Below are 72,089 nucleotides of genomic sequence, written 5' to 3'. Positions count from 1 at the left end.
CGTATACCTAAATACATACAACGTCATATATATATTTTATATATTCGTCGCAGTACACAATATGCCTATATAATATGCGCGCGAAGCAGCAGAAATGGTCGTGTAATACAAGTAGTGTAATAATATAGTCGCAGAGATGATGGAAATTGCCGCTGCCGGGCAACTACTGGCTTAGAGAGGAATAATAACAATAATTATTATTGTCGCGGCGGCGGTGACGGGTGGATGTAAACGTATATATGTATAATATAATAGCAGTAGTAGTGGTAGTAGTAGTAGTAGTAGTAGTAATAGTAGTAGTAATATAGTGTAGTAGTGTAGTACAAGACTCTCCGGCACAAGGCTCCGGGCGAACTTTAATAACAATACGCCGTCTATATACATGTATATATATATATTTATTTACACAAACGTGTAGTGGCGGAGTTGTCGGCGGCAGAGGGAGGCCCGGCCAGCACCATTTCCATAAATTATCATAAACTCGGTGTTTAGCGTTAATATTGTTCTTGATTTCGTTGCTGTGGCGGGAGGCTGTATATACACGCATATTATTATTATACACTACAATATTGTGTACCAGTGCAATCGTATATAACACTATATGACTATAGGGCTGGTTTATATTATTAGCTGGTTACCCATAACCTAATGCCAAAATTATCACTTTTTAAACCACAGCAAAATGTTTTATTTGTTTTATATTTATAACAGTAAATAACTACGATGATAATATATCTTTGCACGCCTATCCGATTTCCTAAACGTTGCACTCGCTGACGTACAGAACTTTTATTACAACACACTACGATACTACTCATACACCACATCCATCGCTATTGCACTTTTAACATTGGGACTTTTCTCGAATCGGCATTTTACCTTTTTGTATCAATGTAACCACGAAACACCACGTTGATTAGAGCATTAGGAAAGTTACAGCCCTGTCTGCCTAAGTCTATTCAGAAAAATATTAAAATTACGCCACTTATCACGCCACTATCTGCAATTGGTCATTGATTATTATCAAAAGTGCATCATAATAATTCATTAATTGCTTATTTTTTAATTAATTTAATAATGATGGCTGAAAGCACTTTAATATTAAGATAAGAAACGAATTATTTGTCGAGCACGAGTTGTACGTTGTAAGAACTGTACAGTTAAGCCAACCTTAACATTTTCGAATTTCACGTGAAAACGGTCAGTTGACATTTTAAATATGCAGCGAGTCTTGATGATACATGTTATATGTTTTGATACTGTATGATTCTCAGAAAAAGCATATAGGTATTTCATTGAATTCGTTATAACTCGTAAGCAATCACTTTTCGGCCAAAAATTATAGAGATATTTCTGAAAATTAAAATACAAGTATTGCTAGATACTACTATGTATACAGTATAACGTATAGTCAATTTTAGCAAAAATTAGTGATCGTTTAAAAGTTATAAATTTTAACAATATGGTTACCGTGGGTCGACTTGTCCCATTAAGAATTAAAAGATTTTATTTTACCTACTCAATTACTGTAAAAATTAGCCGAATATAATGTATACAAATATAAGCTTAACTTAAAGCAAAATTTTACAAATTGTTTTTGGTCGACCTATCTCATTGTTTGCTGACAACTGACAAGTATTTTAGCAGTGTGTGGTTTTATATCGAGTGAAGGTATACATTAATTAACGTTAAGGAATTGTCTAGATTATTCTAAATAAAAACATTATTACAGTCCTGTACCTATACCTAAAACGTTATTCTTCGCCGAGTAAAAACAGTTACAACGTTAACACGTTAATTAAATGAAATTAACACGCACGTATCTTGCATTGCTGTAACAAAGAAATGTTTAATTATAATATTGTAATAAAAAAATGATTCCCAAGCGAAAACATTGTAGTCATGTATATTTTTTGTTATTATTTAATTATATTGTACGTAGTTTACAAATGTTATTTTTACATTTACAATTTACATATTATATGAACATTATCATAATAATTATCCTGTACAGCTCTTGATAAGTAAAATTGTGAATTTAACTAAAAGCACCTGCGAGGTCTGTAACTTTTGTACATTTTATATTATATTCAAGATCAAAAATAATATACGAACTTTAAACTGAGACATAATAACAATTTTATTATTTTTAGGAATCGAATAATGGTTTATTCAATTATAATATACGTATACACGAAAATTTATATAGTAAATTTATCAAAACGGGATAAATTATTAAGTTAATAAATAAAAAATGAGATGGCTGGATTTTCATCGACATCTCAATATAGTAACAGCACACCATAATGATTATTAAACATCGCTGCACCTCCGTGATGGTAATCGTACACGGTAGTCTGCTATGTTTGAATATCGTTAAGATAACGTAATAGTGGTGACCAGGGGTCACCAAATGGCGGACCGAGGTCCGCATCCAGACCGCGAACACTTTTTTTACGGACCTTTATCCGCGGAGTTGATTTTAAAATGTTTATAATACAAATAAATTAAATAAATGTCACATAAAATTTATACTACGACAAAAAAATTAAATTAATCTGTATTGAACAAATATATAGGTAAATAATAATTTAAAAAAAAAAAATGAATTTATTAACGTGTGTAAATTATTAAAACTGTTAGGGACCGCGGCCAGTGTAGTAAGTTTTCAAAACGGACCTCCATAGAAATTAGTCAGTGGCCCCCAGTGTAGACTTACTACACTGTGTAATAACCGCAGGCCTCTTGTAGGGACCAGTCTATTTTTGGATGCAGCACGGAGGCCAGAGAATCAACCGGCAAGGAACGTTAATTTCTCAAACTTTTTTGGTCCCGGAGTAGCAAGTTCCCATTGCAGTCGCGACCAGTTTCATCTGCAACAATTCAATTATTCAATTAGGTATATTGTACACGCGTTTGAAATACCGCATCACGTACAAGCAAACAATAAAATAATATTTTTTCCCGTTTCCGACCTATGCAATTTAAAATTACACACAACAACGCCTTATTAAAACACCTTCAAATATTAATGTTTTATAATTTACGTTTCAATAATTGTACATTTCGATATAATCGCTTACGCGTATTTATAAATATGACCCCCCTCGTGGTCGCGTTTGATGACGTTAATACCATGTGTAATTTAAATTAAATATTAATATTATAATATAATGTATAATATTCCGTAGTCAGTGTTAAGCATTAGCTAGACAAACAAAATATCGTTAAAAACAATTTAAATAACGTTTATCTATTGAAATATCTAATATTAATTAAACACGCGGCAGTTCCCTGTAGTCCCGTCAGCGTTGCACCTGTTACGGTTTTTCGTTCGTCAACGGTGTATCGTGTAATATGCAATAATAATTTGACGATTTGGACGTTGTCTAATGTCGATATACCGGTAAAATTATTTCCACAAGAAGATTATAAAATATGCGTTCGATAAAACGTTATAATTTAGTGGACAATTCCACTAATAACAACTACGGTGGTTTGGATTCCAATATTCGTCGTGTGTCGACACAAATAATATTTTAACGTCCGTGGCAACTATAAATACGGAGAAAGTTATTTTCGTTGTTTATTTCCCGAGCTCATACGGATCGCGTCTAAAAGCGACGTACGAGAATAAAAATATTGTTAAGTTATTACCGCTGTAATTTACGACGATCGGAGTGTTAAATGACGTAATGGAGTATAAGACCAGTAAGTGTATAACTTTTCGGTTAGATTCGGTAGTCGGTTGTCATGGATTATGAACACGAAGGTTGTACGAGATGATATCATGTAGTGGTGTCGGTATGATAATCATTATTATATAGGTATAATATTACACATCTGGTCCGGACAGAACCACGGGTAACTGGTCCAAATGTCGTGTCAAAGAAATTGCAAACGTACGATATATGTATCTCGGTATTATTTTCGTATACGTAGGCTTATAAACAGTTGGTTTGAATACACATAAAACACAGTGCTGTATAGAACCGCGTGGGCTTGGATAAATGGCGTGAAAAAAGTACACTTCGATTTCCACGAAAAACAATAAAAAAGGCAAACAAATGTAAACGTAATATATTTAAAATACGTTTAATATATTTTATTGTAAAAAGTAAATATTTTATTTTATTTTTTTTTTATTTAACAATGTTAACTTAACTATTTCCCAATCGTATTTTATTACAAATTACCATAAAATCAATGGTATATTTATAGTTAGATGTTTGTATTCAAGACGTACCCACAATTAAACACTTTTGTATAATATTATGTAAATTTAAGAAAAATATAAATAAAAATCATTTCAGCAATACTTATCAAATTTCCAGTATTTTTTTTTTTTTTTATATATAAATCACGCTATTCCAGACATTATAACACTGTTCTTATAAGGCATATAGGGGTATAATGACTTTTTTGTGACTGAAGTTTTGACGTATCCTGTCATGCGAGAACATTGAAGTTAGAGGTGGTATTAGAACATTGTGTCTACGTTGACATACAACATATAACACAATATACGTACTGTATCAAACATTATTTTATTTAACAGATCTTACGTTAAACAATTTTTGGTTGGGACAAAAATTTAGCGTCACGACTGCAGAATTTTGAATCGAATGAAGTTCGACTTCTTCAAGCTGTATATTAATTTCGTATATTAAATAATAATACAACATTTTGTTATTATAAATTAAGTATATTTGAATAGTTTATCGACGTTGGTTTTGCATAACTAATTAGACTACTAAAAACTAGCCGATTGGTGTTTCATTGGTGATTTACACCGGATCCGATCTGGAAAACACTACACACGTTTCACAAAAGACATCCGCCTCCCTCTGGAGAACTAATCTACCTGTAATTTTTGGAAAATTTAAAGTCGGGGTTTGATAGATGATATAGGTATGTACCTGTTGTACAGCAACCTCGTCATATTAGGCACGGCTCGACCGAACTCAACATAATACGATACGTATACGCCGGCAATGAATTTACGCTATATTTTTGCGGCCGTTTAATAACCACACGTCGGCGTGATCGATCGATATTCGATCGCCTGCGGTGTTATACCCAATATGCCTATTATGTGTATACATCACAGCTACGGTTAAAATAGTATCGGTCAATGCGGTCGTCGTTTCGCACAGTTTTTTTACGCCATCGCCGTGAAACGTTTCTATTTCTATATTACAACAACGAAAATATCATATCATGTTATTATTATTATACGCAAATAGGTGAACGAGGACGTCCCGCGTGAAGACGTGAACGTGTGAGGTATCCCCGAAACACACACCACTGTACGCGCGCACAGCACACAGCTAGTACATACCTGTACCACGCCAACTATATACCGTAGGTACGACGTATCTCCTACCCAACAACGTGTGTATTATAATGTATGATAATATTATAGTGTGTTTTTCTCGCACCGGCGTACTTACTCACCTACTGTATAATATTGTGTGTACACTTCGCCGTGCGCACTCGGAAACCATAATATAATTAACCGGGCGCGCACGTGAATAAAATTATAACGTTCGGAAACGGACGGAGACACGCGCGATCGTATGTACGATGGTATATATACCTCTCATTCTCATATTATTATACTTCTCATATATATATATATATATATATTCTTCTTCTAACAATATAATGACGCGACGTTATTCCGCGTCCGCATGTATAATATGCGTGCGCGCCGCGGTGCGTGTGTTTAAATTTTGTATTATTATCGTGTATACCTATATATATATACGAGTCGATTTATTTATTATATATATTATTGTCCGTCTTCGTGTTCGCGTCCCGCGCCCGTGCAGGATGCGCCGGAAAAGGTATACCGCGGCCCGTGAGCCACAGTAATACGTATATATACTCGCGCGCGCGTGTGTGTGCGTATACCTATATGATATGCATAATGTAAATACGGAGACGTACACCTACGCCGAGATCAAACCGTATAATATAATGATAATGGTGTGTGTATATATATTATATTACGCGGTGCTGCAGGTTATCGTCGTGACGCCGAAACGTTTTCGTGTCCGCTCGGAAGCGCTCTCGTCGTCATCGCCCGTAATTGGCGATAACACAGTCATAATAATATTATTTTAAATAAAGGAACGCTCGCCACCGCCCATCAATCAACCGTTTCGAATAGTGTATAATATAATATAATATATATTTATTATGTATCGTTATTATTATATTATCGTCGTCGTCGAAGCCGTATAAAAAAAAAGCGACTCTTTTGAGCATTACAATACGTGTAATAATAATAATAATAATAATATATTTATCCGTCGTACTTATATATATATATGCATGTACGTCCGCGACGACGGGTTCACCGGCACTATATTTTATTATATTATTATACTACATATAGGTATACGGCAGTCGCAGAGAATATTAAACGCGAATCCGACGATTATTCGGTTTTTCTTTCTCTTTGTCGCCACCGTTAGTCTTTTAACCCTCCCCCCCCCTAAGCCGCTTCGTCCGCTTGGACCGCGGACGTTAAAGTCATCACTGCATGTGTGTGGACGATCGATTCAAATTGATAGGTTGTCACGACACGACACAATATATTACATATAGAGAAGTGCCTTCCGTCTCTTAAGCCATATATTATATATATATATATATATATGTACCTATACGTTTTAATGAATAGATCCGGTCGAGTAGATCGGTTGACTCGTTAAGTTTTCAATCTCGACACGACCGTAACTACGTACGTATATACAGGTGGTTCTTTGACAAGCGATATTACCTATATTATACGTTAGAGGACGCGTGTATGTGTGTGACGAGTGTGTTTGTGTGCGTGCGTAAGTATTGGGCTGTAATTACTAGTCGAAAAACTTCGAATGAACATCCAAACGTTTTTTATTTTGCTACCTATATACATAATAACACATATCATGCGTATACGATAACACGCGTTCATCGGACAACATTTGTATAGATAGAATTCGTTTTGTACAAACGACCGCGTAATGATTATGAATGGAGTGATTATTTTATGACATATACCGGGTGATTATTTTTTAAACGTAACACACTCGTTATTTCAATATATGACTGATCATCGCTTTTAAAAATACTTAATTTTGAGTCATTACGAAGCTGAATCTAATAGAAAATATAAATTTCATTATTTTTTTATAATTTTTAAATTTCTGAATAATATTATACATATTTAGATGCAGAATCTTAATTTCATATTCCAAACCAGGGTATTTATCAAAGTACATTATAAAAAAATCAAATTTTCAACGGATAGTTAATTCGTTATAACTTACAAGTATTTAATTATTAAACGAGCGATATGGTAGATCAACATCATGCCGCTCCACTTCAAGAGATCTAAACTTATAGCTATTATACGACGAGTATTCATTCAAACAAGTAAAAATAAATAAAAATTTAAAAATGTTGTTTTGTATATTAAAAAATGACTTCAAACTTAATAAAACAAATATTTTCAAAAGCGTTGTTGGATTCAAAATAATGGGATGTCTTACATCAAAAACATCACCCGGTATATATTATATTATATTATATTACATTACTTATATGAAAACACGAAACGCATATCCTACTCCGATAATCCACATTCGTTTTAGGAATATATATTATATATGCATTTTCTATCGACTCAATTGGTCTATTCAACGAACACACAATGAATTCATAAAGTGTATATATAAATATATATTAGGTAAACACTGTGACGCACTTAAAACGCGTACGCGTAAGCCGTTATATTTTATTTTTATGTACACATTTATACCGAAAATTTGTATTCCTCTTGTCGGTTATTAGGTATTGAAAGTTAACTTTTTTATTAATATGTAAACCTATCCTACAATGTGCCTGTGCTGTTGACAGTATTATAATTAGGTATATTATATGATATACTCGTGATAAATAGACATAATATTTGAACGCGCCATCGTATTATGTAGGACAGCAATAATTTTTATTCGATTCACTAATTGCACCTATACGATAGTCTGCACTGTCGAAGAATAATCGACTTGCGTGATCGAGTTCTATAATAGACAGATCACGAAGAAAAAAAAAGATGATCGAGTTTATTGGGTAGGTATACTGCAGGTACCGTGGGAATAAATTATCACTGCGTTATATATTATTGTGTATTGTATTCATTACATATAAGTGTTATAAATCGCGGGCGTGTCACTCTCTTCGGAATGTCATCATCAATATGAAATACGGTAATTAGTTGCTACTCCGTCTGTTTAAAAGTCGGTTCGAGACGCGTTTTTACCCGACTGCGTTAGTTTTACTCGATTAAGAGCTTGTTAACACGAAACACGTTATTCACGGTGTCACTTTAATATTGCACGATAATAGCGAATACCTCGTAAATTAGACATTTGATTGTAACGCGATGCATCAACATTTCACGTTGACTCGTAAACATTAAACTTTGGGGGAACTTTCAAAGTGTAGAATTATTTTATATATTTCGCCAACCAACGTGTTTAAACATGTACATATTCAAAACAATACTAATGGAGGCCAAGACCGACGAAGAACTTAACGATAACTCAAGCGTGTATCAATCATATTTTATTCATATATTAAATATATAGATCCTTTGTGATTCGAATCGACCCTGTCTGTGTTTAAGTGGTTATAATATACTCACATGCCACGTATAACAAATGATATGTTAAATTTAGGTTTTCTATACATTTAAAAGTTTACAGAATGCTAAATATTATAATATTACAATAACTTACGCCTCATACATGGATGAATATTGTATATTACATTTTTGTTAATTTATTAAATTAAAATTAATTGTATGATATGCTTTATATTAATATATCTTTACCTATAGGTAAACTATTTAAGAACCCAAAGGTAAAAATTAAAACTTCGTTCGATAGGTACTATTATTTCGTTTCATCGAAATTATATTGTATCTACGATAAGCCTAAATAACTAAGAGAATGATTATTTTTTATCCACAGCAAATGGAAATTGAAAATAAGATTTAAAACGTTTGTAAAATATAAAAATATATAGCCAATAATTGTATCAATAACCAATCATAATTTTTACTGTATTATTGTAACGTGTACGGTATTTTTATATATAATTGTATATATTTTTTTTCATCAGTTTTATTTTTGTTATTTCAATTGCTTATATTTTGACTGCGAAATAATAACATAATACCTATATATGTGTACGAGTAGGTATATTCGATATTTATAATTATGTGACACTTTCTCGTAAAGTGTATAAGCACGCTATAGGTGAAAGACCAAGTTTTTGATTGTTTGAGGCCGTTTCAACACGAGATTCAAGAATAAATACTTAAAAAAAACTTACTATGAAATTTCGTTTGTACTTTAAGCACGATTTTAATTATTAATTAATATATACATAGAATTTTTTCGTGTATATATTATAAATTATAATATACTAAATTCGTGTGTACAGGTACGTCAAATTTAATATAGTTTGAAAGATTGAAATATAATAGATTTCAATACCGCAGCAGTGCCTACTTGTTTTCGGTCCGTTGGTTAAGAGTATTTATTTTTTATTTTTGCACAAAATATAAAATTATGTTTTAATTGCTGCAGACACGATGCTCATGACAAATTTACACGATTCTAATTAAGAACAAACTCGGATAAAACGTGGTAAAAATAAGAACAACAACACGTCGTTATTTTATTAACTGCTTATTAAAATAATGCTTTAATATAATATATTCGTATTACATTGAACTTATATTATAAATTATAATATCGTTTCATATAATTCATCAGTGCTTGTTTTGCGAATATTTTTACATAATATATCCTGCATTCGGTCTATATAATATATAGTACCTGCAGACAATGTACTATGTACACATATCGTGTAATAAGTAAGTATTTTAATTTACATTAATTATGATTCGTTTAAATATGAGTACAGATTTAATCATAAATTCGTTACAGATTAAAACTACCATTTGGGTGATAGGGTGAAAAGTATAGTATATTCATAATAATATAGTAGGTACTAAATTATATACGTAATTACAGAAACACATTATAATGTATACCAACGCTACTTTTTTACAAGATTAACTCGTTAATTAGTAGTTTCTATAGTATTTTTTTAAATGCGAGTACTTAAATAGTTAAATCCATACATTGTACGTGTGCAGACATTACGTAACATCAAATATGTAGATATATACCTATATAGGTACAGCGCGTTTTACACGCACCGAGTATAATGGACAACCTGTTGTGAAACGCGCCCAAGACTACAACAATAACATGATTTTTTTTTTTGTTTTTATAGCACCGAAACGGATTCAATCAATTTGTACCTACTACTATATCATACATGTTTAATCATTAGTAAGTATACCGATTTCGAATTCGCAATTAATACAACTAGAGGAGGAGTGTTTGCAGTATACGAGTCGAAAACTCGATGATCAAAATATACGAATCTTATTATTATTTCCCCAGTCCGTTTGACACTCTTGTGCAGCATTTACTTATACATACCAAACATTTCTGAAATGCGGATTTCTATCTAGGCGCTGGTAGCAAATTGTTTTTATTCGTTGTGTTTTTTCTTTAATATGTAATAGTTCAAAAAGTATATTAGTATACAATATATATAAATGCAATACAATATGATATAAATGCATGCCTGTTGTCGGTTTGAGACGAAATACACCCGAAATAATAAAATACACAAAAACATTGATAACGCTCAAATTAAGGGTAAGTAAGTAAGTAACAATTTATAAATAGTGAGTTTCAAATAGTAATAAATGAGTTATAAAATATTGGCGTTGATCCGTAGTCAATCAGGAAAAATCGAGGCTAACACCCGTGCACCCATAACATATATAAGTACTACCAAACTAATAAATATCAACTACGTCGAAACATTTAAATATTAACAAAATCAAAAACAGTAAATTTAGAATTAGCAACAATAATCTATTATCGCGTACCTGCGTCCTGCAGTGCCAATAATATTATTAGGAAGATGATTTTTGTTATAATGTGAGGAAAATATATTTGTATACTATTTGCCAAATAATTAATTTTTTGAGTCGCTTTATCGCCACACGGTCGTTAAACTCAAGCTGAGTTCACGTATAATGAATAATAATACACCATTATTGTATAGGTATAGTCGTTATATTAAAGAAGACGTACATCGATAGTCCTACCCGTTTAATCGATTTAAAAGGAATGTACCTTTAAACAAATAGTTAGTGGAAAATGGTTTGAAAAATCATAGAGGGACTCGTGAATTTGCAGGATATAATTGTGGCCATTATGCCTAATACATATAATTTTAAAAAGCTATTTTTGAGCTATTTATGAAATTTTTGAATTTTTTCCACAATGGTTTTATGAAAAGATCAAAAACGTATCAATATTATTGTGTTGTGTCTAAGTTAATTTCATAAAATATTTCTATTACAAAAATTAATGTTTATACATTAAGTTTTGATATTTTTTAAATTCTTAAAATTCAGAATAATTACCTATATATAGTATATACAATATTCACGATATGCGATTTTCTATACGCATAATTTTATAATATAATTTATAAGACAAATGCTTAACAGTTTAAATATAATCTTTAATAAATAATAATATATTGGGTTTATCATTATTAATTTATTGTATTCACGTGTCATTAGTTCATTACTCATTCCCAAAAATACTCGATTGCGTGTAACGAAGGACGGCGGGAGCATTATTATATTATAATTATTTGTTACCAGTGTTACCACGTCACACAAGACCCTTTGTGCAACACTATAACATTATGGTTCGTAACACACGCACACACACAGAGGATTTACAGTGGTTAGCTGGTAGGAGGAAGGCTAGTACGCGAACGGAATAATGATTTCGGATAACCATACTTTAACCGTAGTATCACACATCATAATATATAACCAATAACGCGTGTTCGTTGTATACCTGTATATACTCGCGCAGTTATGGATAAAAAACGATAATAATAATAATAATAATAATGAAAAACGAAATAAATCGAAAATTTTATTATAATATAAAAATAATATATCGTTCGCGATTCCTCTTGTACATCCGACCATACTTCATACAAGACATAGGCCCATAACATAATATAATGTATACTATATGGGTATTACAATAATATAATAATACTCCTATACCCCCGTGTACGTACTATACCTACACACACACACACACACACACACACACACACACACACATATATATATAGTTGAGCTCGTCGAACATACGACGACGAGGCAGGTCGTGCCCGTCTTACGGACGTCTCCATCCGATCGCGTATTATTATGCGCTCGTATAATAACGTATATACAAACATAATATTATATTATATCGTAAAATATATAATAATATTCCGTACGGTCATCGCGTAGTCGTCGTTGTCGTCGTCGTCGTCGTCGTCGTCGTCGTCGTTGTCGTCGTTGTACGTCTAAATTCAGGCCATCGTACCCTTCCCGCCGAGAACAATGGGGCGACGGCGGTTTACATATATATACACACGCGCGCTCGCGCTCGGTTTACCCGTGCCCACCCACCGACTGTCAACTAATGAAGACATAATTTCTACTTCTTATATACGTATATTATTATTATTATTATTATTATTATTATTATATTATACGACGTTGTCCTTTGTGCCCCGACAGAGATCCCACGCGTGCGCCACATATATCCGACGTCCGATCGACGATAGGTATAGAATATCGCCATATGTATATATCTATACGAATGTGTGTGTGTGTCTGAGAGTAGTCGCGGTGTGGTGGTGCGGGAGGAGCGGAACACATGCTCGTCGCGAGCTGACGATCCGCCGCCGAGGACATGACTGATGGGACCCGGTTCCGAGTACTGGGAATCCGAGCGGACGGGAAAGAAAGGAAAAAAAAAATTACATCGATACGTACACTGTATAGCCGTCTGCGTTTGTTTTTTCATTTTGCAAATCTCGGCCGACGTATAGTTGAGATGGCAAAAAAACGGCAAGCTACACCGCAATATGCGCGCGGGGACCGCGACCGTTTCACTCGTATACCTATATATTATTATATATACTAAGTATTATTGTTATGTATTATACAGAGATAATTAAACTGTTTCGATTGATGTATGATGCTGCGCGATCGTTGATTGTTGTAGTCCAGTATATATATACTGCAGTATAACGATAACGATTTAGACACTATGTTTACGTATGTGTGTCTGTGTGTGTGTGTTTAGTAATAATATTATATCGTGCTCGTCTCTCGTCCTTTAACCAAATCGGTTCATCATATAATAATATAGTTTATTAAATATGCTAAAAAAAACAAAACAAACGCAAAAACAATGTCATTCGACGACGACGATTACGTCACAATAGGGCGAAAATCCGCTGCAGGATTTCAGTAAAAATGCATGATAATAAGGCTGTTTCGTCAACGGTGGATGTGGAAAAGAATCACGGTCATTAAATAGAATACAGGGTGATTATCTTATCATAAGCCACTCATTATTTCAAGAACTATTGACATTTTTTTAAATATTTCTTTTATCTAATTTACAGTCGAAACATGACACAATTTTTTTAATATTTTCCGTCGTAAAATTTTTTATTTTTTTTTTTTACTTATTTAAATGACGATATACATTTTTTTAATCACATATTCTGGAGCAGAATATTTTTCGGAATATTTTAATACATACAAATCGAAATTGTAACTAGTAGTTTATGATGGGTTTTGATGGATACGCTATAGCTGCTATAAGTATTTAAAGTTTAGGTGAGCAGAGTAGTAGGCCAACGTTTTAAAGAGCATTCCCGTATCACTCCGCACACTTCCCCAAACTCATAAACTACTCGTCTGTTTTTCGATTTTTATGTATAGAATTACTCCAAGCAATTTTCTGGAAGATGAAATTAAAAATATACATAGTCATTATTCAAAAAATGTAAAAAAATTATAAAATTAAAATATTTTTTTTTTTTTAAATGCTGTTTTATTACGATAGCAAATATTATGTAAAAAAAATATTTTCAAAAATGTTAATGATTTTTCGAAATAATGAGTGGTTCATAATAAAAGAATCACCTTGTATACCTATGCCCTATAGTTGGGTCACAGCAAACTGAAACGACGCAGTTCGCGGTGCATAATATAATCGCCCGGGTGTCCGCGTATGTTATGAATATGTAATTTCTGCTCGGTAAACATATATTATCAATCTCGAATCATGTAGGTATACGCGTTATGCATATACAGTGTACGACAATGATATTATATCGTGGTATAAATGCATAATAATAATACGGTCGTCGATAACGGCACAGGCTCGTATTATATATATATATATATATATATAATGCATTCATCTATGTATATATATTGTAAAATAATAACTGATATTATGTGTATAGGTATACAGAGGTCTTTGTGGTACACGACTGTCGTGTATTCCTATACATAAACGCTATGCGGTTCCCTCGTTTTTGTGACAATAACCGATTTGTCAGATTCGCCATCCTTTGATCGGCGTTTAAAATATCGATTATTTTCATCGTGACTGTAGGATGGCGACCGATTATTGGACGAATACAAAATATTATAACAGTGATAGTATACAACATAACCCGCACGATATAATATATGGATTGATGAGTGTCGTATAGACAATATACAGTGTAGGTACGGTTGAAAAGCGAAATAGGTCAGAACAAAAATTGTATCTAAATCCTTATTTATATATCATCTATTTTTAAAACCTAGAAACGATGTTTTGAAAGTATTGTTTTGGTAATTTTCCGTGTAAATTTTGATTTGTTATTTATTCTTTAGTCGTATTAATTTCATTGCAGGAACTGCAGGTGAAAATAGAAGGTTTAATTTTTTTAATTTTGAAGAATCGGATAATTATCTGCTTCTGTACGGAATTGAACGGAAAAAACCACGAATTTTCAATCCCTTTAATTATAGGCAATAATCTATCATTATGATCACGCAGTAGAAATACCTATACCAACCTATATTGTATTCAATCGCGTAGCCGGAAAACTACAGGACGGACGAAAACCACTATAAGTATAACGGTCTTCATCATATTATGTGATCATATTTGGCCGTAGTTCAGTTGTTGTTATATATCGCTACACCTTGCGTACCTGTGCAATTCGGGAGGTTAAGCGATGTGTATAGATATATATTATGTTATACATAGCTGCTGCAACAGTGTATATTATATAATCAATTATGTTGTGTATATATATATACATGGACTTCGAAACGTCCTCAAGATAATTCGTGGTAACGCGTTTTGCACAATATAATGTATTCGCATAGCGGCGCGGGACGTGGGACAACGCTGGTTGATTGGTGGCGATGGGAGGGGGGCTGCTGTCTGCGGGGGTGGTTGTAATAACGCGCAATTCGGCTAGAGATTAGACCGCTTACAACGTACATAACGGCGCGACGGGTTGTGTTGTATATTATGCTGTTGATACTACTACTACTACTACTACTACCGCCACTGCTGCTATTACACTGAATTATATTATGTATATACGCTGTAAGTGAATTTTCTCATTTACGCCGAGGTTTAACAACGCCCCAACGGTTTATTCTCGACAGGGCGGCGATTTTTCATTCTTATCGCGACGTAAGTCGCTTTTGGTTTTTTTTTCACCGAGAAAAATCTATAACAGAGTTTCGTTGTAAATTTTACAAATCTCTCTTTTTCCACACCTGCGGAGTTGCCTCATACATACACACACATATATATATATATATACACCTATATCACGTACCTTTATTGTATAAAAACGGTTTAATAATGTAAATTTATTCTGCAGTGACGTGGTGACCACGGTTTTTAGGGACGGCTGCTCGGTTTCTTTTTAGTTTTTTCATTCGGTTGGTAGGCCCTGATCTCGATTGCATGTAGTCGTATGTTCCTCAACATACTCGAAAAAATAATATTATATTAAATTAACGTCATGTTGTGTATCGTATGCCAATGCATTAACACCTATGCGTATATAGTCTTATAATTAATCTCAGAGTAATATAATAATTATTAATTAAGAACAACGCGGTAAAACGAATAGAAGTTGAACGCGTGTAGGTAATTAATTTATTAAAATATTTTTCCCAAAGTATTTATAAACATTTCGCCGTGCCGCTACAGTCATGCGTTTCGCGGCGTCGTCGGACTATATTATATGGTCATCCGTGGTTGAGTGTGCTCTGATGCGCAGTGACGTGAACAATATAACATACTACACACTTTATTATAATACTACAGCCGTACACAAAAACAATTTTCACAGTCTTGCGAATCCACCAAATCGGAAAACGACAAAATTATTGTTTGAACGACAGCTAGTACGCTGTTTTGGTATATACAATGCGTGACCATTTTTTATTTTTGAGCCGAAAAAATTAGTACAGTTCTACAGAGTACAAAGCTTTAAGTATTTAAAATAGTCTACAGAATCATTTGGCCGTTTCGTCGGCAACATATCACATAACATATACCTAACTAACTATAGTGTAGCTGGGTTGAACAGTGTATGTCATCATGCACGTCTTTTTTACATTCGGCCCGTCGTTTTAACGGAATTGAATGATAAACAATAACATATAAACGACCGCGGACATCCACCGCTATTATGACATAGTAATTAATAATAAATTGTTCGTAATCGTATAATAATTAATAGCACTACGTGTATATTCATACATATTATATCGTTTTGTCTGTACTCCACACTTTTCTCGGCCGGCAGAAGGGCCGCATGCGAATCATACGATACGACTTTACGATAATAGCCGTACACTGCATCTATTACAAGTATATATATATATATATATATATATATATATATATGAAATATATTATGTTTCATTTAACAAACGCTCCGTGGAATTCGTCGAGACGCGTGTACCTATATATAGGTATGTATACATAATACGAGTAAATAACTTTTTAATATCGAAATATATAAGATTGTTAGTCCGTGGAAATTGTTTTATGACCGCTTAAGAAACACGAGTACGCACTTCGCATGAATTACTGCCGAGGCGGCGGTCGGCTGCTGCGGGCTACTATATACATATAGTAGGTATGCCTATACCCTAAGTACCTACGTATTATTTTTTTATTTTCATGTACCTACCTATGTTTGCCACGGCGTACGATCGCGATTCGATGCGTAGAAGGTATGCCGTCCAACACACACACACACACACACGAGTTACATAAAAAGATATAAAATAGAGAAATAAAATGGGAATTTTTTTTTTTAGTACGGCTATTAAAATATTAGTCGTAGACGGTAAATTTATTGAGTGATGTATACAATATACAGTATATATATAATATATACATAATACGAGCAGCCGCCGTAGTATAATAACAGACTTGGCTAATTTGTTGCACGCCGATACGTATTATACGCGCGGGACGACAGTGTACGCTCGAGTATTTAATATGTATATATATATGTATATCATAGAGTGTGGTGAACTTATATACCCACGCTGGAGATTTACCCGCGGAGATTTTTTCGACTAATAAACCACGGTTTGGAGAGAAAAATATGTTTTAATGAAAAGAAAACTGTATAATATCTCCCTACCACCGCTATCGCTATTTGAGTCGCTGCAGTGTCAACACCGTCGGGTCACTTAAAGCGAACTTATAACTACTATAATCTATGATGTATATATATTATTGAATATTGAATATATATATACATCAGTTGCAGCACTTGTTTGATCGCGTGGACGAACTGAGTTGTATAAAGTCCGAATAAATACCTTATTATTACTTCTACGTTGCGCGTAAGTATTCGTCAGAATTTTGATAAGAAAATATCGGGACAGGTGAGGATTTATTTACAAATTATGTTTTATATTTTTAAAATCACTCTACATTTAATCAGTATTTAGTAAAACACCAATATACGAATAAAGATTATGTTCTTCTTACTTTAAGTTTAATGTATAGGTATATTTTATAATAGGAAATAGCACAAAAGCTGTAAGCCTGTATCAATACAAAATTAGTTCTGCTGACTACTGGTTGGTACACATTATAGGTACCTTTTGCACTTTATTTGTAAGACGGAGACGAAACGTGTGGGTAGATGCCCTCTTCACAATATGTATAATTCTATAGCAGTATCTGCAATTGATGATATATCTGACAGATTTTCAAATATAATAGAAATAGATTTTTCTTTGTAAATAAAAATGGAGGGTAGACCTACTTTGCTATCATTTACACCCACATACCTACAAGACAATCACTTAAATGTACCCATGCGCGAGGCTTTTTATAGTGTCTATTATTGGGTAACAAGGTCATTACAGTTAAAATATAATTTATATGTTTAAATATCTATAGTAAGAGGTGTACAGTTAAGAAAAAAAACATCGATAATTATCCTGTTCGTTTTATTAAGATTTTTAAAAAAAAAAACAGTGTTCTTGTCTAAAAACATTATCTATTGACCCTAACATAGTTTTTGTTTTTGTGTGTTAATTTCTTATAAAATTATATTCTATAATAGCTATTCAAATTTTAAGTAGGTTTTTATATATCAACTATGAAACTATTTCCAACAATGGCGCTTATACAAATTCATAATGATTATACTTATAATATTACATTGTGTATTTAAAATTACACAAATATTAATCATCCTTCACGTTTTTTGTTTAATTGTATTACAAATAATATATATATATTATATTACCGCTATAATAATTATACAAGTGAAAAGTATATTGTGCAACAAAATTAAATTATAATACTATAAATGGTATAAACAATCTTAATTTTGTTATATCTATTTATATATTTTTAGTAAAACGGTCAATAAATAATTAATTAATTTATACATAAATTGATATATTTTAACTAATATAAAAAGTGTCTTTATAATTTAATATGACGTATTATCACAACACAGTATGTACTATGTATTCATAGTTATATCATAATTTATTTTGTTATACCACTTTTTTTAAAACAGTACCTACCAACTTTTGTTTTTAAAATGTATTACCTTGCTAAAGATATATATCAATGCCATTATATTCCTGTAGACCGTACATAGTTAATACGTTTAAGTGAAGTTAATTTTAACTTTTTTTTACTCGTAATAACTGGTCAACCAACTTTGGATTTTTAACTTAGTTTTATAATATAATATATATAGTACCATGATATAAAGACTTGTATTGGTCGTATATAGTTTTGGCGGGTTATTGTTCGTGACGGATTCCATTCTCACGAACATTTATACACACCAATGAATTATTGGCACCGTTATTGTATATCCATTTTTTCCTTGATAATCATTCGACCACCCCGGCGCGCGTGTACCTATATAGTTTGTCGTCTGTCACAAAACGAAAACTGCGTCGACGCGTGTAAAGTGTGCTGGTGTGTCTGTGTGTGAGCGTATATGCATATATATAGTTTATCATATTTATTTAATACTATTTACAGCCGCCACCGCGTGTATACAGAAAACAATGTGCCGAATAATTGCGATCCATTTTCTACGCACACACACACACACACAACGTGGTACATATATATATATATATACATAAAATATATGCCCTTCATCGGTGGACGAAGATGATGAGGAGCCGGCGGTGGCGGCGGCGGCGGCGTATTCGTGTTAACGACTCGACACATTTTCGCCACGCTCTGCAAATGACACAGCAACCGTTTCGGTTTGTAAACCGTATGATGTATATTTTTTTTATATATACACATATATATATATGTATTTATATAATGTACCCCCACGAGCGGCGTTTTTACGCCCACCGACGAGCATTTTTTCGTTTTTTTTTTTTTCCCACTTCTTTTCCGTTCCGCTCGCTGCAGTTATAAACGACACTCGTTTAATATATCCACCGCGGATATAAATGTGAACGTATTTTACACACACTCGCAGACATGCGCGTGTATATAGTATTATATTGTAGCATTATATACTGTGTACACACATATAAAACAGCAGCGGTGGTCGCGATGTGCGATGAGTGAGCGCTGCAGTATATAGTACAATGCTCCGTGCTATATAATATCGTGTGTGTGTGTGTGTGTAATGTGTGTATACGTATGTATATATATATATATATATTGGGGGATTCGTTCTGCGCGCCGCAAGTCCTAAACGCATTCTCTCCGCGCGCCGTGTTTGCATAAAACGGTACACGTGTCCGGGCTGGGGACGGGGTGGAAAAAAAACAACAAAAAAAATTACAAAACAAAACAAAGTCGCTTTTCGTCGTCATCCGCTGCGTTTTACAGCCAAACATTAAAACCATCAAAAGCAATTAATTACACGAACCGTTTGCGGGTCACCGCCAAAATAAATCTGCTCTCGGCACTCTTTATTTTATTATTATTATTGCTATTATTTTTATATTATATCTTTTTTTTTTTTTTTTTTTTAATGACTTTTTAACCCGCCGCCTACACGAGTCATCGAAATATATGATATTTCCCAAGCCGTTTTTGAATCGCGACATTGCGCGGGGAATGTTCCTGAACGGCGTGTATAATATATATATATATTTTTTTATATATATATCATCACAATATATAGACGACGCGAACAATAAATTATATCCCATTATATTAGCGATGTGTAGTGTTATCGCGGATTTTGATATCGTACAAGATTTTTGATCGATTCAACGAACATTGTTTTTCTATCCTCAACCGAATAGCACATTATAATATACATTATTACAACGATTTATGTTAGAATACAAATTTACAGTGACAATACAAATTATGACGTCTGTGCGTGTGTGTATAATTATTAACTGGAACTATTGAAATATTTACAAGTAAATAGATCCATTGCTAAAATTTTGTTCATTTCAAAATTACGTACCGGTAGGTTTTAATTGTATTTTTAAATTTACATTTATCTATCTACGATATTTACGAAATGTGTACTATATTAAATTATTTATTATATATTTTTGAATTACAAAAAAACAAAATAGATTTTGTTGAAAACTGATGTCGTGTAACTATATATTTTTCTGTATATCGTATACTTTTTTCTTATACTTTTGAACTTCTTTAGTACAAACTACATATATACGATCCAATTTACTACAAAAGATCGCCCTCAATTCAGAAAATCGAAGTTATTTTTTAGAATAAAAAATGTCTTTTGACATAAAAAAAAGGAATATACTTCATTGCAAAATCAATCGTTCCGTTCGGAATCTAAAACTACAAATGTATTGCACACAAATTACAAAATCACCGAATATATCAGTATTTTTATATTATATATATAAATACATTTTTATAGAATCTTGAACAGAAGTCGTATAATGTATGAAATGTCGAATGCTATGTTTCTAAAAATAATAGTAAAGAATTACTATAATGTCTGTAAAAGTGTACAAGACGCATAATATCACAATATCAAATTGTAATAATTTTATAGCTTAAGAAAATACATTTATTCAGAAATTGTAATAGTTTGGCTTGGCATAACAAAAATGTAAAACTTAAAGAACGTTATTAATTATTTTACTTATGAATACAAATTTGCCATAGATAGATATAAAGAAGATTTTATTTTTATTTAGACAATCCGCGGCTTAATCCCATTGGTTGTAACAGTTTATACATACTGTTTATAATCTGTAAGTAATGTTTATGATTACGTTTAAAAGTATTTACATATAGATTAAATTTCAGCAAAATGAAATATAATACTATACATTGTATTTATCTGAGAAGTTTATTTGTTGGAGACGATCTTAATATACTTATATATAATAATTATATGTACATAATATGAGAGATGTTTAAAAATAAAATTCGTTTAGTCGCTAAACGAGTAAGATTTTATTTGCGATGCTATTGCCTATAAATAATAATAATAACAACAATAATATAATATAACAGTATATTAAGTATATTACGTTTTATAACGATGACTTGTTAAAAAAAAAAAATACCCACCTGTATAATAATTTACGAATAAGTATACTAATATAGACGTCATACACACGTCATAATTTCGAAATAACGATGATCCGTCTAAACCGGTTTAATCGGTGTGTTTACAGACTGCGACACGCGACGGAAGTTCACGGATATACGATTTTCGAGTGTACTAATTCGTACGATTATTAATATTGTTATTATACCGTTTTACGCGTACCTATATACGCGCATTACGCCTACTGACACATATAATTATTATGACCGGTAATTATATTATGTATAGATAGGTACTTACCTATATACGGTTATTATATTATACTACGGTAACACGCCACTCCTCTATAGTTCTCTTCCTCCTCCTCCTTCTCCGCTTACAACGGATATTGTAAGCCAAATGCGATTACGAACACTCGTGCGGTATTATCATGTATGGAATTACCACCGTATATTTTACGAGTGTGTGCGTGTGGGTTGTGTATATACATATATAATATATAACATTATAACTATACATAGGAACTCCGAATGTCACGCAATAATATACATATAATATAGGTACACTGCAAGTCCGCGATAATCGCGTATATGCGATGAGCTCATGTGTGTATATAATAACAAGCGAATGTATACCTAAATATTATTATTATGTGTGTGTGTGTGTGTGTGTGTGTGTGTGTGATATAAATGCACCGAATAGAAAACTCGAGTATGCGGCTCGGCATATTCAATATGCGTATATATTGTATATTGTCATCATAAATATGACGGTGTACGTACACAATTTGAGAATGCTCTGATGGTGCAGGTATACGCATAATATTGTCGGTAGTGGAATCTCCCATAAGTTATTCGTCTTGGAAAATAAGAATATTGTTAAGACGACTTTCGAAATATATTTATAATTATTGTAAGTGGTATGTGACATATATTATACTTACCCGTCGTCGTCGTCGTCAAAAAACCACAACAGTTGTGTTCCGTGTGATTATAGAGTAATATCGTTCAAACGTTTTCGTACAGGAGACATCATTTTACATTGTAGGATACGAAGATTTGCGGACCTAATAATGGTCAAACGAAAAGGTTAGATTATTAGATATCTCAACATTTTTATTTCCACTCACTAATATTGTAACGTTTGTGCGGAAAATTCGATAACCCGTTGTAACACGTAGCATACGTGTGGCAGTGGTCCGCCACGACACACTGCACATAGGTTTTTTCGTACCAATATTATATATAATATGGCTACAGTTATTTCTTTATACAGATATTGCGAACCGCGGAACTAACAGTGGTACACATATTATCGCGCATACGGATACGTACGGCTTTAAAGACATATAGTTCAGATGGTACAAACGTGATTCAAATACAAAAAACCTGGTTATACCATCAGTATTCGTATTGGTTTTGAAGTTTTTTCCTCGCTTATATTGTGGTTATATATAGATAGTTCGCGCTCCTCCCTCATAGCAGAACATAACCGTATTATTATTAGTATCCGAACGACACGATTTGCAAGTGTGAACTCCTGCAGGTCTAACTGTACAACGTATAGATGAAATAGAAGTTGGTGAACTCATATAATATTATAATAAATTGTTAACATAATATCATTTGTCTTTATTCCTCATCACAAACGTATAGCCCTGAAAGGTGTAATGCTTCAACTAGCAATTTGACGATTAAGTCGACATATTAGTTTGCATGTTATTCTGCGACGCTAAAATAAATAATAATTATGCCAAATGTGTTTCTCATTCCTTTTCGTGCGACATTAATTATTATCACTTCAATAATTATATTGTCTGAATGACTATTGTAAGTGGCCATGCGATAAATCGATAATATCGCCAATTTTTTTTTTCTTTTTAAATTTTCTATAGTTTATAATTTATTTATCTTACGTATGATAAATACAATTCTGCAATAATTTATATACCCAGCATGCGACGTGAAATAGAACTAACCTAATTTTAAAATAAAATATATAAAAAGGTACAAATCAAAATATTTAAATGGATATCATGCATGCATATTATAAAAGTAACATATATATTGATCATATCTAGTTTTAAGAACGATATAGTTATTCGTTTTGGGGTGGTGTTTAAGTGTTTATGATGTCGTCCCAGTTTCCGTCAAACTATCTCTTGGGACATTAATTGATAATGTACGTGACATTGACTGTATATTATAGATCACTGCAATTCAAATTCAAGTTAGGAGTCCACAATTGTTCATTTATCAATTTTTAATAAGATTAAGTTTATAATAACTTTTAATTCTGTTTAGTCAGCACCAATCATTTCTCATGACCTTTAAAATTATTTCTTATAAATTTATTAAAAATGTATATTTTGTATCATATTGTAATAAAATAATATACTTCTTGTACTTATTACCGAAAAAATATAAATTATCCATGAAGGTTATCCAAGGTTTTTACACCGGTTTTCATAAACAAATAAATAAAATAAAATACAGCGATTAGTGGTGGATGGTTCTTGTTTTTATTTTCTCACGATTTTGTATTTTTTTCGTTCATTCTTGATTTCGATTTGTCCTAGTGAGTATTAAAAACTGTTCACAGTGGGGTATATATATCACTTTACAGGCTATATATTGTGTCGATTAACTTCGTCTGATCGAGGGTTTTGCATACATTAATACACCTATCTTTTACTTATTTAATAACAATTATATGTATATATATATATATATATATATACATACATATATTCTCTGATTGAGACTGACATTTTATTATTTACCTATACTCTACAGTAGCTTTATATATATATATACATTATACATTATTGAATTAATAATAAATAATAATTTACGAACCTCACTCTCGTCTCGTGGATCCACCGCCCAAAGTGTTCGGTATTCGCATCCCCTCATCTCTTATATATATATATATATATATACCTGCAGCAGTTTGGGCGAGTCGGTCGCCGTACAATATTCACGTGACGAACCCTTTACTGTATACGTTCTCGTACCGCCACCGCGCTGTAGCCTCTGTACTGGCGGGTCAAAAGAAGAGGAACTCTGTACATAACCAGCAGCAGAGGCGACAACGACGAGTGACATGTGTTGTCATTTGGCTGTTAGATATAGTGGGCCAGACTAATAACATTATTTATGATAAATATATATATGTAGAGAGAGAGAGAGAGAGAGAGAATATAATTGGCATATAATATTATTATACAGCATCAGCGTGGACCGCAGACAGCACAAGATGATATGTATATTATACTGTAGCGACCGGGCCTTATTATTCTGTCGCAATAAAGGTGTATTATTGTCATATTTATATATATATATATTGCTTTATTGCTCCCAGCTATATACAATACATATATTGTGAATATTATATTGTTATATTGATGGCGGCGACGACGCGTGTGGGCGGAAGCGCTGCGGTTGAGGGACGGCCGCCGTTCAGTATAGTAACACGTATAATATATACCGGCTACGGTCAAATAGAAAATTGGATATGGTTAAATAATTCGTATATCGATGCGGTTAACAGTATGGGTATACGGGTGTTTGATAGCAGCCTATCGGACTGTATAGCCAGTCGTGTTTTTAACAGGTATACCTTATAATAGCTAAATCCTAAAAAAACCTACATAGGCTAAAAGCGATATTGACGTAATAATATATCGGACGCTGGATTGCGGTTCGTTCAGGACACAATGACCGGTGACGCACAGTAAAAGTACGCGTTATCGCAGCGCACCCGCGGCTGAAGCCCTACCCCAAAAATTACACTTTTTTTTGTTATCGGTATATGTTAGTTCCAGACTTACACTTGTCCGTATCTCCGCGATAAGGACTGTGGAAATCATCATCGTAGGGCGGTCGCCTTCGATCGACAACCACGATAAGAATAATGTAATTATTATACTGACGACTGTCTGCAATGTCGTGAAAGTCAAACGGTTAGTAATCGTGTGTTTCCGAGTGAGTGGAATAATAGTAAATTTGTAAGCCCCTCATCCCTCCCGTCCAATAAAAATCCCGTGCGCGCACCTAACAGCATGAAATTAGGTACTTAAATATGGGTCATAAGTATATATATATATATTATATGTATAACAATAATAATATTAGATGCGTAGCTATATATACAACGTACATTGCCGTCGCCTATGTATATACTACACATGTTTGTATATTATTATACGCTCGTACATGTATCGGCAGCAGAGACAATCCGTTGGTGGTCCGTTGCGGCGGCGGCGGCAGCAGCAGAAATGCCGCGCACATATTATTATACATTGTGTGTGTGTGTGTGTGTGCGCGCAAGCGTTGTACACGCGTCTATACGACACCACGTCGATTTGTTAAAAAACTCGCTTTATCTGGTCGCAACCATCTTCGGAGGTGTTGAAAGTCGATGAGAAAAACAACTGTGGAAAAAAAAAACCAAATATATATAAATATTCTCATCTCCTTCCGACGCGTACACACATACATATCATATATATATATATATATATAACGAGTGGTGATGATGCAGTATATATATATACCGCCACCGCAGCGTGTAAAGTATATAATATATAAGTGTGTACGTAATATACATTCGAGTGCCTTGCGGTGATTTACGACCACCGTCACAATTTGGGCCTTGGAATGCGTTTTGCAACAATGTGCATACACACACGCTGCGGCGGCGGCGGCGATGCGCGCCGCACTCGCATTCTTGTCGTACGCGTTTAATTGGCCATTAAATATCCCTAGCGCAAATATTTCACGCCGCCCGGTTGTCTTTCGTTCGCCCACCCGCCGCCGCCAACCCGTATTTATATTGTCCGTTTGTCCGTTATTACGCGTATTTAACAGGCGCGATCCCTCAGGCGAGGAATCTGTGCTTCAGTGGTGTGTGTACAACGTATAATATAAAGGTCCATAATATTACGCTCATACTTCGTTCGAGCCCGCTTTTGCGACGATGGTCTTACCTGGGACTTCTCGGCTTATATAATACGTGTACCAGTATAATAGCGTAATATGATAATTAATATTTTATTAGTTATTATAATACAGTGTGCATTGAATCTACTCGTTCTCATTGCTACCTGCACGTGTCACTTCGTGATATTATACACCTGTGGTGTTCCCCCGCATCCCAATATGGATGTGGCAAAGGAAACCAATAAAAAATTAAAAAAAAAAAATGTTAGTTGTTTTTTTATACATTACTAATAATTCTTTTAAAAAATTGCCTGGCCCATAATAGAGCTGGGGGAAACATAATTATAAAATAAATAGATGACACATATATACGATAGCGATACGACGGCTGTCGGGGACCTTACCTAACGTGGCTTAGACAAAATATTGTGAATATTATAAATTATAATATTGTGTTGGAATAATTTGCGTATATATATATCTGCTGCAGATGAGAAGACCGCCAGCGATGACCTTTCGATTGTGTCTGGTCGTCCACGGAGGTTTTTTTTAAAATACATATTATTATCATTATTATATTCGCGGAGACGCGGGTTTTATTTACACCGAATTTTTCTACACTGCGATTTTTACATATATAACCTCCTCCCCCGCCCAATGGTGATGATTTTTATAGCCTTTATATACCAGTATTAAGTATACATAGGTATATAACATATATTCACCACTTGAAATAATTTACAATAAATACTATATATATATATATATACTCACGGTGTAGTGTAATTTCTGATTTTTTTTTTGTTTAACACAAAACGCGCACGCCGTCTACCGCAGTGGTTTTATTTTTTTTATTTATACATAAAACCCTATAACTTCACCAATATCGCTGCAATGTGACGACGAAGATAAATCGTTGGTTTTTTTTTTTTCGTTTAGTTTTCGACGACAATAATATAATTAGCATTGTCCATATCATTATACACACAAAATAAAAAAAACGACTGCGATAAATAAAATCGAAATCTGATTGCGGTTTTTTACACGTTCTTTACGCGCTATATAGGTACGCACACCCATGTGTATATATATTATAAAATATACTGTATACACAATACGCGTTAGGTATTCACATATATTATTATTAGGTGTGCAATATAAACGCGTTTATATTGATAAATTGTCCTGTCGTTGTAATTACGTACGTACGTATACGTGTAAATATTATTGAGGCGTAGTTTTTTAACCTGTACGATGTGTTTTACAGGACTGCATTATTTAATAAAGCAATATGTATTCCGATTTTTACTATCAATTATTCAGACAATAAAATATCTGCAAAATAATATTATGTATTATGCATACGCCGTTCGAAAAACCAACCCTCAGACCACAACGTTTTATCCGGACAGGACGTAATAATAGTCGAGTGATGTTGCACACGTACCACCGCAGTGACTTTCTATAGCTAAACATTCATAATCATCACATGCACACATCCTAAGTACATGTACATTACGATACAGTATTTATATAACAATACATGCGGTGCAACTCTATAGTGAGTGAACAATTGACTTACACGCACAAGTTGATGAAAAAACAAAAACAGTAGACAATCAGTCGGAGTTTAAGCCGTTTTGCGTTATCTTCCAATCTATCTGTCCACAAAACGGCGTAAAGACGACATATTTTTTTTTTTTTTACTTTACGAGTAAATAACAATGAAAAAAAAATCATGTCGGGGTGTCGTAGGTATACTCTCTGACTTCGTAGGACTTGGTTTTGTTTAAAAGAGATGACGATGATGTCGCATGTAATATGCTCGTATATTTATACATATATATTAATAGTTGACTGTTATGCAGTGAACAATATATCATATATTTAGAAAGAGAACGGATCTGTAAAAGGATAAAAAAAAAAAAAAAATAGAATACTTTTTTTTTTAAGAAAAAACAATGTATTAGGAAAAGTACCGACTACAATATCACAAAAAAAACATAATAGAATAATTTAAATTTAAAAGCTATAACAATGGTTTTTTTTTATATTCCAATTAATTACAAAATAAAATAATATCGCGTACCGCTATAAATATAATTATATATATCGTACAAATACAATGTACAAACCGCTAAATATACACTAAAATGGAAAACAATATATAATATGATGCTGCACGAGAAGAGATAATATTATTATATGGTAGTAGTTTTTGTCATACATTCCGTCTAGTTTGTGTGTATATATTTATGTATAATATATATGTTTAAAAATCGTAGTTTATGAGAAAATAAAAACAAGATGAAAGGAAATAAATTAAAATAATAAAACGTAATGTCGTTATATAGAAAGGAACGTCAACAACAATCGGTTCACCTCGCACGATAAAAAATAAAAATAAAAATAAATAATAGGTAGGTAATGACAATATTACAATTTATATATCGTGTATCTCGTGTCCCCGCGGCAAATGTAAAAGATTGTCCAGTCGTCTTAAACCGGACAGACTCGGGGGTACGCCTGTCCTCTACACATAATAATATGATATAATATACAAATATATTATTACACCCACGGTGTATAGGTACGTATATATAAGACACACTCGTACCACCACAACGCGCGCATATCGTATCGTATATTAATATATATATATATAATATATGATTTCTCGGTGAAAAGAAAACGACAAAGTCTCTATCCCGTCACGAGCCCCATCTGCCCCAACACACCCCGCACATCGCTCGAAATTTCCGAATTTTTTTTTTTTAAGAAATCGACGCACACATATGAATATTAAATAACATTTTATGTATTGCAATATACGTACACACGATCTGCATAATCCGAAGCGCAATAATGATGTTCACTCGTCCGTGTACGATGATATCAATCGCGTCGCTTTTTCCAAATATATAATATTATTATTTCTTCGTCGTAAATACGTATATTTATATATGTATAAGTGTATATAATTATTTCGTTTATTATTATTATTATTAATTTTTTTTTTTGGTTTTTCAACAGCAATATCATTATTTTTTTTTTTTTATTTATTTATTATTATTTATTGTCCGCACAATGTCTTATACATGCCGTTTTCTATATCCATATATCATATATCATATGCGTTTTACTTAATATTTTCATTAATATATTATATTCGTCGTATAGTAATAATAATATAATGTTTTATGTACAAAGTTTACTCTTAAATATTATATATATATATATATATACTGTTAATATGTACAAAATAATGTTTATTTGTTTTTATTTTTTTGTTTTGTCTTTGGATTTACGTGTGTGACGGTCGAGCGAGCCTCTTCTCGTCAAGCCCGTTCGGCGTGCTGGACGGCAACGACGGATTCTGCGTCGGACGACGACGAGGCGGGCGACGGTTCGGCGACCGCCGCGGCCGTCGAGTGCAGTTGCTGTTGCTGTTGCTGTTGCTGCTGTTGCTGCTGCTGGTGGTGATGGTGCAAATGGTGCTGGTGGGCCGCGGACGGTTGGAACACTATTCCGCCGCCGCCGCCGAAGGCACGGGCGTGATAGGCCGCGGCCGCGGGATCCTCGTAGAACGACCGGTACAGCTGCTCGTGGCGCGCGTAACCGGCCGGCAGCGACGGTACGGGCACGGCGGGCGGCCGTCGGTGGCCGGACGCCGCGCCGCCGACGGACGGCGGCGACAGTTGCTGGTGGTGCGGCGACCGCGGCGGCGGCGGCGGGGTGGACGGGGTGGTCGTCTCGACCGCGGACGCGACCGTCGTCGTGGTCGTCGTGTCCTTGCTGGCCATGTCGGCCAGCGACCAGATGCGCGGCTTCGGGGCGCTGCTCTGCGACGGCAGCAATACGCCGCCCACTCCGCCGGTGGCCGGCGGCGACACGGACGCGAACCGGTGGTGCAGCGGCGCCGCCGACGGATGGTGGTGGTGATGGTGGTGGCCGAGGTGCGACGGCGGCGGATGGTGCGGCGCTCCGGGGTAGTGGCCGTGGTGGTACGGCGGTGGGTGGTGCAGGAAGTGCGGCGGCGGTGGCCGTTCGAACAGCTCCGGCGAGTCCGGTCCGCTGTCGGCCCGCGATTCACTCCACTCGCTGCCCGTGTGATTGGCGCCGGGACGGTCACCGTCTTCGCTCGATCCCGTGCCCGAATCTTTACAATCTGCTGACACAAAAACGAAACGATATAGTAAAAAAATAATTTATTTTAAACATTATAATGTAATATGATTCACTTTTTTACTATTATTATTATTATTATTATTATTTGCAGTAAACTCTCGAGGGTAACAGAAAAAAATCGATATCCCTCTGGTAAAGTGGTAGATTTTTAAACTAATAATATGCATGTATTAAATCGCGATATAACATAATTTGTGCTTTCTCGTATCCAAATTCAAACATTTATTGATTTTAGATTACCGCAACCGTTATTTCGGTCAGAGTTAATAGTGTCCATAAAAGCCATAATGATATATATATATATATATATATATTAGAAAACTAGTATATTATGTATGTACCTATAGTCGTATCGGAAAATATGTTATTTCTGTGTTATCCCCTTTAAGCACTTGTTGCGCGCGAGCAGTTCCAAAGCTCGTCTAAGCTATATGGTTATTTTTGTCGAACAGAACGCGGTAACATTTATTATTATTACACATGTGCATAGAAACACACGCGTGTTATAATTCGCACGTTGACCTTTAAGAACACTTTAATGTATGAGAACGCATACCGTCGATTTGCACAGTATAATATGCACATAATATTACGTGTAGGTACACGCCGCCGCCGATTGGCAATATTATAAAATATATATTATATGCAACCGACGAGCGTTAATATGCTCATAATTACCCGACTCTCGCGCGTACACTTTAAACGCTAAATTATTATGTATATAAGTATCGAGTACACGGTGTTTTTGCACATAAAAACGTCGTCGCCGGCGCCAAACCGATATAATAACGATTCCGCAGTATAGATAATGTACATACATACATAATAATAATATCATAAGCACAGACGCCGACCGTGTTATCGGGCCGAGTAAAACTGCAGCGGACTCCGCGGAATCGTTAGTAAGTTGTTTGCTCCTAAAACTCCGCGATTTGTGTTTTTAAAGCGCGCGCGAAATGCGAAAATCGTTTCATAAAATATTACCACCGCACCCGTCGTGTACGTACACATCATATTTTATTATGTTCGGTTTGTACGCGTTCTAATGACGATGTACTATATAATATAATAAAATAATGTTATTATTAGTTTTTTGTTACACCGACGGAACACGCTGCAGCAGCACTGTATACCCGTGCGGTTTCCGTTTATTCGAAATGTACGTAAACATAATGTATAAATGATAACGAAAACGAACCACTGAACCGCGTAAAAAAAAAACCGTCGACGGACCGCGTTGTAAAACCGTGAAAACACAATCGTTTTGTCTGAACCTTAATATTTACTTACGACGATGACGTATATCATATAAACAAAATAATCCGCGACGTGAACCACACACAACGGAATCGCCGCGGCCCGGGGGAGAAGACGTTATTTGATGCCAAATAATGAAACGCGTGTGAAAATCATACACAATAATATCGTTGAAAAACGAATGCATACATATTGTGTCCGCCGGGACGTAGGTATTGATAAATTACATTTTGAGCACAACACACGCAATACTTTCAAAGAACGCTTCTGAAAAAAAATTTTCTCCTCGCGCTAGAAAATTAGTCGAAAACTTGTAAATATATTCTTGCAAAAGATCTACAAGACACTGTATTTTAGACACAACGACAGCTGTATTTATGATGATTACACAATTATTGTATTGGATTCTAGAACCGCAAAATTTAAAAAGAAAAAAAGCAATGATAAAATAATATATTCGTTCACCGTATACTTAATAGTTTTTTCTTCGCTTATACGCATTATACTTTATAAATATTATTACGGGTATACGCTTCCTACATATATGTGTAATACCCATATATAATATAAATATAACTCCCGTTCTATGTCACGGATCAGAGTGACGACAACATCACAGAAAATGTTTGTGTTATATGTATGAGTGTTATATGCATATTATAACATAATACTTGTCAACGGTTCGATTACGGATTTTTGGCGGTTATAATGTGTATAATAATATTACACACATAATATTGTACCACCGTATCCGGTTTCGACGCTGTAGTTTTATAATTAGTACGCGACTGATCAGTGGTGTGCCGCAGGAAATTTCCGTCAGCGAAACGATAATAATAATAATGTATAATATTTATTTGTTTTTTTTTCCGCACAAATACACACGTGTCGTGTAAAAATTTACTGAGCGCGGGGGAGGGTGTCTGGCGATGAGAAAAATGTATAATGCAATGTGTGTGTGTGTGTGTGTGTGTGTGTAAAGCCTTCCGACGTGATATAATGGTATTATAATATATTAATATTATATTATATAGGACACGCCAACGGAAAACCGAACGAGATATTATATGGACCGTGTTATTGGCTTTAGATATTATTGTTATTGTCATTACGACGGGCACGTGACTAGTGTTCGGCTCCGGAAATTTACGACCACCGCAATAGGGGAAATAAAAAAAGGGGGCAACTATAATATGTACAATATATACATACAGCGACCGTTGACGACGAGGGAGGCGCTTCAAAACGGTCATCGGAACTGACGGGGCGCGTGATTCGGATCGCGCGCGACGTACTGTCGCGGTGTTCAAGCAATAATTTGAATAGAAAGTATAATGCAGCGATCGAGTACGAGCCCGACGTGTACGTTTTGCTCTTAGTTTTGGTTAAAAAGTAAATCGTTAGTATAAATAAGTATTATTTACTGGGTAAGGGGAACAGATTGTTATAGCGTATAATAATTCGGATATTAATCGACCCGGCGAATTAGATTCGAAAAGCGCAGTAAATATATAATATATAGTAGGTATTATGTACTTATACGCTCACGTGCATCTGCACGAATATAGTCGCAGTATAATATTATACAATAAAGATTATTTTTTTACGGTCACATGACAATATATTATTATGGTGTATTATACGTTTAAATTTAAAGGGTTCGACTTGAACTATAGAAAAACAGTAAATATGAATTTACCTTATACAATCTCGTCAGTGTGCGACCTTTTAATTCGTTCTTATAATTAACGTAAATGTGTAAAACGATATGGATGCTTATTACACAAACGTATTGTAAAGACATTTTTTTATATGCACACAACGTTTGTTGGGTCTATATACGGTATATATTATACGCGATATAAATTATTTACATAATGCATTTTTATTTAAATAGATTTAACTATATATATTTATAAACGGAAAAAGGATGAGACGATATTAATAATGCACAAATGGAAATTTAGATAGAACTCACGATAAATTATGGCGATAAAGTCAATGAAATCAATCCAGCAACTTAATCAAATCAAGTTTTAAATTTAAATAATTTAAATCTTATAATTTCTTTCTATATGTTATTCGCATATATAATACTATCAGTTATATCCCAACGTAATTAATTTATAAATGCTCTTACTTATAATTATTAATAAGTCATAATTATATATAATATCTTAACAGACGTGTACACATTTTTGTACAATGGCCAATTAAGTCTAATCAGGCCTATCCAAAATACCCTTATGTATAAGCATGCTAACTATATAGGTATTTAATATTTATTTACCGAGATCTTTCGGGTCGGGGCTCTTTCGATCATCCTCGTTGTTGTTATCTTCGTCTTCGACCCTATTTCTGGGCTCCCAAGTCATCTTATTCTCTTTCTTCAACCGCCTTCGGGCATTGGCGAACCACGTGCTAACCTGCGTGAGCGTCATTTTGGTGATGATGGCCAACATGATCTTCTCGCCTTTGGTCGGGTATGGGTTCTTCTTGTGCTCGTTAAGCCAAGCTTTTAGCGTGCTGGTTGTCTCTCGGGTAGCGTTTTTCCGCCTAGCTCCATTTAGATCCATGCCGTACCTGAAGCGAAACGAAAAATACGATATAAATAACAAATCGACATAATAATAGTGTTAACTTTCATTATATTTTATATTATAATAAGAGGGCAGGACAAAACAGCAATATATATTATATTATAATAATTATGTCTGAGTACAATATATATTGGTACACGCATGTTTTTACGTGACACTGCAGGTTGATTGTATTATATAATTTAAAGTTTTTTTTTTATTATTATTATCAGCGAGATAAGCTAGCCGCTAGGTATATGCCGAGCGGGTGTGGTATAGACACTATACATTGTACGAGGGAAATCGCACAAATTGTTTAAACAATTTCGTCGTCGGTTCGTCGGATTTAATGCGGAAGCCATCACGAGAGAAAAAAACTGCCGGGGCGATTTCACGCGGTTAAACTTTTCGCGGAAAGAGAGCGAGGGAAAAAATCAGGGATAACTCCCCGGGCTGGGCTTGGGTCTGCCAATCGTATAGAATGGCGGTGGGGTGTAAATGTTTTTTAACTTATGCAGATTTTTTTTTTTTACCCGTTGCCGACGGCGATCCTTTTTATTAATTCCAATTAAGCGCCGCCCTTCGTTTAATGGAATTTGAATAACTCTCATCGTTTCCCTCTTCGCGACTAGCAGCAGCGTTGTACACACCCGCCCACGAAGCCACCGACCTGAACACCACGACTTTTCTCCACCACTCATTCTATACACTCTATACTCACACACACATACACAAACACATACATATATATATATATATATATATATACAGCGTCTCCGTTAATCACGATTCCGATTCTTCAGGCGAAATATCCAATTAACGTCTCGACGAACTAATGGATTTTTATTTAGAGCCATCTCTACTTGTCACGGCGTTAAAACCCGATTTACATTTTTTTCCTTTTTATTTTTTATTTTAAATCCACTCAGTTTTTATTATTGTCAACCTGCAGCAGGGGTTTAGGGTCATAGAAACGGTGGAATAAATTTGATTTGGAATATATTTTGAAACTCGTTTAAGTTTTTCAGAACGGAAATAAACTGATTTTTTTACGCCAACAACGCTGACATAGAATTTATAATATAAATAGTAAATACTATATATATAAAGGTACTTATATATATATATATATATATATATATATATATTATAAGTTTATGATTTGTCTTTATGTAATTTTTCTAATGTACCCGTGACTTAACATTATGTCAACTTTTATTTTTATAGAACTTTACAACAGGGACCCAAAATTTCGTTTTTGCCAGACGACAAAAATATATTATTATTATACACTGAAATACACAGATACAAAATTGTATACATTATAATAAACAAACCTAAAAATTAGTGTTGAAAATAATATTTGAATCAAAAAACAAGAGCGTGTACAGTATCATAATGTAAGTATAGGTATACTTGGCGGGCCACTAATGCTAATAGCGGCGTGAAAGCGCTCCTTTAATACGAATACTCCTATATCATATTATACATTATATAGGTACTAAAGGCATGCAGCATATAAACGTATACGGATATATAGGTTGTGACATTATGAACACATGAACAATCGACCAAGCGGCATAATGACGGTGTGCATAGGTACTATATACACATCTAAATTCTTTAAGCACACATAAACGGACCAGGTGTTAGCAGATGGTAAACGTCGACAACGGTTGCGTGTGCGTATATACGGCGCAGCTCGGATATCCGATTCGTTTGCGTATAATTTTCCTACAGTTTTAGGCCGGTAAAATCGGTTTATAAAATGGTGTACAATATTTGTCTTATATTAAATTAGACATATTTTAACAGAGCGCAAGAACGGCCGTATACTTATGTATAGGTACGTAGGTCGTGTCGATTAAGATGATAAACGATAGGTATACGATCATCGCGGACGACGATAATATCCACCGCAAAATTTACTATTGTAACGAAATATAATCGATGTACCTACACGTTATATAATAATAACAATATAATATTCTTTTGTATACCTACGCTTATTTTAATTTATTTTAGTTTGATATTTTTCGTACCCGCAACGACCACATCTGCAATATGATATTATATTATCATATAATATATGTAAGTACAATATTATGTGAAATCGCAATATATACGATGATCGCCTTATATACAATTTTTTTTATATCTGCACCGCAGTAATTAATAATGCCATTCTGACGCGCGCAATATAGTTTTACTACGGTATTAAAACCCTGACCTACAATATTCTATATTTATAAATGTTTAAGTATATATACGTATACCTTATGGTCATTATCTATAGATATTAGACGCAAAACTTGAAGTATCTATGTACGACAGAAAAAAAAAAATAAATACTCGTTGATTATTGAAAATAATAACAAAAACATTGAGAGTTATTATAACCTACATTTAGAACAGGGAAAGAGGTTTAATAATATAAAAATACTTAATTTACAGTAATTTATACATATTATAGCTTTAATGTACATGTTATGGAAAAATTGGTAGATTGATTCAGTGTTTTCTTCGTATGGATTTAATATAATTTCAATAATAACTGCCAAAAATCATTTAAATTTTTCCCAGTTTACGTGTATACAATTCCGAATTTGCGTTTAATCCAAGTGTTTGGAATACAAAATATAATATTATAATATACTATATAGGTATGTGTCTATACATCTTTAATGTCAGTTATGTCGTATGTACATTATATATTGAGAATCTGAGAATATTGCATGTAACTAAGTTGCTGCAGTTATGTGCAGTAAGCGATCATAAAAATAATGTAGGTATTATATATATTGTATTTAGTAAAAATGTGTTTTATGGAAAACTTGTGTGATTTAGTATATTTACTCTTACGTAGTTATTGAACTTATGCGTTCTTTAATATTCAAACCGGAGTGAAAAAAATAAACGAATACTCGCAATAATTACAAATATAAATGCCTAGAGTAAAAGTAAAGTTAAGTAATTTTATTAATAAAAATAAAATAATATAAAGACGTGTGATACTTTCATGTCACGTTTATAATTGTAATACCTATACCTATATCTAACAGAAGTATCATATTATTTTGTGTCCTATAGAAATTAATATTATAGCTTTTATAGTCGAAAACTGAAAAATCGTACTCGCGATCCGTTCAACGACCTTGGTCAATACGTTTTAATTTCAGAAAGGTCGACGTTATAGATATGTAACTGGGTTTTAACAAATTTTATAATTAAATATAAGCATTATAATAAAATACCGAAATAGTACCGATAGGTAGGTATATCTACAATCATGGGAGATTTCGATATCGGGTTCACTAACCTGCGTACATGGAATATAATAATATAATATACAATGTGTGATTGTATACCCTATATCAGTACCGATGAGGGCAATTTATTGTTTATACATTTTTACAGCGGTTCGACGATTTTATTACACTATGTGTGTCCATGTACGAATTTTCCACTCAGATTAGGCGTATACCTTGTGTATATATAGTACGATAACGGTAATTTTACATACGATATTATTAGGTATAATGTTTGGAGCTATATCTGCTCGATTTGCAGATTAATCCGAACCGACTCACAATTAAAAGTCTAATATTAACAATAATTGTGTACTGTTCGTGAAAAGTTTAATGGCCAACGGACATACTAAATATTAAATACGGCGCTAATGCGCGCAGCAATAGCCAATAATATAATAATAACACGAACCGTAAATATAACAACAGGTACCTATGTCTAAATAATTGCGGTAAACAGATAACCAACATTCGGTGAAACGTCTTTAGGACACAAATAAAACTCGTAAACGTATACACGGCCAGAACACGACAATAAAACGAATCGATCGTTTATAACATTATATAATAATATAATAACAATAATAATCCCCGAAGTCGAACAATTCTTACAAAACGAGAATTCGAAACAAATATTGTCGTATATAAAACTAAATGTATAATAGTTATTGAAAACATATTCAAGAGTATAACAATAATACTATTAAATCTTATAATTTTTTATAGCTTCTATTATGTAAGTACATATTTGCAGAGAATTTGCAAGTCGAATCGTTGTACAAAGGTAATCGTAAAAACGTAAAAAAAATTTAGGTATAAGTAAGTAAAAAAAATAATACTTGAAAACTAATAATTTTATTAGTTTTTATTTTATTAATTTTATTATTTTATTTTATTTTATTGGGTTGCCATATTGTTGTTGCTTAATGTAATTATAATAGTTTTACGGTACAAATGTATAATGTTCGTAATAAATATAAAACGCCAGGTTTAAATGTGATTTTGTGGGGAGATATACGACTTGCACAATAATATATAACCCGCATAATATTTTGTTCTTCGACTGGTCAAGATAAACTTAATAATAATACATTATATAATAATTAGTATAATATGTATATTGTATTTATCATTCGTACATGGAAATATCGGAAAACATAATTATGACGGTCAACCACAATAATATAAAGAATTTTATTGGACGACTACAAATATTATTAATTATTATGATATTTATTTACGATAAAATACGATAAAATTTACAATAAATATCAAGTCGTATGGCGATTGTATACGAACGTTCTTATAAGTATGCTAAGCCCGACGATATTAAATATCGTAATTCGTTTTAATAAGACAATATTCGTAGTGGTTGGAAGTAACGGGGTATTTAAACACAGGAAAGTTCAGTACTACCGCATTACTATTTATTGTGTGATACCATCTAGCTGTAGGTACTAAGTACTTTGTTCGGTTATATGGTTAGCAAGAGTGAGATAAAAAATTTCCATTTATCAAATTTCGCAGCTACATTATACATATAAGTATTTATTTTTAACTAAATAAAAAAATTACGTATGTTTTTAATTAATAGAAACGTTTTAAATTAGCCTAAAAGTAGCGATTTTGGATCGAACATTTTATTAATTATTATATATGCAGCATATATTATAGTATTATATTTAGTACCATACAACTTCCAACCACTGCGTGTATAATAATATACACATATATTTGGAACAATGATGGGCGCGTAAAATATATAATACTACAGATGAGGTTATGTGCGGTGCAGTTACGGTGAAGTAATATTATTATGGTTACCGGCCAACCGCAGTCGAATATATTGCGAGCGGTAAAGAGGGTCGACCGAGTACAATATATATAGAGTAGAAAAAAATACTAGGTGGGCAATAATAATAATAATCGTCATAATGAAAACGAAAAATACGAAAAACACACGACCGGGACGCGCTGCGACTATTATATGTATACACTGCTCCTCGTCGTCGCCGCCGCCGTATCCGTTTTGTTTTTTTTTCCTCCAAACCAGACCCGTTAAATCGGTGTCGGCGTGTGTTTAACCCTTTTTTGATGTGCCACCGCGGTATTACGTATTTATAACCCCCTCACCCGTCCGTCCCACCCGTTTGAGTGTATATCCCCGCACCGCTCGGCTGTATATATACGGTATACACACCTAAATATTAATAATAATATAATACCTATATAATATTGTGTGTGTGTGTGTGTGTACGTTTGTTACACGACGAGAATCCTTTTTCGAAATCCGTAGTCCGCCTCGTCGGTTCACCAGCGGAAAATGCGAACGGACAGCGGAGGTGCTGGCCGGACGGGTCCGATGTGCGTGAAAGGTGTAAAAATGATAAACTTGTAAAACCGCGTGTAACACCGGTGTCGGCTTTTCCACACAAAGGAGAGGAGTGCGTGTGCTGTGTAATATTATTATATATCGTATATACGCGGCGGCGAAGGGCGAGAATCACACGGCAAACTTATATAGGTATACATATATATACGATATAATATAATATACGCGTTGTACCTATATACAGTAATTTAAGTATTATATTATGTATAGATCCACGTTTTTTATACATTTTTTTTTCGTCCAGTTTGAAGACCGGTCTCGATTGTCGTTTTCGTTTCACGGATGATTTGTAATCGGGCGTGTAACCAAATATATAACTCGATGCTGTCGGAGGCGGTGGCGCGGGGCTATACAGTTCGTTCAGTGTGCGTTTGATTGAAAACGAAGAAAGGAAAAAAATATGTTATTATAATAATAATGACGACGATAACGATTATATTAATATTATTAATTTTAATAACGTTTATAATATTATACATATTTATTTTCTTCGTCGTCATCAGCGGCTGCGTCGAGATGTTGCCCGATTATAATATAACACTGCAGTAGTAGCGCATGCAGTGCACATCACTATAAATTTATAACATTGCGAGTGTAAATAACATAAAACAATATTAATTATAAATATGTGTATACCTATAGATATCTGTGACGTGTGCATGCATGATGTCGTAGGAATTCCATTTTGTGTCCGCACAAATTTTCGGTAGTAGGTATAAAATAAATTCTATAGGATTTTACGACTAGGACCGAACGATGGGAACGACCGCGGATTTGACGACGATTTTAACGACCGGTTTCGTTTTAAGGCGTCAATGACAAACACGCGCGTACGTTTTCACATATACACTTATATTGTATACATACATATTTACACGTGTAACCGTTATGTGTGTGAAAATCTATCGAAACCTACGCACGGAAGGTGTTTTTAACATATGTCATATATATATATAATATATGAATTTATATGAATATATGTGTTACATAAATCTATCGGAAGGAAGTAACCGATTAGCGGTGACGAACCTAAGACTAGGGGTTACTGACCTCGCCGCGTCCGATCGCACGGCGGTCACTGCTGCAGCGTGTAATAATATTATAGGTACATTAATAATATATTATGTGCACCTCATATCCCATCAAGTTACATGTTATTATTATTAATACGTATATTACACTGTACGGAGGAGACGACGACTGCAGCGCGACTTCCTGTCCGCGCGCACATCCGCGTATACATACTAACAATTATTATTATAATAGGTCCCGGTAGTGCAATATTGCAGTGCACTTTGGCAACTACTGTATAAATTACGACTGTTTCCGTTATACGTGAGTTGTATCGTTTTTGTTTTTTCATACTGCATTGCACACGCATATAAAAAAGATTTCCAAGTCGCACTGCAATCGTCCACACCGGGTAGGTGTACACCGTACCTACATATATATGTGTTTGTGTATAATATACAATAATATGATAGAACCTGTCGCACGAATCGGATTTCGATGCGTCGTATAATCATAACCGAACGGCGGAATTCCTCGCGCCCATCCGGCACATCCGGTGGCGGCGTACACCAAAGACGATTTCACCCGTTATAATTTACGCGCGTACGTTGCACATGTGCGGTACGATATAATGTTATCTGTCGGATTTGTCGAAATTCGTATGCACCGCGCGCGTCGCGTGTAAACACGGAGCGGAGGCCTGCCGCTCCCCCCCACCCGCGACAGTTATTGAAAATCGATCGGCAGATTTACGATCGCGGCAGAGACGAAAACAATAACATCACGCCCGACGTCTTTCAATGGATATCATCAAAATATTATCTGCGCGATTTTCGGCGTTTCGATCATATCGGCGGCGGCGGTGTCTCTGATTTCCGGCAGCACTACTGCACACTTACACGCATCGTCGTCGTCGTCGTCGAAGCGTAGTGGGTATTAGTAGACACGTCACTATATATACAGTATTATTATATATGTTTATAACACGTCGCGACCTAAAATTCACGATTTTGTGCGACAACCGGGGTGCGCGTTATGTTATATACACATTATAAAATGTATTATGAATATTCATGATCGCGGCGGACTGAATACAGCGAGACTTGGCCCGCACACACGTGTGTATTATACCTATGTCTGTGTGCGTTAACGACGAGACAAGGTTATATATATTTATATGTATATAGATCTGGATGATGTGTAACGACGGGCTTATATATTATGGTAAATTATGGTAAAACGCAGTTAAGCTCGCGCGTGTGTTGTGACGGACAGAAAATCATTTTCATCGTACCGCTGTACAGTTTATTTTCCGTATAGGTAATATGTAGAAAGATCGGTCGTGTCGCGCGGTGTATAATATATTAATATGATATATTGGTACATGCGTATAACGTTATAATTATATATTCCAACACCAAATATTATTTTATATAATAAAAAAATATATTACCGCGCTCTATACATGCGGCCCGTCTATAAATTACGAATTCGTCTCCGAGCTATACTCTCGCCATATAAATATATTGTATATTACATATATATATACACATTATAGGACGACGATCGCTGTATGGTAAACGTCGCAAGTTGTCCCACAACAGGATGAGGACGACGTTAATGGAAATCGGATTGACAAAACGCGTATTATACATACATACACACACTAACACATAATATACGTAAAGGTACATTATAATAATATGTATTACTATTATTATATATTTAAATATATTATTTGATACGTACACGGTATATATATGTATATGCATACGTGCGTTCGGTTGTCGGACACGATAAAATTGAAAACTGGTTTCGGGGAAGGGAAACAGAACCGAAGCGTTCGACTGTGTGTATTTGTTTAAACGGTTCGGTTTGTCGGGCCGACGTATACACGTAATAATATTATGTACGGTGGCGGTGGTTAAAAAACAGTATACAAGCATTACGCGCAACTGCGGTACGATAATAAGCAGAACTACGGCCAGAACGTATATACGCGTCTTAAAGACCACATCACAGGTCGTTTCGTTCTCGGGTGTACAGCCGTGAGACGCGTTTATGAATTGTACACGCAGCAATCGAATAAAAAACTCGTGTCGCTGCGAAAAAGGCGTCAAACCACAATCGTATACGAGTAATTCCTATTAAACACACATATATAAAATATCATTATTCGTTATTTTTACAATACGAGTGTACTGAGACTTGTGATATTACGCGTGTGTGTGAGTAGAACACGCGATCGTATTTCCTATATATATATACTGAATAAATAATAAATAAGATCTCTGTCGTGTGCAGGTCAGCTGTAACAGATGAATTATATTCGATATGAAAACGAAAACGTAGTTGACGCGACGGCCACTGCAACAGCCAGAAAGTAGACACTATATATAATATATTATATCATTCGTATGGCGAAATAATAAGGGTCGTTAAGCATCGCGGGCTCTTCTATACTGCAATAATAATTGTAAAAACTCAAGATAAGAGCTGTGATGAGTATTCTTGCCACTGCTTGGGACTAAGTATTATAGGGTTAAACGGCTATATATTGGTAGGGCTACCCCCTTTGGCGATACCCATTACAATATATACACGTTATATATGTATATCTTACATAAGAGCGCGAATGTAACAGTATAGTCATCATATTATATGGAATCAAAACGACAAGTACAAACAAATATATATAATACGCTGAACAGTCAACCATATAATACCTATGTATACAATATGGTCGCGCAGGCTAATGAAATGATACCCAGTCCAAAGTATACATTCGATTAGCACACATCATAACATACGAATGGTGGGAAAGGGGAGGGCATACGCGTGTGCAGCGGTGTTATAACAATGTGTAAAGGTGTGTGTGAAAAAAAAAAAAATAAAATGTTAGGTCTGCGGTGGTGTATAACAGCGGTTGGACATGCGTTTTCGCGTGTCGCGCAAGCCCTACAACAAAAAAACAATCCTTCGCCGCCATTTTATACGGCCTCTGTCGTTTGTGTGTATGTGTGTGTGTGTCGGTCTTATCATCGTCGTCGTCGGCGGCGCATTACTATTATTACTACAACCGTGTTAGGGGTGCGTGCACTGCACAGACGAGTAACCATGATGAGTGACGTGCAGCAGTATTTATGGGTATAGGTAAAGGTGCAATATTTCAGTGCGTATACACCACTGCAGCGAGCCGTCAAATACATTTCATCAACGTTAGTTCATCAAGCTCGACCAAACATACTCGTAGGTATAATATCATAGTAAATCGTACTACCTATCTATACGATTATTGCGCATAGCCATAATACTCTATTACGTTATAAACTGCGGTATGATGCGGTGATGGTATGAGAATCGCAGCAATATAATAATAGTAATATGCGGATTGCAACTGCAGCAGCTGCATTGATATAAATTGATCAAATTTCGGAATCGACTGCAATATATACTTCGAGGGAGGTCGGCCGCGGTTGCTGCGGCGACGGCACAGTTATCGGGGTATGATTTATTATACACGCATATCGGCTACTTAACCAGTACACGTCGCCGAGCGGCTTCCTACGTGATTCCATTAACAAATTGTGTGTCGGAACGACCGCGGCGGCGACGGTGAAAAACAGAAGCGAGTATATTATATATATAATACCTACACACATACTACACTGTATAGCTGTATATATATATATATATAATATATGTATATGTACAGATAAAACATGAGGAGTGTTAAAACGAAAAAATAAAAATTCCTGCGTCCTTATCTACCGGGTGTAATGGCGAAAAGCACGGCGGTATTTGTTATCTTTTCCCAGAGAGTCAGTGCCAACAAACCACACCCAAAACGCGCTCGTGTAAGTGTGCGTGGTGTGTATGTGTGAATGTGTGTGTGAGCATTGAGGTATAAGTACTGTATTTTTTTTTTTACCTATTTTTTTTGTTTTAATTCTTTTTCATTTCGTACCACCCGTTCGTGCCCAAAACCCATCCATAACCATCTGCCGGACGACCAATACGGCGGCGACCACGACGATTATATAGGTAGGTACGTGTCAGTTGACCAAAGGGAATAAGGGTGTATATAAAACACGTAATATATTATAAAAGTATATATACGGGAATGTGCAAAAAAAAGTAACGACAACAAAATTACGGTTCAGTGTTACCAACCTCTAAAGACAATAAGAATACCCATACACTTATTATTTGAATAATTGGTAAGCTCAATAGTAAGAGTACAAAATAATATATTCAAGTTTTTTTCAACTCATTTATCAATTTTGAATCCACAAATAACACCAAATTTTGAAACAGCAAACACCTGATAATTTTTAAACTTGACATTTGTCATCATTTTTTTTAAAACAAACCTGCACGTTTCTCATAACACCGAAACACACACACAATGTAATAATAATATACCAGCTATTTATTTAAACACGCCAGCGGTTATAATTTTAATGAGTAAAATTCTCGTCGTATTTATTAAACCGTCTTGATAAAAATATAATATTTTTACATTATATAAAAACAACGAGGTACGAAATAACTCGATTTGCCAATAAAAATGAGCTCGAGGATAATTTTAAAAACTTAATATCATCATACGAATCTATTAATGTAAGTATAGTATATAATTTTACTGCGTGTCGCGCATTAAGTATACCCGAAGCGAAATTAAAAAGACAAGTCTATTTTAATAAGACAAGAATATATAATAACAAAATTTGTTTGATGTCGAAAATATGATGATAAAATTCGTTAACGACCGAAGAATAAATATTATCACTGGCGCGTTTTATATCTAATAATTTTGAATTAAATATATATATATATATATATCATATAGGCATTTTGGAATTTTTCCAATTGATGATCTGACATTTTTGGTTAAACGATTAATTTTTTTCACACTTTCCTCGGCGTATGATGTTATTTGTAGACAAAATTAATCTTATACGAATACGCGATATCCATTTGGCATTACACAAAAACATACACAACACCCCATACCTAATCAAACTAGACGATAGATTTATTCATAAGACTTTTCTAAAAAGAGTAGGCGATTTACCTATATAAAATGCATTTGAAATAATATTGCGATATTGCTTGTGTTTATAATATAGTGTTTCGCAAAAGTCTAATAATACTAGCTACACACACATAAATACATGTATGGCTATAGGTTTTTATAATATATAGGTATAAACAAATAACAAATAAGATTCCGTTTGAACACGCAAAGTTTACTGATTTACAAAGGCCACCAATATGGCCGACATAGAAATCGTTGTCGTTGCAGGATATACGCGACGTGTATGGAAAAAAAAAGAATTAACCTACTGAAAAGTGGACAAAGCTTTTAACGTAACATTTTTTCCTTTTTTTTTTATAGCGTTCCGGTTCGGAATAATGTATAAGTGAAACAATATTATACAGGGGTCGTGAGCGAAAAAAAAATCGGCTTTCCGAAGGGATAGTCGTACTGGCTTTCATCATTATCATCAACATCGATAACACGAATCGCCCATTATATGGAACTTTTTTTTCACCCCATCCGCGCGCGAATAATAATACGCGAGCCTGGCTATTTTTTGCAAGATGAAAACTCGTAATGGTGTTTAAAATATTATTATTATTTTTCAATGGAAAAATCGTCAGCTCTCTATATAATATATATAAACGTGATATGGTTTTTTTATAAACATTATCCGGTCAACCAACGGTACACTATACATAGTATATTATAATATAAACTATACACCACCGGAGATAGACTTTTATTTTTTTTTTATTGTTGTTGTTGTTGTTGTTGTTGTTGTTTATTAATATATAAATGTATTTTTTTTAATTATAAAGCACTGACCGGTAATCATAATACTATATAACGTCCGTCCTAAATACAAAATCGCACATCTATATATATTATATTATCATACAATATTACCTATACATTATACACCTGACAGAAAACATTACTATAACATCACGTGGGGGGTATTAAACGGAAAAATAATAGTAATAATTATTCATCGCCAATATAATATTATTTATATATATATATATCGGATAACATATCCTAATTCCTATATAGCGTTGCAACGGTACCCTTATGCGTGTGGGCCTACACACATATACATATATTATTCCCGTTCAGTCAACCGATTGTCATAATACGATGTGGGACGTATACATGTTATTTTATATATTATATAGTATTAGTAGTATAATATTATTATATATATTGTACTTGTAAAGCTTCTAATCGGCTGGAATCATGTTTCGCAATTTTAAACAGCCGCAATAAGCCATATTATCTATGTGTATATTACATACACATACATATTATAATAAATGAGATATTGTATCAATTAAATGCGTATACTATATATACTTACAAATACATAATTACATTATTATTATATAATGTTTAGAGCGGCAAACAATAGTTTTAGAAAATATGTTTGATTGTAAAATACAATGAAAAATTAAAAAACCGAGCGCACCTAAACGAATTCGTATAGATCCAATATATAATTCAGATTCAAAATTAAATATACGAATAAAAATCGTGTTGACATATTGTATATTTAAACAATAACGTTATAAAATATACATATATAGATATATCTATGTTTTAATTGTTCGTGGACGACCGCGAGGTGATTATAAAGGTTAACCGTAATCAAAAGTCTGTTTAACACAAACGAAAGACGTTCTTCAAAAAAAAAACATTACTTACAATGTCTCAAAATTAACATTCTATGTTCAAGAATTAGAATTTGTAATGTTGTCAACCTACAAGTTATAGGTATTGCGTAAGCGGATCATTGGTAAAATACAATCAACATAAAGCTATATAAGATATAAAGAAAATGTTATTATCCGTATAACTCATTACATAACTGCAGTATAAATATGAATGAACAATTGTTAAAATTGTATAATTGAACGAAAAATAACTAACCTAACCTACACGAAAATATGTAACAAGATTTCAAATGCAATATAGCTATAGCTATACGGAGGTAGACCTATGTATAATATTAGAAATAAGTATATATTTGTAACACAAGAATATATAATATATGTAATTTATATAATTATACATTTATATATTAATTTTGCGTGGGTGTTTAATACTTTATACAAACAATTTAAGTTACAATTATACGCGCTTGTATAAAAATAATGGTTTTGTTATATATCTATACATTTATGTAATAACATAATATTATATAAAGTATAATACATGGGTATATAATATACGTACAGAAATTATTATTAATATCAGCTTAAAAATGTTATTTGAAACGTGCACGGCGAATCATAAGTATATATGTATAAGTATATATGTGTGTGTGTGTGTGTACTGCAAGTCTGCAATGTATAATCTTACGAATGGTTATAGAATGAATGTTGTAAACAAATTTTTTTATGTATGAAACATGTTATTCTAGCAAAATTACAAAACCTAAAGTTTAAGCATGCTATATTATGCTTGTGTTGTACATGATATTATATACAATACCGTGTATCTGTAGGTATAGGTACGTCTTGTAACATAGAATATATATATGAGATCAAACGATCATGCATAGTATATATAACTATTATATAGTGGATAATATACCTACGCATAAAATATTTATATATTACGAGTATAATTCATAATGCGTTAGCATATTAAAAAAATTGAGTTTAATAATTATTTATATATTATACGCACTATCATAATAGTTATAGGATATGATGTTAAGTTTAATAATTAAATTCAACGAGGTATAAATGGAACGGACGCTATAAAAGCGTCGCATGTGCGCGAAATCGTCGATTGGAAAATCGCAATTGAATTCATTATGGAACTATATTTAGGTACCTATGTAGAATATCAAAAAGTAGGTGTACCTGCCTGCCTACACATAACATTGTGTAATGATATCGTATATTTTGCTAAATGATTGAAACGTATTCGTAAATAAGTACCATTACTATGATGGGTGGAGGAATAGCGGCGGCGTCCATTTTTGTAATCACCCATGATGTAGAAGGACGAATAGGTTTACCGAATAAAATACAATATAGGCGAACAGACGAAAGGAAAAAAATTGAACATATTAACCGCGGTGACGTACTGTACCTCCTACCCCCATCCACCCCATCGGAAATCTATATACTTGTACCTATATATTTATATATTACATATTATTATATAATATACGCCATTCCTATTGGACGGACGACAGTTTGACGCATTGTTGTTTTAGGTGAACAACATATATATACAATATATACATACGTGCGTACATACATATATACTCACAATATCGAACACACACGCATCACGCGTAAAATAATATAATACATTGTTGTGCCTCTGCCCTCGTATAACCCTAGTATATATGTGTGTATTTTTGGGGGTACTCACCCGTTGAAAGGGTACCCGAACGCCGCGTCGTAGGGGTGATAAACTGAGTGGTACGGCCATGTAGCTCCAGCTGCCAAGTTCTCTTTGAGATCAAGTCCCGCTGCGGCCTGCGCACATACAAAAAAAATATATATATATAATATATAATAATAAAATAGATTATCATATACATACAATAAGCGTAGTTATTAGGGTGAACTCGTTTATTAACGTTATTATAACACGAATATAATATGAGTATACCGTGTACACCACGGTCGTTATACGCAATATAATGTGTACGCTATGTACTATATGGGTACAGACGACTTAAGTGTATGCCAAATATAGATTGTGTAGGTATATATGTATATGCACGACAATAGAAAGCCGCGCCGTCACTTCACATATGACGCGATATGCATGTATCACATATGACACCGACGTGACGTGTCGGAATATGGGTTTTTGTCCGTTCCGTAGTATATCCTTTGGCGAGGAAAAAAATGCCATGTACATTATGCTAATTATATCGTTTTTATATAAATACCTTTACATGTATATATATATATATATGAGCATCTTGTGAAAATGTAATGCGGTTGCATAGAATATATTTTTTTTTTGTATATAGCGGAGAGTGATTTCGTGAAATCGTTTTCGTATATTATAATTTATAATAATATTATATTATATTGATATTCTCTCGATAAATATAAAATATATTTATGAATTATGTTAAGTGATATACATTAAAATATTATATAAATATATGCGAATTTACAAACATTATATATACGCATCGGGACTATAGCGATTTATGAAACGCCCACAAACGCGTATTTGATATAATATGTATAATAATATAGTATATTATATTATACTATATTATAATACAGGTATCATAGGATACTCCGGATGATATACACGGTGGACAAGAGTGAGCAAGGGGTTGAATATTGCGTTAAAAACGGCGACCGACATGTGGCGTGAAAGTACTACGCATATGATATTATAGTATACATTATTTTTATACGCTCGGGCTATAGCGACGTTCACGAGTTATGTGCCTCACACACGAGAATCGTGTTTAAAATGTTGATAACACACGAGGTAAATTTTTCGGAGTACACAATAGTACATAATAATATGCTGTCGTTATAATATTATATTGTATGATACACCGGCAACAGGGTAACAGATAAAATGATATGTAACCGAAATAGTTTTCTTAAATGATATATTGCCCGTGCACACGTACAGGTATCATATTATTACACACACAAAACTGCAGTAAATTACACGCATACGTATAAATAGATAATACTAAATATAATTCCCCGCAATTATTATAAAATGTTGTTTAAAATGCATATTAATGTAAAAGGTAATTTATTATCGTTTCGTACGCATATCGCGGTAAATTTAAATCAAATTGTTTGTGTTCACAATTTTAGCTGATTAGTAGGTAATATATAATGATATATGAAAATGCGCGCAGGTTAATTCTCAATATAAAATAATTATAATTACAATATAGCCTATACATCGGAATCGGTGTTCTTAAATACTCAGCGCAGAAAAAAACCCCTAATCGTACAGTGACATAAACGCCTATATATACACCTAAACGTAAATTTAAAACGAAATATTATTTCTGTGAACGTTCGTGATCGGATATACCAAGTGCGGTGTTGTAATCATAGTCGTTTACGAACATATCGTTATATAATATATTATAATTAAACAATCGATCTTTCAATAATTATTATGAAAAATTAATAACATAAAAATCACTGATGACGACGGACATCGTGAATAAATCCGGATCTATACATCACACGGTTGAGCATTATACAATATACTAATAGCTAGACTTATGTATTAAAATTTAAAAGGCGAGCGGATAAAGGCGTTACGATAACTGACGTTTTAAAAAAAAAAAATCAGAAGGTGACATCGCCTTTATCCGTCCGACCGACGCAATAAGTAAAAATAGACGAATAGCAGACTTACGGCAGAGTAGAACGGCGGTTGGTCAGAGCCGAGGGCCGGGAAGTAGGCGGCCATGCCCTCGGGGTACGGAGCGGTGTACATGGAAAGGGCCGGTACGCCGGAAGCGGCCAGTCGCTGGTAACTGAGCAGGTCGTACTGGCACGAGCACACCGTCTGCCCGGTGATGGGGTCGGTGAATATGGGCCGGCCGGTGTCGCAGCACCGCGGAGGTGCGGCGGCCGCGGCCGCGGCGGTGGACGTGCTGACCGTGGCTACGGCCGTGGTGGGACTGCCGCCGACGGACGACGGTGCCGTGGACGACGGCGGTTGTGCGGCCGACGGTCCGGTCGATCCGCTGACGGTGGACCGCGGGTGGTGCGGCGGCGGTGGCGGCGGCGACGAGTTGTGGCCGGCTACGGTCGAAGATGGCGGTTGCGGCGATACGGACGTGTGTCGCCGGGCCGCGGTGAGCGATAGCTGTAAGGGCGGCGGGCTCGAAGACGACGACGAAGACGTGTGCGGCGGCTGCGGTAACAGAGACTGCGGCGGCGGCGCTAACGATGTGGTCTGCAAACGAAAAATCTATAATAAGTACATTATGATAATATTATAAACGTTATACATCCAAACAATAATATATAATACTATAAAACAGTGTTTCGCTATAGTACAATACAACTGCAATGAACTCGCGACACACATAATATTTTATGTTGCACACTTGTTACACGCACGTCGTCCGATTCGAGATACTTATTATATATGTGTGTGTGTGTGTGTGTGTGTGTAGGTCGGCGAAATAGAGTTTAACGCCAGTTGGAGGTACCTATAAATGTATGTTCGGGGAATTCAACAAAGTACCCGCCCGATGCAATTATTATGCATTCCGCACAAAATATAATGTTATACGATGACATCTGATATAGCAGCAAGACGCGCGCAAATAACGCAGTACAATTATACACGTGTAATATATATATATAGGAAAAAACGGTGTACTGCGTACGACGCATGTGGTAGGTATACGCCTAAACGTCGTCGACGACAGACCAGAGAGTCAACGAGCCGTGTGATTCGCATACCGTTAAAAACCGTGTCGTATGCGTATGACATTATTGTTGTTGTTGTTATTATATTGTTAGGTTTTTCGACAGTTGTCGTCTGCTGCAGCGGTCGGCGACGAGCGGTGTCACACGGATGATTGGATTTGGACGAGCGTCACACACAAACACTCATGATAATAATAATACGGCTGATGCTGCGGAGTGTGCAAGAGTACGTGATTTTTGACGCGGAACAATAAACGATATGATATGATATTATTATATTTTGAGCGAGATCAGAACGATATATATATTACGCGACGGATCGGACGGACGAAAAGGCACTCGATATATACGTATAGACTTATTATATGAGTGACAAGCCCCCACCGTAAGGTATACAGCAGTCGTTGTATATGATATATAGTATAGCTAGTTGTCGACGTATACCGCGCACTGTCCACGGGTATAACGGTACACCAAGTCCTATAATATATATTATGTGACGATGGTAGTATTTTATATGGGCGCGCGTCCAAAAGGGATGTGGTATAGCGCATATCATACATATATATTAAATGTATTATACCTGATTTCGTTCGATCTAACGATCTCCTCACGATTCGCGTCCCTACCCCCATACCTATGGTGTATATGTATATTTTGCGGTAATAGCGAGCAACGGATTTACACCTGTATATCTATTATATATATATACACATGGTAATAGCCACATCTATATATACGTACCATTATATTGTCGATACCGTACGGAAATAGGATACGGCTATCGATAAAGTGCAGGATATAGATTTGTAGAAAATTATTTTTTTTACCGTATTCGCGCATCGTAAAACCGCGATATATATAGGTGCGCGTGGTTAGGGTTTTGGGAACGGTATACTTGTATTATAATACGTGTATTGCGCCTACCCATCGTATACAACACAGGTATAGTATGTACTGTACCCCCCTATGGGAGAGTGACCCGTTATAACGAAAATTCCCGTTACAAAAACTTTGAAGACTTCGTATGAGAATGTATGCAGGCGCATATCACCACTGAGATTATTTTTGTAACACGAACCGCTCGTTCACACCGCACGATAAACGCGCGTTTTTAAAGGGATACGCGACTGGGATATTGACGCGGAAGAGCGAGTATTTGTTTTAAAATCAACGCGCATTATTATATACAACCCGTAAATGATGAAATCACTGGTAAAACGGAAATTCGCGTCGTGAAAACTATAGTCTCCATCAGACGGCTAGACATTCGGGTATAATCTGACATAAAAATACTAGAATATATATATGGAATACACGTTTTATTATTGGTTACGGTGTGTCATCAAATATTAGTGCAGAGTCGCTAAGACGCACACCTCCATAAATTCTATACTATTATTTTATATATAATATTATACGAAAGTAGAACGAATGGCGGCAACCATTTACGCTCCTCCTACCCAATTGCATATAGTACAGAATGAGCCCGCATGTATTAAACATATTATCGAAACATATTGAATTACGACTATGTACACAATACATTCTGTTTATTCAAGTCTTCCATTTTATATTTGAATCCGGACATTATAGTATATTATTATGTTTATTAAAATATTACGTAATCAACCAATGTAACGATAATGATGCATCATTATACGCATGTGTACCCGAATTTATTTATTGTTAACGGTTATGATTTTGATTTGTTTGTAGACAAAACCCTATATATACACCCTTCTAAAATGTCTCAAATTTCCTATTGCGATAATACCATTAAAATAAATGTATTTATGATTTAATAAAATTGCGCTATAATATACATTCTTTATATTTTTCCTGTTTATAATATTTATAATTTTGGTAATATTATTATGCTGATGATTCTAATTTAAAGAAAAAAAATTAAACATAGTGTTATTATTCTAAAGTTTTACAATCTTCTATACGTTCATAAGTTACATTACAGTGCGGTTATCGAATAAAAATTTGTTCTATTCCATTACAAAAAATAAAATAAGTATAGCCAGTATAGACAGATGTCTGTGTGTATATATGGTGTGTACCAACAATACACTGCAATATAATTTCAATTAAAACTACGGGTCGCTTAATTTTTGTAACATGACAATTTGAAGTTACTTTATTATAATATAATAAATTACGTAAGGAGAATATATATTTATACATGTGTACAGGAACACCGAATTTCTTTTTATGTATATTATATGATGTGCAATAGATATATCTGCTATAGTAATAACAATAAACATTCGAATGAATGTAAGAATATTAAGAATATTAAAAATAAATATCAACACGAATATTTCATACATACCCATAGTTATATATGATATTATATTATATATATTTAAATTAGCTGGTATATTTTGCTATTTAAATCGTTTGCGAATAATATAATAGTAGTATTTACCGTCATACCATATAGATATATAGTAGGTACGCGTGTTGCACAGTGCGTGCATGTATATAAGATGACATATTTCGTTTAAATTTATCTGGTCGTTTCAACGTTTTACCCGGTGGGTAAATAAATAAATATTTCACTCTGTTGAGTATATAGAACTTCGCACGGCTATAAGTCGGATATTAGATTTCGCGCGATGCAAACATCGTTCGCGCTGGTTGTCGCCCACGCGATAATCCGTTTGCGTGTCGAAAACAAATAAATATACACGTATACACGCTATATACACATACACACATATATATTATAATCTACACTTTTCTCGAAAGAGGGGTCGCAGTAATGCAAAGGCGATAACTCAAGAAAAATCATATAAAAATAATATAATAAATGTATATATATGGTTATATAATACAACACAAAAGTGGGGTGCGAAAGAGGGTATTATAAGGGAATCAATTTTTTCGCAAGTACCCACTTATATGTACATATAATATATTCATCTGTTTTGATTGAATTTCCGAAAACAATATTATATATGTGTGCCTAAAACCTATGTATATACTACAGAGACTTTGTGTTTTTTTATAATAATAACATCGTCGTTTGTTTTTGGCCTATAGACGGCTGCGGCAATACGTACATAATATATTATTACCATAATTTTTACACAGCGACATACAACGTACGAGAGTATATTATTAAATAAACGTAATATTATATATATATATTCTTTATATGTATGAATGTATATATTGACAAAATAGTGCAGCAAAATATAGGTATAAAGCGGACACAGCAGCGCAACACTGCAAGTTCTTAGGCACACGAACATCGTGTATAATATAATGTTTATAATTTTATTGGTTTGTATTCAAATTTCGTTTTGACCCGTAAACATTGGGCTAAAAACCGTAATATCACACGAAAAGAAATTTCAGAACTATATAATCTGTACATAGTGTACGTCATAATATGAATATTGTGTATATAGGTATATAATATTATGTATGACGTCGTATTTAGCTCATGTTTTTGAGCATGACGTTTATAAATTATATTCTAATTATTTAAACAAGGCGGCGATTTTGTGCACGCGCGGAAGAAAACGAAGGAGAAAAAATAACAACAATAACAATAACAATGCCTATGACCTGTTTTTCTGTTCTAATTTGAACTACCACGCTGGTTATTAATAATTAATAAGGTGCTCTACACCTAAATAAGAAACCTATTATACAAACGTGGGTATATGATTATTCATGTACTTACATTATGCATTTGATAAAAATGAGCCCCCCAAATACGAATACCTGCAATAGTCGGCGTGTATACCTACTACATATATAGTATATACGTATAGGTTATATATACAATCTATTAATATATATATATATATATTTACTGAAGCAAATCATCATATAAATGTAAATACGCGATATTATTGCACCAAATATATAAATATATATGATGTAAGTTTTGAACACGAAAAACGCTGAAAAATATTTATTCAAACTATTAGGTTTAATATTATGCCTATATATATATATATACATATAATATGCGGGCGGTTATATCGAGAAGGTATACGACGGCAACAAGAACTGAAATCTCAAGCGTGGGCGCCAAAGTACATTGTAAGTTATACGCCACTATATATATATATACATAACATGATGTCATTGCATACGGCATCAGATATTATCGTATATATAGTAATAAAATATGATGTTTTTTTTTTTTCGATTTCGATTGTTTTAGATTTTTTTGTTCGTCGAGACGGCAAAAATGACACACACACAATAGAATGAAATACAAATTACAAACTATTGAATCAATAAACGTGATATTGTTTTGGGGCCTCGATTGTCTATAGGTCAGTAGGACCGCCGTCGCCGCATTACCATTTAGTATTCAACGTGTAATTTGTTTTTCAGCCACCGTACGACACACTCACACATGCACCACACACACACACACACACAATTACCGGGTTTTATGTTATATTATTATACGGTTGCGGCCGAACAATAATTATAATTCATTATTATGAACATGAAAGTATACACGCGATAAATATATAATAATATATATATATATGTGTTATATCCCGTCTACATATATATTATTATACATTAAGAATTACTCTATAGTATATATACAATGGGCTCAACACACATTTTGTAAGTATTGTATACCTAATAATATATATATTTATATAATATGTGTGTGTGAGTGCAATGATACACAATGTATCACATTATAAGAAGACGGCGCGTGCTTAATATTATTATACCTTTATATGGGTACAATATACGCCGCCGACCGTATATAATATTATTATAATACAGTATAGGTATATACCGATGTCGCCGTTCGTGAGGAAAATTATAATGTACCGTATAGTACAGCAAAAATATATGGAATACTTTTCGGATTATAAAATTGTAAAAAATTACAACGAATTTTCGATCGTGCGTCCATAAAATATTATGCGCTGTCGCATTATACAATATCCCGTGCGGTGTAATATAAAATCATATGATCGAGGCTGGCGTGCGTACAGAACGAAATCAATAAAATTCAAAACGATGAACTACACACGTATTATTTATTAACGTATTAACTATTATAGTAATATATATTTATCATATTTTTATTTTTACTTACGGGACCTCTGCTGTAGACGAGAAACATTGTGCATTCGAGCGTAACGTATAACAATATTATACGTAAATAATTTGAAACGTTAGCAGTTCTATATGATATATTATTATAATAATAACGATTACTTTAAGACTTAAAATTCGAAACTGTATAGAGTGTTACTTGTACATTATATTGTTAAACTGCACTCGGCGGACATGCACGCGAACATCGGACACGAGCAACGGACGCGCGTCTAATGATGCGTGTGATGGGTGTATTGAATAATATTAATAATAAAATTATTACTATTGTTGTCGGGGTGGGCGACCGGCGCGCTGTGTAGATTGGCCGCGGCGGCTTTTCCCGAGATAACCAAAATCGCGAGTATTATTAAATAACACACACACACACACACGTAGGTATACATACCGCGTATATGTATTTCAGGTATACTGGCCGATTGGCACCACCACAAATTAACTCTGGTCGACGGAAATTTCGGAAAAATTAAACATTACGCCGATGTTATATATGTAGGTACACTAAAGATTACGTTGGTATTTTATCGGTTTTTGTGTTTATAAACACACTTATATATGTGTATAATGTGTATGTAAATCTATATATACGCTTAGAGGATATACCGTGATATCTGAACGCACACTCCAAAATAAAACAAGGTATAGGTATACCTACGGTTATTAACAGTTATTATTGTAGACAGTTTCTTCGCGTTTATATTTATAGCCTTAAAGATTTATATATTATTGTACACGACTTTACTGAAAAAAAAATGTACAGAGAAACGAGGGCCGTTTTCGCGGTAGTCACAAATCATAATTTACGAGTAATACCTAGGTAACTATTATTTATTATAAATCTATAATATTTAAGTCTTAATTGCAAACGGAAAAAAAATGAACGCAAACTTGATCCGCAAACAGACGTATTGAAAAAATAGATTCTAACCATTTTGATAAATTTCAAATTCTCATATGATACATTATTAAGTATAAAAATGTATAGGTACAACCGAAATGTTTATAGAAAATAATTGTATGTTATCTGTTATAATAGTGTTTTTCTCGTCTTTTTAGAATGCTCTTAAAAGTGTTGATTTACGCTTGTTTCAATAAATACTATATGTATTTAAAAATTAGATAACGCCTCAAGATATCTACGTAAACACGTAATATTTTAGTTATTCGTAAATAATCAGAACAAATTTGAGATAATGATTTTCTTTCGCGGAAAGATACTATGACTGAAATGTACTTAATAAAAAATTCTAATTATGAATCCCACTTCAAACGAGTATAGTATTATCAAAAGTTTTATGAAATATATCTAAATCATGTGTAACAAGTGTTTCGTAGTATGTATAATTAGTACCCAATAATACGACTATTATAATATTTACCTACCTCTACCCAATTATTATTGCATAGGAATTATAATGAACAATAGAGTTGTAATATTTGTATAAATATGATCGATTATTGTAAAATGCATGTACCTATACCTTTAGAATAATTACCAACGAAATTATAAACAGTGGTTATTAAAAGTATGTTTAAGTTAAGTTATGCAAATTAATTCTACTAGGTACATATTAATTTATGTAATTTTCACACATAACAAAGTAGCACAAATAAAAAAAAATTGTAACTTCTATATCGCAAATGTACTATATATTATACCTACATAGAAATAGATGTGCCAATAGTTCAAATAATTATCATTACGAATATTGAGTAAAATCGTCATTATGGTTTGCAAATTTTTGTTGTATATTTTGATCATTCCCTCAAAACCCGTTGAAAAAATATATTTTTTCGACAAAATACTTTAATACTACAGAAAACATATAAGAAGCATATGGTAAATGTTGACTAAATCCTACAAGGATATACTCATTAACAAGAATACTTTATACATATATTATACGACATACAGTTGGAAGAATTAATAATAGGTACCTATTAACAGATTTATTTTTAAACAATTCCAGGATGAATTTCAAAAACCTATTATTTTTCAACAAATTTTAATCGAATTTGAATATCTATACATAAATGCCAAAGTACATCGTAATATATTAAAATATAACTATGCGAACGGCTCATTCGAGCTCTTGCGGTTATCTCGACGGTGTACCATATAGGTTTATTCAAAGAAAACAATTAACTATCGCGAAACGAAAAAAACATATAATAATAGGTACCTCGAATCGGAGGCGCCCTTGATTCTTTTCTACAAAATATCACATATCGTCGCGTAAGCTACAGTAAGTTATAATGGTCATATCTCAATAATCTCGTTCTTACCTGGTGTCCGATATTTTTGGCGAGTTGTTGTGAAAACTGAGAAGTCATGGTACGCGGGAGACCCGCGGTTTCGAGACGTTTTCGCGGGACGCGCGCGCTACGAGACCACTACGACAACAGCGGCCGGCGTCGCCGCGGTGCAGTCGTCGGCGGCGTCGGTGCGGGTTGCGGCGGTGGTTGCGGTACTCGCGCAGCGATTCATTGGCCGCACGCCTATGCGGTCGGAGTAGACGACGATTCGAAAAACGAAACCGAAAAACCAAATGCGGTGTGAAAAAAAAATAAAACAAACCGAAAAATCCCGTAGTCTGACGGCACAAGATTTAAAAAAAAAAAAAAAAAACTCGAACACAGCTAACGGCCGTACCTTATTCCGTAATTAATGTCGTGTTATTATTTCTGTACGAGAACGATATAATGATATTGCGATGATATCGTTTTACCGGCGTACACGGACGGCAATGTGTATAAAATATAATATATCGTAATGGCAATAATATATAATATTATTATAAATAGGTACGCTGTTATGTATTAGGTATTACGAGGTAGCAGCGCGTTCGTGTTCGACACGGGTCGGTTATGCGGGACAGACTGCTGTGCGGCGGCGGCGGCAGCAGCGACGACGACGACGACGACGTATACGCGGTAGCGACTTGTCCGCGGCGCGGCGTACTATAATGAGAGACGTGCGCTGCGAGTAAGGCCGACTACACGCGCACGGACGCACGCACGCACAGGAGCGGACCGCGTACGGGCGCACACGTACACACACGTACACACACGAGCGCGCGGTGTAGATGCGCGCGCGCCTAGTGGCCGCGAGTCTTCCGCCGGTGGGGGCGGTGCGGTACGGGGCGGCGGCGGTGTCGGCGCGGACGAACGAACGGGTCGCGGCGGCGGCAGCGGTGGAGTCCGCCGCGGGTGCGGTGGCGGGGTTAGCGGACGGCGGTGGGGGAACGCGCGAACACGCGCACACACGCACAAACACGCACACATACACGAGCGCGCGCGCGCGCGGAGCACCGCCTCGACGGATAGCGCCTCCTACGCACGCCCAACCCGCCAACCGTTCCCCGCGACACGACCATGTTTACCACCACCACCACGCCAACCGACGGTTATCGCGGCCAGCCGTCGATCTTTTTACCGCACACCCTGCGCGCAGTCGGCCGCCGTCGGACGAGACGTGTTTTCCCCTGACACGCGTATACTTGTGTAATATTATTATTTTGTTAGGCATTTTATCTTCTATGTACTATCATCATAGGTAGATGTAATATTATACATAATTACTATTTACTGTCATCGCGGTGGCTGCACCGCCGTTTACTATAAATTATATATTCGAGAATTTTGAATAAGCGTGCCGCGACGTTGTATAGCAATACTATACGTGGGGAAAAGAATATCACTTTGTAGGACTATAATATTATAGTATACCTATACCGAAGCAGCAGGGTGCAGGGCCGCCGCGTGTTTTCTTCTCGAGAAGTTGACGCGGAAAAACGAGTACCTAGTGTGATAGAAAGCCATTGCAGCTACTGGAGTGGCCTCATCGTGTCTCGTGTGTATTTTTTTATACATGTACCTAATATGTACGGCTCGCGATACCCTTTCTCGTATATATCTAGCTATATTCTATCATATATATATATATACTGCAGTTGCAGTGACAACCCTTATCGGAGAGACTTAAAAGTTACGAGCCGTATCGCCCGTATCCATCGTGTATGTTTAAAATGCATCGTCCCTATATCGTATATACGCACCCCTCTGTAAATGACTAAATGTCTAAATGTATTATTAATTATATAATACGCCTGCGCTATTTATAGTCTACTGAAGTATATACGTGGATTTTAATTACTATCCGTGTTTTGGTTTTTTAACGACTGTGTATATGATGATCTTATTATTTATATTATGTTTATACATTTACGATATAGGTATTCATTTTATCTATACTAGACCATAACAGCGCACCTTTTTTCAATGTTAAACCAAAGCATTGGATTATATTTTCATACATCTAATATACCGGCATCGAATAGGAATGTACCAATGTTTTCTAATTTATAATACATAATAATTATAAAATGTTAATTTTTAGATAATTGCAGAAATAAATATTATACCTACGAGTATAATATAATAGGTATAATTAATTACCAATTTTGTTTAGGTATACTACATAATATATATTCGGAAATCGAATCCCTGTATACTGATGTTTTTACATACCTGTCATCGCTCAAATTAGTCCATATAATTATATAGTTTTACGAAGCGTGCTGCAATTGTGTTTTTGTTTCACATCACATAATATAATTGCGAAATGTCACAGCGATAGCTAGTTTAATATATATATATATAGATATTACTTATTCGACGTATAGTTGGAAAGCAATAATAAGTTGCAGTACAATAAGGGTGCAGTGGGTTAAACTTCATACGTCTTATGCATCGCACTTGCATGTTATGCAAATTTTATATTGTATATACATAAATATATATTATTTATACGTTTTTAATATATATATAGTTGTTTCACGATGTGCTCCATTTATATCTATAATGGTACAATACCAATTATATGCACATAAATTCATTTTCCATGTTTTTAATACATCTATAGTATAATATAGTATTCTATATTACAATTATTTACTTATAAATTATAATATTCACTATAGCTATCTAATATATGCAAAACCTAGTCATTATTAAAAAAAGTTATTCGGTAAAAGTATATATATATAGATAGATGAATTTTTACTTAAATATAAGAATAGCTGACGATTGATATCTATGTATAATATATTTTACGATCACGGTCCCAATATTCATATTTGCTATCATGTAAATTGATTTTTAATATCAATATAAATAGATAATAGTTAGTGGCTAGGTATATATCCTAAATAGTAAAATGCTGCAGAATGCATTATTATCGTATCCAAACCACACCGACGTTACACTCGCTGCACACCGTCCCATATATATATAATAAACCTATATATACGTAAAACGTAGCATATATAATCTATACGAGATAATTTATGTTTTTATATATTATTCAAATATTCCATGTGTAATTTATTATTATAAATTTAGCAGCCGATCAAACGCGAAACGGATCGGCCGAATATAAATCGTTGACGTTCATTTTGTTAAAACTATTATCACTAATATATTTATATATATTTATTATTTGTACATATGATTTACCGTTCGCTCTCTTCAACCGCCATGGTGAATTCATAATATAATATGTATACACAACACAGGTATACATACATATATATATATATATATAATAAAATGGCCTTTTAAATTACGATTGTCGCGTCGCGGCGTAAACCCAATGACGTGTGTCACGCTGATGCGGGCTCGGCGGCGACCGAATGGCGGGTGAATGGAAAACGGGAGGAAATCTACTGGTTTCAAAATATATATATAGGCGTATAAACGGTATAATGGGTACGCCGAAACCGCACTAATTTGTCCATTACTCGCGGGGCGTATAGGTCGTTTTAATCACTCACGCACACACGCGCACCGGCGAAAGTACATAATATAATATTATTATTATATTATTATATACCATCACTCGCGTTTAAAACCGCATAAATAACACGCGATATTCTTTTTATAATATAATAATATATAATAGGCAAGTACCACACAGATGTTGTGAACGAATGAGAATCAAAAACTCTGCGGGCGGTCGGTACGACCGCGACACTATAATATAATATGATATACAAAACAATATTTCTATAACGCAAACAATAATAATAATAATAGTATTATATTATTATATATTTATTATCATTATTACTACGGTACTATATATACGCATAATAGGCGGTGCTGCAGATAATATATTATGGCGACGGTTATAACGCATCTTCGATTATGCTTAATATATATGTATATATGTGTGTGTGTGTGTGTGTGTGTTTGTGTGTACATAAAAACCGTCCCGCCACCGTATACTTGCACGCGTCGAATAATAAAAAAAACAGTCTATTCTCTTTTGTATATGTGTCTGTGTGTGTGTGTGTGTACACTACGCTAGCTGATATACGCTAACTTCGATTTACATTTTCGAATTTGTCTCGACTAACGCACACACACACACACACTTGTATATTATATTATACACTTTTGTTCGCTATTCGTCGTCGTTCCGTGTCCCGCGGTCGTGTGCACACGATGCTTATCGTTAGATGTATAGTATACGCACACACACGTTATATCCTTATATATAGTTGTCACCTCTCCTTTACTGCTAACCCACACACACACACACACGCACACACGCACACACACACACACATACACATATACCGATACACTGATCCGTAGGGGAGGGGTGGTGATGTGACGAAGAGGCCGCGCCCATTCCCAATCGCATTACCCGCCTTTAATACTCCACCCGGCCACACCGTCACCCCTCACACACACACAGACGCACGCACACACCGCAGACATCATTGTTAGCGTCTATTCTATATATTATATTTACTTATACAGAGTGATTCTTTTGTCACGTAACATTCAGTCGTTAGCGACGAGTATATATGCACATACGCGTATATAGTAGTGTCATCTATGCGTGATGCGGTTCAGAAAATATTAAGATTTGTTTCGAAGATATGAAATTAAAAATGTATGAGAAAATATTTGAAAACAATTGTTATGAAAGGAATAGTAACTAATATTATTATTTTTTTCCAAAATATGTTCTAATGATGACAAAATCGAAAAATATTTCCAAAAAAAATGCGAGTGATTGGCCGTATAATAATCACCTATGTATAGTATACAGCGGTTCAAAGTTTCCTTTTATACTTTTGACGATGAAAAAATGCCAATGCAATCATCGTAGCTTTTAGGTAAAATAATGTAAGGCGCTTTATTATGATTATTTTTTTTTTTTTTTGTTAGTTTGAAAAATAAAATACAATACACCTTATAAGATAATAATAGATATAAGAAAACTTCAAGCGACACCGTTAAATCCGAAGGTGTATACTATATTCATACATTTATATTCACAAAAATGCATATATTATTTTGGAGCGTTTTTTCGGATGTGTATAAAATGACTAAAATGTATTTAAATCTAAAAAGGATATATAGGTTTACTGTATAATATGTATTTTAGAACGATATAAAAAATAATTAATATCTTATTTGACAAGTTCTTGTGATATAATACTATGAACGATTAAAGTAGATAAGTATAAAATTACGTGTAATTGACTTTTACAATGAAAAATGTCAATAATAAATACTATATATAAATACTCTTATCATAATTTTGCAAAACAAAGCAGCTATACAGGAAACGTTATTACTTGCATATCGCTTCAAAAAACTATAATGTCCTATATGTAATAAAAATTGTGTGCTAATTTCAGAATCATTTATCATACTACCTGTTTACTTAAGTTATAATGTGTATAGGTATATAGATTATGCATAGTCCTGACGTCGTAGGATATATAATGATATATCAGTCGGTGAGTAACTATTTTTCAACATTTACAGCTCGAGGCTTTTATCATATATAATTTTATTATTATAAAAATCAAAAAAATTGACATTTTTGAAATTCTCCTTTATATATAGGTAATAGATAGTATAATTATATGAGTATAATGAGTACCTTAGGTATAATTCCAAGATATTTATTCAAAATATTCATGTGTAATACATATGCGTCGCCGCCAAATCATTTTACACTATTATTATAATACATAATACAATAATGTACGCGTACCTACTATTTATGACACTAAATGTAAGTAGTATAAAGTACATTTAGTAAGAAAACGGTATGACGTTTGAGCGGTGCGCACGCGTGACGAACGTGGGGCAAACGACCATGTACAGATGTATATGATATGCGCGCGCATGTGTGTGTGTGTGTGTGTGTGTGTGTGACGGCAGCGGCGGCGGCGACGTCGGCGACGGCGGTGAGGTGACGCGAGCGTTTGAAACAAGTGTCGCGCGCGAACAACCGAGCTCCCGGGACACGACGAAATCCATTAGCGACATTGTAAACAAAAGAGGGCTACCGTCGCGGCGGGCGGGCGATGCAATTGTTGCAAAACAACAAGCGGCTGCAAAGTGTGTATATATATAGGTAGGTATATACGCACCGTATATATATATATATATCTTCAGTGTGCACGAGAAACACATGCCTTCCCCTCGATCGCGTCATCTCTTCTCGCCCTCGCCCACCCCTCGTCCGTACTTCCATACTTATGTATATATATACATATACATACACTATTGCTTTTTGTTTGCAAGGTGTATACTGTATATACATACAAATAAGGTGCAAGAAATCGGTGGCGGCCTTTGAAACGATGTCGAATATCATAATACATAATAATGTAGTAGTAGTGTATATAATAATAATAATAATAATAATAATAATAATGGTGCGAGAGAAAGCGCGTTCAGTTATACGCGTATATAGTGTAAGTATAGTATAGGGTACACGAGTATATATAATATATATATCATACTGTAGCTCGGAGAATATTATAGTTTCGATGATGGTCGTAAGAACTTTGTGTATACGCGTTAGTCATTTACATTGTTTCGCCGGCGCTAATTTCTCGCATTTCTATTGAGTGTATGTATTATATAGGTAACGGTATACCTTTGTACTTCACTCGAAACATATACATGTATACGATGTGACAGACTATGTATATATATATATGTATATAAACGCACGAGTCGTTAACTTATGCGATTCCGCGAGTCTTTCGACGCGAAATAATATTATTACGCGCGTGGGGCACACAGACTGCACAAATTATACACTGCAGTAACGCGCCTCTAAACACTACAGTATTATGTAGGTACACTACGCCGTTTCATATCGCAGCAATATCTATGCATATTTTCATTTCGGTACACTCAAATAAGTGTATTCCAATATTGTTTCTGCGTTATTATACGATTGTATGTATATAACTAGCAAATCCGCGAATGCATACGTAAATTCAATGATCTAGTTTTGTACGGTCTGACTACAACGTAATAATCACCGTGTGCGTACAGATTTCGTATATTTCGTGCACAACGTATACCTAATATTTATCTACATTATATAAAGCTACACATAGTAATATGTATACTTTATGTAAACGGCGTGTTTAATATATTTAGTTACGTTTGTGTAAGTGTTTGTGTGTGTACCTGTTAAATACACGCAAATAATAATAATATTATTAAAAACTTTTGTGTACATTATGTATGTCAAGTAAAACGTGCGATTACTGTCTCCACTTTTTATATAGTAAAGAGAGAGAGAGAATGAGAGATGTTGCGTATAATATTATTAATATCTATAATAACATGTTATCATTATATTAGATTTCATGTTGTGGCGCCTTTTAGATAGTGTCTTATACGGATATAATATTTAATAACATTTTTTATAGTATATAATGTATATCACATACTATCTCCAAACGCCGTTGTATACGAATATTAGATATACGAGTTACCCACCAAATTGAGTTATATAGTTATGTATTAGTAAAAATAAAATAAAACGAAACTATTTTTGTTTTAAATTTTACATTTATGCACATAAATTTACACAATCAATACAGTTAATGCATGAATTGAAAGACGAACTGATATAAATTAAATGTTAATTTTATATTTTTACGAAACATGTATTATATTATTATGCATAATAACAATATAATATGCCCATCATAATTTATTGTAAAAATCCGTTCTTTTAAATAATATTTTAATAATTTAATATGCAAAAACGATTTATCCCATTATGCGATATATATTATAGGTGTTGTTGTTATCCGTCATCGGCTATCGCACTCGTTTCAAACAGTCATGTCATATTTTATTGAACGATATCGTAGCGGTGTCGAGATTTTAAGCACGATGGAACACGTGGTACGCTCATAATATAACATCATATATTATATCATATACAATGTATATTTTAATGTACTCATAACATCGTTAAAATTGTATAATAACGAGTCAAATAACACGTAATAATGATGTATAAATTAAAATTACCAGCATCTTATAACAATGTATGCATGCATATAGATATCATAATCTAATAATTAATAATTTAATCATAAACCTATTATTTTACACGCGATATATTTATATATTTTTATACATAGGTACACCATCAATTTTGTAGTATTAACCATAGTTGGTACGCCTATATATTCTTATTCATTTATATTAAATAGTTTTATAGTATACTAATATATACTGTTTATACATATATATATATATGTGCGGGTGTGCGTGTATATAGGTACACCTACGCCGATGAAAAAAATCGCAATATAGGTATATATGACAACAGGAAACGTGTTCAAACATATTATGTGCTCTTAAAATGACGATGTTACTTTTGCTGCAGTATATATACTTATTGTTTATGTATGTATGTATGTGTGTGTGTGTGTGTGTGTGTGTGTGTGTGTGTGTGTGTGTGTGTGTGTGTGTATGTGTACAAAGAGTAATGGGAGCGGATCGTAGGCGATGATGGATGGACCACCCTTGTCGTTGTAGGTTCGGACTTGCGCTTAACATTTTCACCGGGAAAAAAAATAACTACTCGTGAGCTTTTCCCCGTCATCTATCAATCAAATAATAATTCCGTTCGTGTAGAACACCCAATCCCCGATGAATTACAGTCACCACTTTCGATATTATAATAGGAGATATACGCGTTATCGTGCTTAAATTATTTAATATAAACTATATATACTTTACATTTATATATATATATATGAATGCGTGTATATTATATAAGGAATATATTTAGGTGTATCTATACAAAACTGTGTCATTGAAAAGGCGTATTATAAATGAGGCGCATACGCACAAATACAATCGCACCGCATATTTACATATTATAGGCAAACAATAATTATATATATAATTATATACGCAAACACCAACTCAACAAGCTGTTAACTAATAATAATAATAAAACGTTTACTATTATATGTCGTCCACACTAATGGATAGGTGACGAAATGTAAGTAGATTCGTCGTGTACACCTATATTATAGTCACGGCGTGAAGTGAAAAAATTAACAGCATTTATCATATAACATTTAAACATGTATATATGTATAGTGTACACCGTTAAACAACCGTTTATTATACCCTGTACAAGTTCTATATATATATATATAAATAATAAACGACATACGTTGATATAAATTACAAAAAAAGTTCTTTAAATAAGTAGGTACATATAGTTAACAAGGCTATAAATAGTTTACAAACTAAATTCATATATATTTTTCATACTTTAATTATATTATACGACTTTTCTTAATATCCTCTTATTGTACTCCCTTTGAATTTATTTTATTTATATTTTATAAAATTATACAAAGAAATCACATTATTATACTAATATCCTTGAAAACTTTATTCTTCTTAAACCACACCTACTATATGTAGGTACTTTAAAATGTATCTTTATATATAAATAAAATATAATTTGATAATTATCGTTTTCGATCGTCAATAAATAAATTCAAATTAGCACCTATTTATATTTTGTATATTAACACATATTTCCATCAAAATGATTTATGAAATTTCTATAGTTGCAGTACTTTTTATTTTTGGGGGCGATTTTTAAATGTATAAAAAGAGAAAAATTATTATTACATTTTTTAAATCTTCATTATAATATTGATATTATATTATTACTTAGATTTACATAGATATAAACATCTTTGGTATACAAAGTTTGATATACCGTGAAGAATATTATATATACTTAATATGAATATCTATATAATTTTTAATCACAATATTCATTAATAATTATTCATATAGAAACACTACGAAAATAGTGTGATGTTAATAATATTTATATACCATATAGGTAGCCAACTACACCTATACATAATTTATGAACGAAGCCAATAATCTTTTTATATATGGTTAACATATATAAATTACATACCCGGTCACGTGCTTCACTACAAATCGTAGACATGAATATTAAATACAAAAACCAAAAACATAATTTATATAGGTGCCTATAAGAACGTATTATTATTGTAGGAAGTAATGATCATAACAAATATATTGTCATGTAAAATTACTTATTTTTATGTTATTATAAAATAGAAGCTTGAAAATAAACTTTAAGCGGATAAAACGAACGAATGAAATTAATGAATGATTATTACATTAAAGCTCGTAAGTACCTACTTATATACATTTGAAAACTCGACGCGGATTTTTATAAATGTATTATCTAAATTATTTACTAATTTGTAATTACATCACATTAAATACACGAGAGTGATAACAAGTACAATTTGCGGTGTATAATTTATTAGCTCATACCTATTATATTTATAGTATAAAAAATAATTCACGGGGACCGGATAAAGTATAATTAATAATTAATAATATGTAATATTTTTAGGGATCCTAAATCAATACTATACTTTTCACGCCAGGTATAAAATCAAACAAATTTAAAAACTTAATTTTTCTAAATTCTCTAAGATGCCTAGATATATAAATTGTATTAGTTGTTTTAAGGGTGATTAAGAGTATATAGTATATATAGCTTACGTATAGGAATCTATGGTAAAACGACAGAGTATACTGAACACCGCGAAATATCAACATATAGTGTAATATTATAATAAGTGAAAACAATATTAAATTAAATTATAGAAATAATGTTTTATATTGATCTAATGTGCAGCTTACCGGTTTGGCATTGTCCGCGGAGAACGACCGGGCCTGAAGCACTGCTATTTGCATGGTCGCGATGTCGAAAACTGCGGCTAAGTATATTTTTTTATGATATAATATTATTAAAACAATAATTTTTACGGCGCCCGAAATGCGTACTGTGATCACAGAGATTGCAATAATAATAAATTTAACAGAAATAATAATTGATACAACGTCGAGATTGCAATACAGGTCGAGTCGCAGTACGATGAAAAAAACACGGCGGTGACAGTGGCCTCGGAGTGTTGGCGTCGGTCGTCGTATAATAATCTTCGTCGCTGCAGGCGTTTCGCCGACATGTTGCCCGCGCGGCGTCCGGTCAGCGTTTGATGAGCGCGACTCGCGCGGACTGCGCTTGACTGCACGCGTAGTACAGCGGTGGCAGCGGCCGAAGTACATCTCTACCCATTTTCAGCGCTAAAAAAAAGCTCATCCCGTCCATACCCTTATAGTCCTGCGTCCTGCAGCAAAGTAAAAGGTTACATTTTAGAAACTCTGTTTATATTATAGGTAGACCTTTTCATTTCAGATATTATTATGTATAGTAATTGTTTAAAAAATGTGTTAACACGTTACACATATTTGTTAATTGTTTATACGTATTGCCGTATAGTTAATAACTATACCATATAAATGTTATTTTTTTTATTCTGAA

The 72,089-nt window shown here is 33.9% G+C and overlaps 1 protein-coding gene across 3 annotated transcripts; it reads right to left on the bottom strand.

Moving 5' to 3' along the window:
- Window positions 1-30,029: 30,029 nt before the first annotated feature.
- LOC113554232 (homeobox protein caupolican) lies at window positions 30,030-71,746 on the bottom strand. Of its 3 annotated transcripts, none has more exons than XM_026957981.1 (5): window positions 71,408-71,746; window positions 52,185-52,730; window positions 50,190-50,296; window positions 34,756-35,048; window positions 30,030-31,188 (listed from the first exon to the last, which is right to left on the bottom strand). In XM_026957981.1, the coding sequence occupies exons 1-5, from the start codon at window positions 71,459-71,461 to the stop codon at window positions 30,359-30,361; spliced, it is 1,830 nt and encodes a 609-aa protein (XP_026813782.1). In that variant the 5' UTR covers window positions 71,462-71,746; the 3' UTR covers window positions 30,030-30,358. The 3 variants fall into 3 exon arrangements, with proteins under 3 accessions (XP_026813782.1, XP_026813783.1, XP_026813784.1); XM_026957982.1 differs by lacking the exon at window positions 71,408-71,746 and adding an exon at window positions 60,620-61,295; XM_026957983.1 differs by lacking the exon at window positions 71,408-71,746 and adding an exon at window positions 58,314-58,482.
- Between the last annotated feature and the right edge of the window lie 343 nt (window positions 71,747-72,089).

Source organism: Rhopalosiphum maidis, chromosome 2 (genome assembly GCF_003676215.2).
Source record: "Rhopalosiphum maidis isolate BTI-1 chromosome 2, ASM367621v3, whole genome shotgun sequence".
NCBI classification, from domain to species: Eukaryota; Metazoa; Arthropoda; class Insecta; order Hemiptera; family Aphididae; genus Rhopalosiphum; species Rhopalosiphum maidis.
The sequence above is the reverse complement of the archived record's forward strand: the minus strand, read 5'-3'. Positions and strand labels throughout refer to the sequence as shown.

What these genes read in the sequence shown, in the direction of transcription:
- LOC113554232 (XM_026957981.1), bottom strand. Translation starts at nt 71,461, where the DNA reads ATGCAAATAGCAGTGCTTCAGGCCCGGTCGTTCTCCGCGGACAATGCC. An exon ending in CCGCGGACAATGCCAAACCG is followed by an intron (nt 52,731 to 71,407) that starts GTAAGCTGCACA and finishes TTTCGTTTGCAG; the next exon opens with ACCACATCGTTAGCGCCGCC. An exon ending in AACCGCCGTTCTACTCTGCC is followed by an intron (nt 50,297 to 52,184) that starts GTAAGTCTGCTA and finishes GTATGTGCGCAG; the next exon opens with GCCGCAGCGGGACTTGATCT.